Genomic DNA, 72089 nt, shown 5'->3' on the forward strand with positions numbered 1-72089 from the left:
ATGTTAACTGGCTATTTTGCAATGTCTTGCTGATTTATTATGTCTGAAATTTCCTCTGCTTTACAACTAACTATGACCTGATGTCATTTTCGTAAGGAAAAAGGCTGTTGAGAGGTGGGTGAGCATGTGATCCACGTTCTTACTATCTGTCATCAGGTGACTGGCCTAAGCCATCTGGCAGGAGTCGGGGAGGAGCCATTCATTGGGATTAGAAATTCCCAAGCATTTATCCCCTTTATGCGTTAAAAAATGTCTACAACAGAGGACATAAAGTGGTGGAATTGCTGTAGTCTAGGAACCCCTTGAATTAAGCATGGGCTTAATTTCTCCCTTCGAGATGAAGAGTGCCAATTTTTCAAAACAGAACATTCATATTCCTCGGCCCTGATAAAGTCCTCAACGTTCCGACTCCCTAAGACTGTGCCAGGATAGGTTCCTGGATATACAGGAGCAGAGAAGGATTTTGAGGGGCATTTCTTTCTCTCTTAGATGGGCACTTTTGTGAGGAGGACAAGGCAACATCCTCCTTCTAGTTTATTTTAGTCAATCTTACCTGAAAGTTATAAAGCATTTATTGCCAAAGCTAAGACAACTCATTTTATATTTCATTTCTTTCTCTTTATGATACTTGCACAGTTTGAAATGAGATACATTAAACCAGCAGAAATTAAAGACAATGATATAAATGATAATCAACACAATAAACACTATCAAGAGAATATTTTCTTTGCTATTATAATTGCATCCAACAGCAATATGTAACTTTAGACTACACTAAGACGGGTGCAAATCTAGATGTGCATAGCTTTCCCTCTGAGGATTGCACGGCAGTTATTTATGTGATGACATAAACAGCACTCTCAGATTTCACGTTTCAAACAAGTTACACGATTTCAAGTCAGTTCTCATTTAGCTCCTAAAACGCAATAATAAAACATTAAAACAGAATGATGATCAGTTCAAACTTCATGATCCTAATCACGAGTCATGTTTTCTCATTGTACAGATATTTTGTTCTGTATTTAACTGACAAATGCCTGTAGGAAACCAGGAATAAAATAAATCAACGCCAACATTTGTTTCTTATAGCTTTCTCTCCCTTTAGGCCTAGACAGGAGCGTAAGTGTTTCTGTATTAAGAAATTTAAAAATGAATTTAATGTAGTCAGGAGTGAGAGGAAGCACTGTCTTCTACTTTAATGAGCTGAATGGGGTTAAAGAATATGATTTCCTTCTGTCTTAAATGTGAAGCCATGAAGAAAGATTGCGAGTCCCCAGCCTGGATCCTACAGGGAAGAGAAGGAAGCAGGGTTCTCTTGAAAGACCCTTGAGTCCTATGGAGACTCCTCCTGGCATCCGCAGCGATAACCACACAGCCCGCCTGCCTGTGTGCTGCATCCAGACGGGCGACTCGTCATCCCTGGCTTGTGAGTGGAGACCTGCGAGAAGTGGGGCCCTCCACACACTCTTGGGGCACGTGGGATACAAAGCACTGTAGATTACTATTATCTGTTTGTAACTTCCTGTGGGGAGAGATCTGCGTGTGCTCACCAAAAGAACCTGGAATTTTCAAGTGGTCATTTCCATAAATATTTGCTTAATTACCAGCTATTTCCAAGAGATATTTATTTTATGACTCCACGGGGAAAAAGAGGCAAAGATGAGCGAGAAAATGGCACGATATTGTTTTTTCAAATCAGGTACTCTCATGAACACAAGACGGGGACTCATGTAAGTCATTCGTGCTCCCTACTGCACTGAGCACAGTTTCTACTAAAGGGCAGTGGTTAAAACAGACACTGATTGAAAAATAATATTTGGCTGTATATATTTATATATAATTACACATATAATCTATTATTATTATATGTAATTTATAATAAATAATATATAGTATATGAAAATATATAAAATATAATAATATATATGTATATATTTGCGCTATATATTTATCATATATATATTTACTAAATATACATATTTAAGTGCCAGTTAGCAATAATGGCGAATACAGAGATTTGTGGAGTGGCATGCCGGCAAATGTTTAACAACCACAGCTATGTGAAAAGTAGAAGTTTGGGTAGGGGATTGTGCTGACTGAAAGGGTTTGCCCATTTCCAGGGTGTAAATTTCCTCACTATGGTCAAGTTTAAACTATGACCTCAACTAGCTCAAAAAGGTATTGAAATTTAGCAATAGGTTCTTTCGAGTTGCTGTGAGTGAGATCCAGCATCATTGGCTATGTTTGTATGTATCTGTTTATGTATGTAGGCAGGTGGAATGGAAGGTATCTGTTTCTGTGAAAACATTTTCTGAGGAAGTTACTTTTTTGTTTTATATTGTTCTAGACATTACCATTCTAAATAGACGTTGGCATTCTGTGCCCTGTGTCACAAGACAATGAATCAGATTGTAACTGCATCAACCACGGACAGTTTCTCAGTGTTCTTTAGTAATTGTGGGTACAGCTTCTTGGGCACAATTAATCTTCGAACAATAATGCATAGATTATTTAAAATTTTAACTGGCATACATTTACAGTATACATACATCTTTGGTTTTGAAATTCCTGTGATATATGAATAATGAAGAAATTTAATATCGTTTCATTATATGAAAGAAACTACTGTTTTAGTGACACAAGGAGTTTCGTTAGTTTTGTTATTTAAAATATAACTACTATTCTCATTTCTTCTTAGCGCGTGTCTTCAAGAACCCACTTGCTAGCTCAAATTTCTATTTTCCCTTCCTATGACCCTTGGCAAGGATCACACCTTTGTAATTAATTACACCTTTGTAATTAAAGGTGAAAAAAATCCATTTTAATATGTTTGCACTTCCTCATGTCCAGATTAATTGTTCTGATAGTCTTGTCACGTATTTGAAACTTTCGAAGTACTTTTTTAGACAGATTTTAAAATATAAGGTGGGGCAAAGATAATATCAAGCTAAAAATTGCTCAATCTGAGCACTGAAGTTCCTCCAACTAATTTAAGTCATTTTTATGATGACTCATTTTCCTGCTAATTTTTGTAGAAGAACATTTGCAGAGGTCAATCCAGGCAACATTCTTTTATTTCCAATATTGAAGCAGCCACTGCTTATAACTGCAATATGGAAATATAAAAACACATACATTAACAGTGTGGCTTATTCCTGTTGTTTTAAAGAAGATTTCTTTAATCTATGTTGTTTAATTTAAATTCATGTGTTGGGAGACCCCTGCTTCCAGGAAGGTGGAACAGACATAGTTTTTACTATTCTTGGTAAGTGCAAAAAAAAAAATAAGACTCTGAAAGAGGGAGAGAAGAAGACAGGCCAGCTGCAGACTTTAGTACCCAAAGAATGACACAGTGGTGACCTCCCTTGGTTTTCTTTTTGTCTCATATATATCAGACTTGGAGTTAAAGAAGTGCAACCTGGAAATGCCAATAGGCACAGACAGAAAAAAGAGCCTCGATAAAAGTTGGCTGTTTCTAGCCAAAGGGATAGTAAAGGGGCAGTCTAGCGAGAAAGGAACATTTTAGACAAACCCCACTCTAATGGAACCAAACAGCAGGGAAAAAAACGGGCCCACTCCCACCCCTGCCAGCTGAGCCTGAGGGAGAAGCCTCGACTTCCACTCTTGCCAGGCTGTAATGGCACATCAAAGTCCCCTGTAGGGAGCCAGGACTTTCATCCCACTGGGCAGTGTCAAGGTATCTCCCCTACCCCTACTTCCCGCTGGGGTAGTGTCAGAAGAGGCCAAGTGGAGAGTCAGGGCTGTCATCACTGCCCAGTGCTAATGAGCCACCCCACTGCCGTGTCTGCAGAGGCCTCAGGAGAGCAGCAACAAAGTGCCACTGCCCCAGACGGGGAGAAAATACTTGCAATCACGTATCTGACAAAGGACTAGTACCTAGAATATATAAAGAATGCTCAAAACTCAATAATAAAAAACCCAAATAGTCCAATTAAAAAATGGACAAAACACGTGAACGGACATTTCCCCAAAAAATATATGCAGATGGAAAAGAAGTACATCAAATAGGTTCCCAACCATTAGCCATTAGGGAAATGCAAATTCTACCCACAATTATACATCACTAAATATCTATCAGATGGTTGAAATAAAAATAGTGACCATACAAAGTGCTGGTGAGGATACAGAGAAACTTGAACCACTTCTATGTTGCTGGTGGAAGTGTGAAGTGGTACAGCCATGCTGGAAAACAGTTTAGCAGTTTCCTAAAAAACAAAACACGCAACTACTACATAACCTAGCAATTTTACTCCTGGGCATTCATCTTAGAGAAAGGAAAACTTACATTGACACCAAAATCTGTCCATAGATATTCCTAGCAGCTTTATTCCTAATAGCTCAAACCTGATAAGAACCCAGATGTCCTTCAAGAGTTGAAGAGGTAAGCAAACCACAGTACCTCCACACCACCCACAGCAATCCATACCATCCACAGCACATCCACACGATCCACACCACATCCACACCATCCACAGCACATCCACACCATCCACAATACACCCATACCGTCCACAGCACATCCACACCATCCACAGTACATCCACACCATCCACAGTACATCCACACCATCCACAGTACATCCACACCATCCACAGCACATCCACACGATCCACAGTACATCCACACCATGCACAACACATCAACATCATCCACAGCACATCCACACCATCCACACCACATCCACACCATCCACAGCACATCCACACCATCCACAGCACATCCACACAATCCACAGTACATCCGCACAGTCCACAATACACCCATACCGTCCACAGCACATCCACACGATCCACAATACACCATACCGTCCACACCACATCCACACCATCCACAGCACATCCACACCATCCACAATACACCATACCGTCCACAGTACATCCACACCATCCACAGCACATCCACACCATCCACAGTACATCCACACTATGCCACACCATCCACAGCACATCCACACGATCCACAATACACCCATACCGTCCACAGTACATCCACACAATCCACACCACATCCACACCATCCACAGCACATCCACACCATCCACAGTACATCCACACCATCCACAGCACATCCACACCATCCACAGTACATCCACACAATCCACACCACATCCACACCATCCACAGCACATCCACACCATCCACAGTACATCCACACAATCCACACCACATCCACACCATCCACAGCACATCCACACCATCCACAGTACATCCACACCATCCACAGCACATCCACACAATCCACACCACATCCACACCATCCACAGCACATCCACACCATCCACAATACACCCATACCGTCCACAGTACATCCACACCATCCACAGCACATCCACACCATCCACAATACACCCATACCATCCACAGTACATCCACACAATCCACAGTACATCCACACCATCCACAGTACACCATACCGTCCACAGCACATCCACACAATCCACACCACATCCACACCATCCACAGCACATCCACACCATGCACAACACATCAACATCATCCACAGCACATCCACACCATGAAAAGTACATCTACACCAACCACAGGACATCAACACCATGCACAGTACCTCCACATCATGCACAGTACATCCACACCATCCACCATACATCCACACCATCCACAGTACACCCACACTATGCACAGTACCTCCACACCATACACCATACATTCACACCATCCACAGTACATCCACACCATCCACAGTACATCCACACGATCCACAGTACATCCACACCATCCACAGCACATCCACACCATCCACAGCACATCCACACCATCCACAGCACATCCACACCATCCACAGTACATCCACACCATCCACAGCACATCCACACCATCCACAGTACATCCACACCATCCACAGTACATCCACACGATCCACAGTACATCCACACCATCCACAGCACATCCACACCATCCACAGTACATCCGCACAGTCCACAATACACCCATACCGTCCACAGTACATCCACACAATCCACAGCACATCCACACCATCCACAGTACACCCACACTATGCACAGTACCTCCACACCATACACCATACATTCACACCATCCACAGTACATCCACACCATCCACGGTACATCCCGACTCAGCAATAAAAAGTAACACACTATTTATACACACAACGCCTGGATGAATCTCCAGAGAACTGTACTGAGCCAGAAAAGCCAATCCTAGAGGGCTACCTACTCCATGATTCCATTTACACGACATTTGGGAAAGGACAAAATTCTAGAAAAGGAGAAGAGATCAGTGGTTACCAGGGTTTAGGGAGGTGGCAGTGAGGATCGCTGTTAGCAGACAGAAGGAGGGACCCCTGTGGTGATGGAGACGCTCTGTGACGTCACTATTTTGTTGTGATGTTGTCCTATAGTTTTATAAGATTTTACCTTTGGGGGAGACTGAGTAAAGAGTACATGAGATTTCTTTGTATTGTTTCTTACAACAGCATGTGACTCTACAATCATCTTAAATAAATTGTTTAATTAAAAAATATCACATTAGGACTGAACCAGAAGGTGTGAAACACAATACTCTTACATAAATTCAAACGTGTTAGCAGGCAATCCTCATATTACTTGCCTTACTGACCTGACTGAGGTGGAGACTTCCCTGCACATAGAATATTCTCCTGCCCCCTCTTTCATGCCACACAGTCAAATCTTTGTTCTTTCTCCTTTATTTCTCAGTTTAATAGTAGACATCACATTACTGAATTTCTCCCTAGAAAGTAGAATTTTAATATTTTTTAATTTCCCTAGAATTAAAACATAATAAAGTTTTATCTGTAAATTTAGAACTTCATATTGCAGAATATCTATAAATAAACTTTGAAAATTATGATTCATAAATATTTCCAACTTTGTAAAGGCATAGCATGCAAACAAAAATGAACAAAAACACCAATTTTGGCAAAATCTTTCCCAGCTGTGTACCTAAAACTGGACAGCTACAAGGTTGATGGCGGCAGCAGGCTGACTTCATTCAAATAAATACACAATGGACTCAGCTAAGAGAAGGGTAAGCCAGATTCCTTGAATTTTGCTAAGTTTTACCACCAGCAGTGAATTCATTGCTTTCTCTTAGAGCGCTTGTTCTTTCCATTAATTCTTTTCTTTGACCTTGACACACGGTTCCATGCTTCCTAACATTCGCCGACGTCAGCACCACTCTTTGACGTCCTGGATTCTAAGCGGCTCTTCCCCTCATTTTTATGATTTATTTTCTTCTTCATTATTTTCTTGAGTTCACAGAGCCTGTTCCTACGTGACAGAATTCTGTTTCCTGCATTCCCTTCCCCCCACAGATTATCTAAGAGGCTGGGTTTTCATTTCTCTAGGGAGCAGTATCAGGAAACTCCTTCTTGCCCCTTGTTCTGTACATACAAAGTTCTTCCTGCTATTTAAAAGGAGGCTTGTGTAATAACCAAAGGTGGAAAAGACCCTGGTGTCCGTCACGAATTGTGACGAGTTCAAGCACTGCACGCTAGATTCTTCAGTCTGCACACCAATGCTCTGGATTCCTTCCAGCTGAAACTGATACCCTGTGAGTCTTGCACACAACTAGAAAAGTCACAGAAAGAATAAGCATTGAAACATTAATTCACTTATTATTTAGAAGCTGACATTTTGCACAAAGTATTTAAGCAGTTATATTAAAACCAGAGTAAATGAATCTAGCTAATATAACAACTGTGGTCAAACTTACAACCAGGAATTTTCTAGGAGCCCAGGACAACAAAGAAACATGAAAGGGCAGAAAAGATTGGAAAAAAACACCAAATCCTACATTTGTACTACATTTTTAAGAGGAAGTTATCACGTATTGGAAGCAGATAATTTATATTTAAGTGAGAGCACCTGGATTCAAGCCAAGCCCTGCCAAGAGTGTGTCTTTAATTGGTTGGGACTTCCTGGAGCCCTCTCTTAAGAAATATTCCGAGGTAAAGTCTGGGCACAGCAGAAACAACAGCATGATTGATAAATAATGTCTACCACAGACTCAGCACGGAGAGACGCAGCCCTTACGTCTCTTATTTGCCATCCGTAGCTCAGCCCACCAATTTGCTTCATATATGGGAAAATCAAGGCTGAGAGATGATGTAAATTTCTCAAGGTCACATATTAAATATTTGACTTAGAAAATCAACAAAAGAGAAGAGTGTCAGGGATTATGGAAAAGCTAGATAGAGTATTATAGAAAGTCTATCTTCCAAGACTGCAAACAATAAAAAGCATTGTATTGTAGACTAACTGAAGAGCTGGGGAAGGCAAAAAGAGAAGTGGCATGTGGGATGAGACTTTGCTGAGGCTTTTAAAAGGATTTGAGTGTGAAAAGGTCATAAGTTCCTTGAAGTCAGATTTTATACCTATTTATCCTTTTATCTCCCATACTGTCTTGAACATAGTAGGTGGCCAATACCTGTTTGTCGAATTAATTATTGAAAAGAAGGTAGGACATGAGCTAGACAATGAAGGTGTCTGAGTTAACGAGGACAGAATAGAAATTAGGAGAGAAGAGAAATGTCAGATACTGCTTCGTGAAGGGTTTTTCTAACCTGTGCTTCTTTGCCTCCCGTCACAATGCTTGGTATTTAATATTCAAGAATGTAGCATCAATGGAAAAAGTGAAATCATTTTTATTTCCCCTGCAAATTCACATTTCACCACCTCCAGTTTCCGATCGATATACGTACAGGTCTTTAAAAGACGTTGAGTGAAGGAGGAAGGAATGGTGGCAAAGTAAATAGAACAGGCTGTTGTTCAAAAACTTTCCCTGGAGCTTGGGGGTTACGGGCAAAACAAATTGATTCAGCTGGTGCGTGTCCCCGTGGTCACACTGGACAAGCACAAAGAGTTTTGTTTAGAGTGAGTGGTCCTTGGCGTAAGCTTTTGTGTTTTGAGGTCTGTTGGCAGAGAGAGGCTCCTGGCTAGCTCAGCTTTGTTATCTCCCTCTCCTGAAGCTGGAGGCAACACGGAGCATCAAACTGCTGGGTCCTCTTCCTCAGGTTTGCTGTGATTTTTCTTTCCTTCATTTTTGTTGATTAAAATAGACAATATCGGTGCCAGCCCTGCGGCGTAGTGGTTAAGTTCAGCACACTCAGCTTTGGCAGCCCACGTTCGCAGGTTTGGTTCCCGGGCATGGACCTACACCACTCAGCAGCAGCCATGCTGTGGCATCGACCCACACACGAAATAGAGGAAGACTGGCACAGGTGTTAGCACAAGGATAATCTTCCTTAAATAAAAAGAGGAAGACTGGCAATGGATGTTAGCACAGGGTGAATCTTCCTCAAGCAAAAAAGGAGGAAGATTGGCCACAGATGTTAGCTCAGGGCAAATCTTCCTCAGCAAAAAAAAAAAAAAAAAAAAGACAACTTTAAGCCCTAGTCTAGGGATGGATCAGAGAGTGTTTTTCTCCTTTCCCAGCAGGAAATAGCATATGTATATGACTTTGAGGGTGGCCTCGCTACCACTCTCTCCTCCCGAAGCATGGATCCTGTCATCTCTGTTGTGCACAAAACATCCCTCATTGTTCCTGAGGTCGGCCTTCCCACCCATCTGCATCCCTCCTAACCACCCTGAACCTGATGTCCTTGGACTTAGGATGAGGCAGCTCCACCCAATCATTTCTAAGTACTCCCCAGATCTGACAGCTCATGCTAGAAGTTTTGACCAGCAACCACTCTTTTAAATAATACAAGTGGTGTTGGCTTTTAGAGTTAGGTTAACATGAAAAAATGCTACTTACAGATGTATGAATAATACACACAGGGTGGGGGGGATATCTTAAAACACAGAGTTTGAAGTATTTCTTAAACTTTTTCATTGTTTAGTTATAATTGTCAGAACGGCTACAGTCTGAAAATTCTTCATTTACCATATTTCAATATTGAGCTAACAGTGAAATCAAATTTTATTAGTTTTACAGTATAGTAAGTCAGCAGAAGACACGCTTTAAAATTAATAATTGCATCAATGAGTGTGTTGCAGAGGTAAAGATCTTAACAGAGGAGAATCACACCACTAGATGTTGTATTAATGGGGTCAGGTGATTTCCATAATTTAACTCATAATGCAGTCACAAAGCACTTAGCTGTCTTAATGAACATATTTCCCTTACTCCAGGGAAGTTTGAAAACCTCTCAATTCAGTTGCCAAAATGCTCAGCGAGTGCGATCAAATTGCCTTCTTGTTCTCTATTGCAAGGGTGCATAACATAATGGAGCAGGCAGGGGTGCAGACGGGAGCTGTGCATTAGTGCCCAGTCGTAAGTGCGATGTGTGCATCAAAACCATCAACAAGCTGCATTTTGTTTTGTTTTCATAAATAATGAAAAATATTCCAAGAATCAAGTAAATTTGTACAAAATATGATGTGTGACCAGAAAAGACTGAGGAGTTGGATTGTCAATTAACAAATGAATAAATTGTTTCAATACTTCAGGCAAACTTTTTTTTTAACTGAAAAGGCTATGCTGGGGCCGGCATGGTGGCACAGTGGTTAAGTGCCCATGTTCCGCTTTGGTGACCCGGGGTTTGCCAGTTTGGAACACAGGTGCGGACGTGGCACTGCTTGGCAAGCCATGCTGTGGTAGGCGTCCCACATATAAAGTAGAGGAAGATGGGCATGGATGTTAGCTCAGGGCCAGTCTTCCTCAGCAAAAAGAGGAGGATTGCCGGCAGAGGTTAGCTCAGGGCCAATCTTCCTCAAAAAAAAAAAGGCTATGCCTTGGACAATGACTGTTAAGAATGAAAATTGTCTCCATATTTCACACACATGTTTGAATTTCATATCAGGGAGACAAGACAACATTATTTTTGTACAGAAACACCTGTGATTGAGGTTTGCTGTATATCATTAAAAAATCATTTAGCTTTTGGAATTTGAATATAAGCTGAAAATTAAAGGGTGAGTTTGCTGTATTTTTAGATTAACTATTAGTATTTCAAAGAACTTAGAATCTTTTCAGCTGTAGCCAGACACTTTTAACAAGTAACATATCTTAGTTCATCAGAAAACAACTCCTTTGAGATACGCCAAAAAATAATAAACATGACACATTTCTCTCAATTATGGACAAGAGAAGAGGAAGCAAAGCGTAGAAATCTGCCTCACTATTGTGACTCTCGCATCACAAGGATCTTTATACAAAGAGGGCACAGCCTGCACTGCCTTGGCTTGAACGCCCATCTTTAGTGCAGAATTTCCCGTGCTAAAGCAAATCTGGTCAGTGGACTGTAGTCTCTACAATGTGGAAGAGTTCAGAGACAATCCACTTATACCCTCTATTATGTTTTATCATTTGCTGTTGTCTTCATTTCCTTTTTCTACTTAAAACCATTCTTTGCGGGGCCAGTCTGGTGGCCTAGTGGTTAAGTTCAGCGCATTCTACTTCAGCAGCCTGGGGTTTGGTTCCAGGACACGGACGTACACCACTTGGTGGCAGCCATGCTGTGGCAGTGACCCACCTACAAAGTAGCGGAAGACTGACACAGATGCTAGCTCAGTGCAAATCTTTCTCAGCAAAAAATTAAAAAAAAACATTTATTTGGATAAGGAAGTAACCATGTAGCCTCGGGTATGTCCACCCAGCACAGCAACACTAAAATATCCCCCTCAATAATCTTTCTGATTCATTTCAACCTCTTTGGGGTCATGTTATTATTATTACCACCCCTAAGGGTTTAGGAGAAATTCCTTGAATTAAATTAACTGTCCTCCTTCTCTGCTGGAGATTCCTTCAAGATCCGGGCGACCCTCAGACCAGCTTGTTTTCCACACAGACTTGTTTGTGCTGTGAAGAAAACGCGTCTTCTAAATTTGCCCAGGGATGTTGCTGGTAGAGCCTTCCTATAAACACTTCACTTCTTTATTTTCAGTGTGTGAAATCTTCTATTTAGTTGGCAGATTTAAATAACTAAAGTTGATAACCAATACTAAAGTTGATAAGCAATATTAAACTTAGTGCCGGTTTGAAAGTTATTTTTATTAGATCAAAACACATAAAATTGCCATATTTAAACTCAAAGTTTATCCAGTATCAGTCGTTTTATGTTTTGACCTAATAGTTCCTTCTTTACCATGAGAGAGACAGAGCAATCCGAGGCTTGGGTTCAGGAGTCAAACAGACTCCTGGCCTTCAAACTATAGCCCAGTCATTTACGAGCTTTGTGATCGTGGACAATTATTTAATTTTGGTGCAGCCTCAGTGTCTTCATCTGAAAATTAGGGCTATTAATAGTATGCACTGCATTAAATCCTTGTGACTAGTAAAAGCATTAATGTGCACACTCTCCTGTTGGAGAGCGAGTGCTCCAAAAACATCAGTGAAAGTGATTATTACTAACATAGGATTTAATTAATTTTTTTTTTTTAAAGATTGGCACCTGGGCTAACAACTGTGGCCAATCCTCTTTTTTTTTTCTCCCCAAATCCCCCCCATACATAGTTGTATATCTTAGTTGCAGGTCCTTCTAGTTGTGGGATGTGGGACGCCGCCTCAACGTGGCCTGACGAGCGGTGCCATGTCCGCGCCCAGAATCGGAACCCTGGGCCACCGCAGCGGAGCACGCGAACTTAACCACTCGGCCGCGTTGCCGGCCCCCTAATTAATATTTTGATTGTCTTTGCCACTTTTGCTTTTTCCTCTTCAATTTCCTGACTGGAGCTCCTGGTTTCTATGCACTGTTTCTGCACTCCTAGCCCATTGCGTTTTCTGGATTATCTCATTTGACGCTAGGAACACTCTGAGGTTTATGGGGTAGGATTTACTATCCCCTTTTCCAAACGAGGAAACCGTCATGTTACCTCTTCAGAGAGCACACAGTGAGTGAAAGCAAAGCCACAATGAGAATTCACAAATCTTTTCACCATGCCGGCTCTTATAAGGTCATTTGAAATGGACATCCCTGGGCTGCAAATATTCTAACGTTGATGGCACTGGGTCGACATGATCATTCTGAAGAAGTCTTCTTTTCATTTGTCATAAACTTCCATAGTAGCCGACATTTATTTAGGAATTAATTTGTACCCCACACGATATGCATAATACACGATATGTGCTTCTACCGTATACAAAAGAACTCCTTGAGACGGGCACTCTGATCATCCTTTCTTTAGGAACAAGGACACCCACCCAGAGCTGGTAAGGGGGGAAGCCAAGTGCTGACCAGGCAGCCCGCCTCCTGGTCCTGTGCTCTTAACCAGAGTGCGGTTACCTCCTGGATGGTCAGCTACACCGCAAGCTTTACTGCCTTTCAAGTTTCCACTGCTCCTCAAGCAGGAAATGTCAACACATCACATGGTTTCCGAAAAAAAACAAAAACAAAAAATGAAAACTTGGCCTCATTGAAATTTGACACGCTGAATAGAAATCGTGTCCTAGGGGATTTGTACTCTCACGGGCAAGACTGTTAGATAATTTGCAGCGCCCAGAACTAAATGAAAACACAGGGGCCCCTTGTTAAAATATTATTAAGAATTTCAATTAGAATGCGAGGGTAGAGCAGTAACTGGAGAGCTGGGTCCTCCAGGGTGTGAGGGCCTGTGTGACGGACAGATGGCCCTGCTCACACAGCCCATGCTCCTGAATCTGGCCTTGCCCCTCTGCCGCTATCTTCTGCGAACCTGAATAAAGCCTCATCATACGAAAAGAACAGAAATACTGGAGATCTTTTATGAAGTCTGATCCAGAATCACTCTGGTTTCTCCATCGAAAGCATCCTGAGGCAACGGACTTTTGCTAAAGTAGGAATTGAGAGGAAGCCAGGCTGCCAGCCCACAGGTCTGATTTCACATACTGAGAGTAAGGAGAAGTACTGGACCAAGTTTCTTCTCAGCAGTCCAGAGTGACACGTAGTCAGGATGTGGGGAAAAGAAAGAGGAAGCTCTGGGGAACTCCCACCACTCCACAAAGATAGCCCTTGTTTCTTATCAGAGTGGTGGCAGGAACACGTAACACATGTCCGTGAGCCTTGCTTGTTTGGAGGGGTCCGTGTTAATTTACGTTTAAAATTAAGCCTGGTGTTGATCATCCAAATGCTTTGTTTTTTTTTTCTTTTAAAATTATAGACAAAAATGATGTTTTTAGTCTTTCTTCCTTTTAAAAGTAAAAAATATTTGCATTTCTGAAAAACAGTTGTCATTAATTCTTGGACTTCGATTCCGTCTGTGGTGTACAGCAAAGGTGTTGTCTTTCGATCCTGTAAGCAGTCAAGAATCAGAGCAGGTGCTGTTACAATCAAAATATACAGATTCAAACTCAGGTCCCTCTCCTTACAGATTCTGTGACCTTGGGAAAGTTAATTAACCCCTCTGAGGCTCAGTTTCCTAATCTGTAAAATGAGAAAAAATTTGAAAATAATGACAACCCCAGGGAGTTTTTGCAAACATTCAATGCATAGCAGTGCTTAGCGCAATACCTGGCATGTAATGAGAACTCAACAAATTATGGGGACGTTATTTCATGTGAACACCATACATTTCATATATAAATACATTTATATTTCGTACATATGTGTAGTTTTAAGTCTATAATATACATATGTGTGTGTGTACCTATACAAAACAGGTTTTTTAAGTTTCTAAGTTTTGGGCTCGCACATACTGGATGGGGGAAGTGCTTGGCCAGGACGACTAGCTATAAGAAACTTTCTCTTCAGGTTTCTGTCTGTCACTGCTAACTCAGCATTCAACTTTTACGGCATTCAGATTAAATTACCACTGCCTGCACAATTAGGGACTTTCTCAGCATAAACCCTACGATTCATATCAAGCAGATCGAGTGTTTACCTGAATGTAAATCTAATATAATCTTCAGAAAAAGCCAGGTGTGCTTCCATCTGAAACGCAGGCAACGTGCTTGACGTGCTTCCAGGTGCACGCAGGGCGTTGATTGCGATGCCTGAATTGCCCCTGAGTGAGGTTATCTTGCTTCGACACCGCCTCTCTCTCTAATCCCGAGCCACCTGATGTGTTTTTTATGTCTCTTGATTTTAATCACAGAAAATAAAATGGGAAATAGCTGAAGCTCTAGTGTCCTTTAGCTAGTTCACCGACAGAGCATATATCCAGGTTTGCCTCCAGAATTTGTTTCATAATTCCCTCAGAATTGTTATAACAGCTGTTCAGTTATTATACGCCCAACATAGAGTTTAACACAAACTGTCAACTTGAAAAGTGAAGAAAGAGCAGAAGCCTTTCTACATCCAACATAAACATTGCTAATCGTTAACTATGCAAATAACCATGAGAATAACGAGCGCTTCTCTGTTGCTTTGATAGTGAATAAAATAACTTCGACAGTTGTCTTTTCAAAATCTATTTGTGAAAGGAGCAATTTGCTTTGTGTCTCAGCTCCACAGGAAGTTCACTTGGAGGTTTGACGGAACTAATTATTTCTGAACTTTTGAATTATTAATATTGGCTCCGGATATGCAAATCAGACTGTGCTAACTTCGTCCAGCAGCACAGCACTGAGTCAGAAGCTCTGCCAAGCTGCTGGCAAAGAATTTCTGCCAAGGGATCGGGCCCTTCCACAGAATGGTAAGTTACAATGCAGCTCACGTCGCTCGGGTGTGAGGCGATGCCGGACCTCCTGTTAGTTAGGGGTTTCTTTTAAAAGAGGCCTGTGAGCGGTTCAGGTTTTAAGTAATGTTTAAATAAACCGTCTGAACTGTTGTTCATAAGTCCATGTAGAACAGCCAAAGAAACTAACAGGAAATCAATTTTTTTCCTCTGCGCTTATTTTTTACCAAATTTAGTGTCTTAATTGCCAAATACTAAATTTATTTTATTTAAAGAGGTTTGCTATATTTGCTAATGTTTTAGTTATATTTCAACAAAAAGAGTAATTGGATTTGTTTAAATAAATATAACTATTTACGGAGAAAAATTAAATTTTCTAAATCATATGAAATAATCTATAATATATATTATTTATATATATTATTTTATATATTATTTTATGTTATTTTATAATTATTTTATAAATTATTATATATTATTATACATATATAATATTTTCGTTTATAAAATACAATGTTAGAGGGAATTTTAAGTCATTCTAAAGATGAAATTCAGCATTTATGTTTGTAAAAATTATGTTATTCAAGAATATAACTCACTAAGAAAAAACGGAAAATTGCAGAAACCATTGCTATTATGCCTTCTAGAACTTTTTATAATTAGTGAAGTATTTCAAAGAAATTCATAAACACATAATTTGATACCACAATATCACTTTTTAATACCTTGACTTCTGGTGTAATTTCTGAAATATGTAAACAATGAAGTCATCAACATTAAATTATTGTATCTTTTCAATGTGAATATATTTTTTATTCAAATTATGAATGAAAAACTAAATTTGTTAAAAAAAACTCTTATTATCATGTAAATTTGCCTTAAGGAAGCAGTTAAGAATTAAAATTTCATAAGTGTTTTTTGATTAATTGTGATGATTATAAGAAAAAACAGTTTAAAAGCTAATAAAATATCAGATATTTTTTGTTTCAAAAATGTACATTTTAAAAAGGATGAAAACAATTAAAGTGAAAGAAATATTATTCTCAAATTAAAAATGAGTACTACTGATCTGCTTATGTGAGTAAATTAAATACTGTTTGTGGCTTAGTAACTCTAATGTGTTTAAATATATTTTTGGATGTATAATTAAAGGTTTTACTTTAATTGCCAATACCTAAAAAAAAACTGTTAAAAATAATTCATCTGCATCATATATAACCTATTTATCATAATTTCTATTTCCTAAAAACTAAAATTGAACCACTAGAAAGCAGAAGAGATAATATTAATTTCATGAGGGAATTTCCCTTCAGTTGGGGATTTTGTGTAAGGGATCAGCTCACTTCATTAATGGAGTGGAGAATTGTGATGGCTGCTCTAAAAACACACCCACATAAACATCATCCAATTTAGAATTTAATACTCTAAAAACTGTGGGTCTTGGGCAGTTAAATTGGCCTGCAAATATTAGACAGCCTTATATTTATAAACCCAAACAATTTGTGAATATTATGGACTTAGGAAAATTATTTTAAGAATGAAATAAATGCACCCAAAAAACAAATTATAAAACTTAATATTTTTGTAAAAATAAATTCAAATAAATATTAAACTGTAGGAGGGGATCCAAATATTAGGAGTGGTAGGTTTACGGACGATTTTGCATTCTTCTTTTTGCCTATCTGCATTTTCTGAGAGGGCGTTACATAATAACATGCATTTTAAAAAGCTATTTTTTAAAAAATGAAGGCAGAAATCACTCTGAGAAGCAGGACAGCGGTTACTAGGCATTCGTTTTCCTTGTTCCAGTCCTGCATTCTCTGTGCTGACCAACTCCCTCACTGTCAATGCCAGTGGATGACTCGGAAACAGCAGAGCTCTCTGTGGCTCCAACACAGCCCCTAACTCACCTGAGTGTAGTTATTGGTAATCTGCTCCTAGGGATACAAGTCTTCACAGCTATATTTTCCTCCCATGGTGGTGAAAGCTTTCTGCTGTGCATAAGCTACTGACATAAGTCAGTACATTTAAGAACCAAGCAGGCAGAAAGATAAGAGTTATGAATAGAAAAAGAGGAAATTCAAAAATGAAACAAATGAATTTCTTGTCTAAAGGAAACATTCTATTGCCTTAATATGCACCTGAGTGTGTGCACCAGCTTTTTGAGTATTCCCAAAATAACAAATTTGCCCAGAACTAAGCCTTGAGAGACTCCAACATTTAAAGCTGGGGCAAAGAAGGATTAGACCACAAAAGAGACTGCAAAGAGAGAAGGAGGACAAGAAGGTGATTGCCGTGTCATAGGAGACAAGGAAGACAGTGCTTCTGGACGTCGTGGAATTGAAAGCAGCTGGGAGAAGAGTTAAAAATAATAGTGAAAATTATTGATCTAAAAAATAAAGCCCATTTTTTTGTGTGTGTGAGGAAGGTTGGCCTTGAGCTCACATGTGTTGCCAATCCTCCTCTTTTTGCTTGAGGAAGATGGCCCCTGAGCTGAAATCCTTGTCAATCTTCCTCTCCTTTGTATGTGGGATGCCACCACAGCATGGCTTGATGAGTGGTGTATAGGTCAGCTCCTGGGATCAGAACCTGGGAACCCTGGGCTGCTGAAGCAGAGCACACAAACTTAACCACTGTGCCACTGGGCTGGCCCCAAAAGTCCACTTTTTAAAAAAAAGACCATTGAACTTTTTGCTGTATTTCTAGGAATTTTAAATTTTTTAATATTATCAAATACATGCTGACTTGGGGGGAAAAAAAAATAGAAGGTCCAGATAAACTGAAAGAAGAAAGGAGATAATAAAAATTATCTGGAATCTCATCACTAGGGATAAAACTATTAGTACTTTGGTACATGTCCTGGACTCTCTGATGTTTACTAATTTCAGATGTAGATTTCTAATTTCGGTGGGTGGTGGTGGTGAGAAAGATTGTCCCTGAGCCAACATCTGTCACCAATCTTCCTCTTTTTGCTTGAGGAAGATTGTCCCCGAGCTAACATCTGTGCCAATCTTCCTCTCTTTTTTGTATGTGGGATGCCACCACACCATGGCTTGATGAGCAGTGTATAGTCCACGTCTGAGATCTGGACCCCGGGCTGCCAAAGCAGAATGCACAAACATAACCACTATGCCACTGGGCCAGCAGTTAAATTAACCTTAATGTTTAAAATTAATCCTGGAAGATACATACTAAATTTTACCTTCTACAAATGTGTGTGTAAATCACAGCTACCACTGCTGCAGTTGTCTATTTTGAATATTAGTCATATTGTATTTAGTGTCAGCTTTTATAGTGAAATAGAGCAATGGGCTTAATTTGCTGGACTTACTATTTATCTGACCTTGGAGGAAATATTTATAAAAATGTTTCATAAACAGTCAAGGGTTTCTGTTCATCTCTCCGCTCAGCAGGCATTTACAGACCATCTACTATCCGGTAGTCACTGTGCCAGATGTAGAAGATAAACTACGAGTAAGATAAAGTTGTTAGAAATGCTAACAAGCTCTGTCTGCAATGAGAGCATAAAATGGGGGGACCTAATTTAGACTGAATGTGTCAGAGAGCCTATCTTGGGAGACCTACGCTTTAACTGAGTTCTGAAAGAAGTATAGTTTGAGACAGTATGTTATGGGGCAAGGATCACAGGGGGAAAGGTCAGTGAGAAGAGATTCAGTGAACTGAACATCAGGAAAGGTCTCTGTGCGTTCAAAGAACATGAAGAAAGATGAGCAAGGAGGAGAGTAATGCCAGGGGAGGTGGATGTGGAGCACAGGACCCAGATCATGAAGGCCTTGAAGTCCCCATCAAGGATTTCATACGTTATGCCCTTGACAGTGGAAAGTCATTTAAGTGTTTAGGTTGAGAGAGTAAGATGATCAGAATTTTGGTCGCAGTTTTTCAAGATTGTTTAGCTATCGTGTCAAAGGTAGATTGAAAGGGGGCCAAAGAAGATGTGAGGAGACCATAAGAGGATGTGATGTAGTCCAAGATAAAGAGGATGGTGGCCTGGACTAGAACGGTGGTGAAGGCGACGGAGCAAGAGTGACGGATTTGAGAAGTATGCAGCCATTCTAGCCAACAGGCCTTGGTAGTTCATTCATTATTGGAGGTAAGCTAGAGATGACGTTGAGGATGTTGCTTAGATCTCTGAGGTGAGCACCTGGGTAAATGGTTGGCCATCGACTGACTTAGGTGGGGGCGCAGCAGGATCAAGAAGGAAGTCAGGAAGTTTAGTGTCGGATTCCTGGAGGCAGAAGTGCCAGGAAGAGGTCAATCAGCAGTCATAAGTATAAAAATCTAGAGTTTAAAAGACAGACCCAGGCTGGGATATAAATCTGAGAGTTGTTGACATATATGGTCATTAAAACTAGAAAGTAGATGAGATCATCCAGGCAGAGTCTAGATGAAGAAGGAGCTTAGTACTGAGCCCTGAGGAACTCAACATTGAACACTTAGGCCAAGAAGGCTTAGGCCACAAAGAGTCTGCCAAGAACAAGCAGAGAGGAAGAAGGAAAGCAGCAGATGGCCATGTTAGGGAAGGCAAAGGCAGGGAGTGTGTCCAGAAGGGATGGTGAGAAAAACAGCTGAGAAGTCAAGGAAGGAGAGGAGAGAGAAATGACCATCGAACTGAGCAATCTGAGGCTATTTTGGTGAGGGGTATGTCAGAAGACAAACCGGAGCAGGGGGAAAAGGGATGGGAGGTCAGATTGTCAGTGAAGACAGCTCTTTTGTAAATTGAGCTATGATGAGGAGAGAAACGTGTGCGAAGAGTGTTAGGAATAGCTGTCTATGTCTTCTTTTTCTCAAGACTGATGAGACCAGAGTATTTAAACGCTAGTGAAAAGGATGCGGTTGAGATGGAGAAGAAGGCTGAAGAGACAGGAAAGAGAGAAGATAGATAACATAGGAATCTTGAGAATTTGAGAATGAATTGGATCTGGAGTAAGCCCAGAGGAAGAGACATTCTCTGTCATCATGAGAAGGGTGGAGGAGAGGATAGGTACAGAGTCAGGAACCGGAGAGTGGACACCCAACAAACGGGCTCCATCTCAGGGAGCTTGAAGGCAAAACTATCTGCTGCAGATGCATAGGGTGGAGTAGGCGGAAGAGATCTGAAAAAATTGCAAAAGACATGAAATTGAGAAAGCTAATAAATGGTTGGGGATGTGAGACAGCAGTTCGACTAGACAACCTCAGAGGTGTCTGCTTGGTTCGTCAGCAGCCTTCATGTGTCCACTGCCTGAGGAGGTTTCTGTCCGGCTGTGTCTACAACCGGACTTACCGGCAGGGTGCCGTGGCAAGACTTGAGGAGAGGCTCAGAGCAATTTAGGATGTTTTAAATTAAGTGATTAAAATTAATATCAAATATTGAATTCATCGTATCTACAATTCCATGAATTATTTTTGTAAAGAAAACACTCTCAATATACCAGCAATCTTTAACTGAAGAAACCACTTAAATTGGACAAAAGTAGCTATGAGTTTTCCAGATGCCTTCAGCACCCCAGATTCTGCTCAATATCCACACACTTCCCAGAGAAAGCAGCTCCGGTGCATTGTTCATATTTTGCTCTATTTACCAAAACACAATATTGAAAGAATCATTTGACTGCAACTAACACTCAGAATGCTATTCGCCAAAGATATTTTTATAAAATTTTATTTTCAGCTTTGCTTTTTCCTCACTACAAGTAAGTAGGATTTAACACTTAACAATGACAATCTAGTACATTTTTTAAAAATTCAAGTTCTTTAAATGCCCTATGTAAACACAAACAATCTGGCCTCATTACAAGAGAGAAGATGACAGGTGAGCAAGACATGTGAGGTTTGAATGAATCAGATTGCCTATTTTCACAGCCCCTATTTGGAAGGTGCTATGATGGAAGTCTTTTTTCTAGATGTCTGACCTCAGGAAGATATTTAATTTTCCAAAACTCAGTGCCTTCATGCGTAAAGTGAAAGTAGCAGCAGTTCCCACTTCATTATGTCGCTGTGAGTATTAAATGAGATAATCCTTGGAAAGTGGTGAGCATAGTGCCTGGTTCACTATAAGCTTTCAGTAAATAGTGGCTGCTGTTATGATTTCTAAGAGTTTTCAACTTCATATTTTAAATTGTAAAAAATCATGTTTTAAAACTGGAATTCCATTTAAAAAATTTAATAAAATAAGCACAATTCTTTGACAATATGGAACAAAGTAAAAGCTATTAAAATGGGAAGACTGGAGTTATAAAAATCCCTGTTTCCTCTTGTAGATTATGGTTCCATTCAGTTTAACTCAGCAGAATTTGTCAAACAACTCTGATTCGCTGGCGACCATGGTAGGTCCTGGAGACACAGAAATGAATTAGACTCTCCTCGTCCCTTACTTCACTGCACTCTTCCTTAACCTCTTTGCTGTTTGTCAAGTCCTCTATGTGTGTTTCCACCTCAAGGCCTTTGCACGTGCCTTTCTCTCTCTCTGGAACTCTCTTTATCATTATACATGTATTTATTTTTTTATTCTTCCCAAGAGAGGATAAACCATTTGAGATTAGGAACTTCACTTTCCTCTCTGCTGTTACTCCCAGCGCCTAGCATGCAGTTCAAAGGTACTCAATAAATATTTGTTGAAATAATATATTAGTGACATATATGCGTATACTTATATGTCTATATATATATATATATATATATATATATATATATATATGCACTCCTTGCTAATGTAACCTGCTCTCCATAGTTCAACTTTGCAGGGGTTTTTTTTATTATTATGCCAAGCACGGTTTTCTCTTTAGTCACAGTCTGGTGTTTCATCCTTGTATTTTCTCTCTGCTTTAGGCACTGAATACAACTTGCACGAACTGGCTGGCTGCAGAGGCTGCCCTGGAGAAGTACTACCTTCCCATTTTTTACGGGGTTGAGTTCATTGTGGGGCTCCTCGGGAATACTACTGTTGTTTTCGGCTACCTCTTCTGTCTGAAGAACTGGAACAGCAGTAACATCTATCTCTTTAACCTCTCCATCTCTGACCTGGCTTTTTTGTGCACCCTTCCCATGCTGATGAGAAGTTACGCCCACGGGAAATGGATGTACGCGGACGTGCTCTGCGTGATCAACCGGTATGTGCTTTACGCCAACCTCTATTCCAGCATTCTGTTCCTCACGTTCATCAGCATCGATCGGTACCTGCTCATGAAGTATCCCTTCCGGGAACACTTTCTGCAAAAGAAAGAGTTTGCTGTCTTAACCTCTTTGGCCATCTGGATTTTGGTAACCTTAGAGCTATTGCCTATGCTTTCTCTGATAAACCCTGTCACAGATGACAACGACACCAAGTGCAATGATTATGCAAGTTCTGGGAACCCCAGAGACAACCTCAATTACAGCCTGTGTCTAACCTTCTTAGGGTTCCTCATCCCCCTTTTAGTGATGTGCTTCTTCTATTTCAAGATTGCTCTTTTCCTGAAGCAGAGGAGCAGGCAGGTGGCGACTTCTTTGCCCTTAGAGAAGCCTCTCCACCTCATCATCATGGCGGTTGTGATCTTCTCTGTGCTCTTCACGCCCTACCACATCATGCGGAACGTGAGGATCGCTTCCCGCCTGGGGAACTGGACGCAGCACCAGTGCACCCAGGCGATCATCAGCACCTTCTACATTGTGACCCGGCCTGTGGCCTTTCTGAACAGTGTAATCAACCCTGTCTTCTATTTCCTCATGGGAGATCACTTCAGGGAGATGCTGATGAGTAAACTGAGGCACCTCTTCAAATCCCTTACATCCTTTAGAAGATGAGCTAACGGGCTGATGTTTTCATTCAGGGAAATGGGAGGTGCTCGTGTAACAGAGTGTTATACACATGCAGCTATAAGCCAGCTAGAATTTTATTCAACGCATAGACATAAACCAGAGAGGGCCACTTCATTGCTCCTGTTTTAAAGACATGTACCCAGCGTATGTGAAAAGAAGAGGATGGGAAGTCTTCACTGGTTTCTTCACCTAAGATTTGAAAGGAGTTGGACTAGCACTGTCTAACGTTTGAGCATTTAAGTCCAAAATCTTAGGTGTTATAAGGACATGGTCAATCAGTGTAAAAGGACTGGAAGGTTAATAAAACAGAAAGTTGTCTGCATTTAATCCAGATTGTAAAAAAAAATTGCATTGGCAACATTCTGTGTGTTGTTCTTATGCATACGATCCTGTAAGTTTATGTGAGAACTGAGTAACAGAAGATTAACATGCATGATTAAATGTTGTTGTTAGCAGCTGTGCTCTTGAGCAAGTTTAAAGCAAACGGTAACAGCAACAAGCAAGAAAGAATATAATGAGTTCAAGGATGCTTGTAAGATATTTCTTTATATTGATCATGAATTTGGGTCCAGTTTTAATTATAAGTCCTTTTTTTGTTTTTAGTGCAAAGAATCATGTCAAATAGACCCTAAAGAGAGAATTCAACAAAGAGAGAGGCATGTCTGAGCTTGGCTCTGAGGGGTTTAAGTGTAAAGGATTTTATGAAAATACTAGACAGAGATACGAAGGAGAGTTACAAAACCCTCAGAGTTACAGAACACAAAGTGTCTATGAGGAAGCCTAAAGCAAGACAAAACAAAACAAAACAAAATGAGTATGTTGTTTTTATGATGATTGTACCATCTAGCGCTTTATTATCACAATTTTATTTTTGGTGCATGGAAATATATTAAGTTCCTTGGCCTTCCTGCTCTTGACTACATAGTAAACTTTAAAATATATAAATATCATCAAAACAGCAAACAAAAGGAAATGAAATGTAATAGCAAAATTTGTTGGGTTAATTTTCCCTTTTGGAAGGAAGTCACACACAGTTTCTCCCCCATACACAGTTTTTCTAGTGAGCAATAGGTACTTTACAAGGACAAATTTGTCTTAGAGAGAGTGACTCGCATCTGGAGTGAAGCTCGTTTCCATTGAACATTATATATGACCATTGGAGGAAATGTTCTAAACAAGATGCACTTCATGAAAGTGTGGAACACAAGGAATATTTATGTGCATATAAATGTAGATTATCAGAGGAGGGTTAGTTAGACACCATTCTATGCCACAAACCAAACTAAGGAAAACAAAAACCAAGTGCAGCATTAGCTTTTTAACGTCAAATGACTATCATATAATAATTCACTTACTATATGCAATAAAATGGGTCTGTGGCCACTTGTCTACGCTCCTTTTCTTGAGGTCATTATCTTTAACATGAAAGATAAAACAAACATGCGCAAAGACATGGAAGTCCATTGTCCTTCCCGTCTGAGATAATATTCCTGTTCTGGTGATATCATATTCTGATATTGCCAAAACTCAAAATATTCCCAGTTAATGCTTCTACAGTGCAAGCAACTGAAATATTGTAAAAACACATTATTCACAAAGGACTTATTTTCTTGCCAGCATTAGGCTTTAAGATATTTTTTTCATGCCTTGTCTTTATAATCAATATTTTAAAAATCTCAATGTAATTTTATAACTGCCTGATAATAAACTGAAAACAGAATCTCCTGAATTTCCTCCTCAGAAAAGGCCCCCAAAGGGCCTTAGGAAAGGAGTATTTGATTGTTTCTGCAAACTTATCAACATACAATTTAAGGAGTGGCAGTGGTGGACTCTTTCTAATAGCATGGTGAAACATTTTGTAAAACCATATACTCTTACATAGACCCTGTAACCAAAATCTTAAATAATTTCATAGCACATTTCTTAGTTCTTTTCTTGCTCTAATCTGTCATGTGGTAACTTAATCCTTAACAGACCTGTACTAAAATTATAAGAGCCATTTCATCTGCTTTTTAGATGACTAAGAATCACGGACAATAAATAATGGAAATCCTTTCTGGGTTTGTGATTTTCAAAGGAAAAACTGCTGGGCTTTTGTATTGTGTCTTTTCATTGGCTCCCTAGTGTCTTGAGAATCACGTCTAAACTATTTGGTCCAGTATTTTGCCATCCGAATCCACCTACTCGTCATGCATTCTCACATTGTTGTCATAAACTATACCCTCCAGCCAAAGGTAGCTACTTCACTTCATTATATTCAGAACTCTCTTCACTGTGTACACCTGGATGCTCATGCCTGTTCCACCATGCCCACGTAGAAAAATCCTAAGCATCTTTTGAGGCCCATCTCATCTGTCACTCTTTCTTAGCGTCATCCTTTAGATCTTCTCCTCCAAAAATCTGGACATAAATCCGTCTACCTCTGGGATTTCAGACTGCTTTTAAGTACGATTTTTATGAAATGTATTTTTTTTACCCTATATTACACTTGTTTACCTTCAAGTCAACTCTAAGTTCTGCAAATGGAAAAATCATATCTAATTTTTTACTGTCTTCATAGCGCCTAGCAAGGTACATTTTAAATGATTGTTTGTTATGCATGAATATCTTAGAGAACAAATTAGAATTCAATGCTCCTTTTTCGTGTGCATGATCAAGCTGTTTTTGTCATCACCGCTTCTGTAAGTAATACTATTTTACAGGACGAATAGAGCGTATATACACAAATACAGGCGCCAGCCATTGCCCTGTCCCTTGTATTATCCTCTATACTTTTGAGCATAGTTTTAATGGATGCTTAAAAATCTGTGTCTGCTAGTTCCAAATCTGGGTCATTTCAAAGTTGGTCTCCATTGACTGCCTTTTCTCTTAAGTATGGGTCACAACTTCCCGTTTCTTCATATCTCATAAATTTGGATTGTATTCTGGACATGATGAATAACATGTTGTGGAGACTGGATTCTGTTCTGCTCCATCGAAGAGTCCTGATATTTTGTTTCATGGCTGAACTCAAACTCCAAACTCTGCAATCTCAGTTCAGTTATTTTAGCCTTAGTTAGGCTGCTTAGAATCAACCCATCACATCCATAGTTCAGAGGTCAGCTAGACACTTGAGCAGAGTTTGTATACAAGATGTAGGGTTCCCTTTCTAAGTCTCTCCTCTCAAGGATCACTCTTTACTTTTGAGCTGCTGAGTACACCTTGAATTTGTCCTTTGCTTTCTCGTGCCAGATAGAGTACAGGTTTCTGTCTGAATTTTAGCAACACTACATAGGCTGATGAGGACCTTTGCCTAGACTAAAAGTTGATAACAACATAAATGGGAGTGCCACTTAGCTCCTTTTACTTCTTCCGTTACTGACGCCCTCCCCATGTCTGCCTCCTTTTGCTCACTCTTTAGTGCCTTCCTCTGGCTGGTTGTTTATTCATTGCTGGAGGTTACAGATGTTACTTTCAGGAAGTGAGGTTCCCTAAGAGTTACTACACCATTGCTAGAAACAGAAGTAAATATGCTTAACTAGATTATATAACTCTACACCCTAAATAGTTTAAATGCTCACTCACAGTTTCTAAAAATTACTAAGGCCTGATTTCATCTTGACCATCTTTTGACTTTAGCTTCTGCATTCGTTCATGTTTCCTCTCTTTTCCCTTGTGTCAGCTTTGGTTTTAAATTTAGCCTCTGCAATGATTTCCAACAGAAGGCAGTTAAAAGAAACGCAATAATTTTACTGAAAGCAAATGTCACTCACCACCCATTGTCTTGCCTTTTGCTGTCTATCAGCCTTCCCTCAGCCTAGGTCCCCACTCTGCCTCATAAAAGGTAATTTTGCCCCACTTTGAGACTTGGGCACTGAAAATATTTGAATGCCCCAGTGGTATTACCAAAGAATTTTCTTCAACAAATGTAGGATTGTCCATAAAAGAAATTCTTATTTCAAATCCAAAGGAAATTGAAGTTTCTCCCATCTTACAGATATACTTCTCAGTTTTTTATGATAAAGATTTAAAACATTCTTATCTATTGTAATAGGAAGGGAAGTGTGTAGGGAAAACCTCCATTCTCCTGGAGAATTTTCCCCATCAAGCAGTTCTCTGCAATATCAGCTGAGTGTCCTACAAATTTAACTCCATTCTGACACTATCTACCTGGAGAGAGCATCAGAGCCCACAGATTAAGAGGTCAGTCTTATGAGACTCATGAGACATTGTCCCACTTCAGATGCCCATTGAAAGTAGTAGGTCCCCAGGTTTCCCACAACATCTGTCTGACTTGGCTACAAATTGCAGATTCTCAGGACTCCCTCCTCTGGTCTGATTAGTTTGTTAGAGTGGCTTGTAGAACTCAGGGAAACACATACTTACATTTATCAGTTTATGAAATGATATGATAAGGGGTACAGATGAACAGCCAGGTGAAGAGAAACAAAGGGTGAGGTCTGGGAGGGTCCTGAGCACAGAAGCTCCTGCCTCCACGAGGTGGGGTGTGTTATCCTCCCAGTACATGGATGTGTTCACCAATCTGGAAGCTCTATTATCGCCATATTTTTGGGATTTTTATGGAGGCTTCCTCATATAGGAACGATCAATTATAACTCCATTTCCAGCCCTTCTGCCCTCTCTAGAGAAGTAGGGGGCAGGCCTGAAAATTTCAAGCTTCTAATCATGGCGTGGTCCTTCTGGTGACCAGCCCCCATCCAGGAGTCCAGGAGCCCAGGAGCCCACCCAGAGTCACTTCATTAGAACATAAGATGCTCCTACCGTTCTTATCACTTGGGAATTTACAAGAGTTTTTGAAGCCCCATATGAGAGATGGGATCAAAGACCAACATATGAGTCATGCATAGCTTAACAATGGGGATACATTCTGAGAAATTTGTCCTCAGGCGATTTTGTCATTGTGCGAACGTGACAGAGTGCACTTACACAAACCTAGATGGTATAGCCTACTACACACATAGGCCATCTTACAGGACCACCTTCATATATGCTGTCTGTCATTGACCAAACATCATTATGCAGTGCGTGAATGTGTCTACTCGCTATTATCTCACAGGAAGGAAGGCAGTGGAGTAAGGCACACTGGACAAAACACAAGAGTGATGAGAATTCAAGTAGTTAGACCACTTCCACAAACACTTCAGTGTTTACGTGCTAAGATGGTAATTTTGAGCCCAGCATAGCTTCTTCTCACTTCTTTCTAGCGCCTCTCTGCTGTCGAGTGTCATCAACAGGCCACATATTTAGTCAGCTAACTATGAACAAGAGCGATTAACTATAAGTGTTGAATATGTCAGGATATAAAATAACATTTACAAATGTGCAGTTATATAAAAATACATATTTTTTCCCCCAGAGCTGTCTACCATCACGTGAAAGGGGTTCTTCTTTATGTCCTTATAATGTGGAAGAATGTAGAAGAATGTATAATGCGGAAGAAGCGTTAGGTTCCCAGTTGTCATATCTCTGACTAGATTCGTATGTCCAAATTAGTGCGGAAACCCCACTTTGGTCTTGAGTTCAAGCTCACATTCAGATCCAGGCTTACCAGTAACCACGCAAGTGCTTCCATCCCCATTTGCTGTGGATTCCTGTGGGAATACTAGATTTGTTGGAGCCTAGAGGAAAAGAAATGGGATAATTCAGGCACCAAATCCCATCCTAAGCCATCAAGACAATAATGGTAATAGCAAACACTTAGGTAGCACTTAAAATGTACCAGCCACAGTTGCTCTAGCATGTTATATATTTTAATTCCTTCAACTCTCACCAAACCCCATGAAGGTTACAGATGAAGAAAGCAAAGCATGGAGAGTTAATGCCTTGCCGAAGGTCATACAGCCAATAAGAGACAGGGACAGACTTCAGAAACCACACTCTTGGTCCCCAAGCAGTAGACCAGAACTGCATGGAAGTTCATACACTTCAGGGCCATTTTTAGATTCTATATAAGGATGTTTATTTCATAATTTGTCATATCATTTCACCCCAGTGTTGTCTTACGACACAGTTCTAAGGAAGAGAACTCAGGGGCGATGTGACAATGAGTTTTAGAACGGGCTCTTGAGTCACAGTCTCACTGTATTTACTCATGCAGGATACTGCGTTCATTTAGAATCTTGAATTTAATCATGTGGTATGGAATCCATGGGTAATGTTTTCACAAGATACAATAAGCTTAAGCATATGTAATATGTCAAAATAGAAATTTCTCTAAATAACGATGAAGTGTATAACGTTTATAGGAAGCTGGCTTCTTGAGTAATGCAGTTTTAAATCCTATGACCCAGAACCCTGTGAGTATCTTTTAGGGAGATTTCCAAACAGAATCAATGACTCATGTTCATATTTTGACTAAATGCGAATAATATGGAGAATATTTCATTAGAAAATTTCCTTTTCTGGAGCTTCCTACTGAAAGTAACAATGTATTCAAATACAAAATTTTCTCTTGTGCTATATAACATGTAATTAGACTTATTAACTCTAGCTGTAAATATATTGATTTGAACTGATTCCTAAAGGTAGTAAATTATAATCCTTTCCATGTCTCATTTAAATCTATGTAGATCAATACTTGAAATGCATAATGTCATACTGATGTGTGTGTGTATGTCACATGAAGAAAAGGAACAAGGAATGTGCTGTATAAAATTACTGGCTTTGTCTTGATAACACGTTAGATCCCTGAGAACCTGGCCATATTGGCTGTATTGTTGTCTCCAATGTACTATTGGGGAAAGGCTTTCGGAAATGAAGAACGCAAACTCTCAATGACAATCTCTTTTGAAATTAAGTCCAAGGGATGACCCAAATTTTAATCCACTAAGACATAAACAAGAAAGCCATTTAAAAACTACTGTAAAACATTATTTTCAGTGAGAAAACACTGATATGGGGAGGAGAGATTTTAAATTTGTTCTCCTAAAAGTGTAGCTTTCTTCATTTAAGATTTAACTCTTAAGAATACAAACAGTTTAAAGTGAATTTAATGAAAGCTCATTTCAGAGCTTTCCATCTAAAGTGCACTGAGTTAAAATGGAGAAAAGTACATGTTTTAAAAGTCTGCATTCAAGCTAATTTGTGGTAAACTTTAAAATTATTATCACAGGGGAAAGGATAAGGGGATACATTCTGGGACTTATTAACAGTTGCTGAAAAAGCTGACGTCCCAGCTTGTATTTATTACCTTGCACCCACTTCCTGTGGTTTTCAAAGGATCAAAAACTAAGTAATAATATTTGATATGTTAGTAAATTGGCACATTCTACAAGACTTCTAATGTATACAATAGAAACTATTACCTCGACTTTAAGCTTCAGTTGTGTCCACAGCTGGGAAAAAGGCTTGCGTTGGTGAGCTGTGGAGCAGGGCAGCGTGCATTTTATGTGTATGAAGAGCTCCACAGAGGAGAGTCCATCACTGATGAAAGAGGGTAAATTCAGCCCATTCTTGTCCAGGACAAGGCCTTAGACACAGGAGATGGGTGATTCTCAGTGCAACACAATGTGGGTCACTTAGATTTTTCTTCTGGCCCAAGTCCTGCAGATTCGTGCAGATTCCTGTCTGAGTTCTACGGAGAAAAGTGGATATAAACTAATTCAAGGGGTGTTGTTTCATTAGAACCTTTGTAAAACATGGAGGGACAAGCAGCATAGCTTTTGAGCAACACTCCTCCCACACACGGACATTAGCCCAAACCCCCATATAGTGCAAGATAAACATAAAGAAGAAAGATTCTCCCACGCTTAACCCTCGGAACATCAAGCTTAAACTTAAACGAAATAATATCCTCTGGCAACGGTGGTGGTTTCTGTTAGAATTTATGATGCCAGATCTCACCGGAAGTACCCATCAGGAGCAAAGTGGTTAGTCAGATCAGATTAGCAATTAGATTCAGCGGTCTCAGCAGGATGCCATGAAAAAAAAAATCTGCAACAGAAGCAGAGAAGGTGGAGCTGGCCCAGTGGCTTAGAGGTCAGGTTCACTCGCTCCACTTTGGCAGCCCAGGGTTCGCCAAATCAGATCCTAGGCACAGACCTACACACCACTCATCAAGCCATGCTGTGGTGGCATCCCACATAGAAGAACTAAAAGGACTTACGACTAGGACATACAACTATATACTGGGGCTTTAGGAACAAAAAAAAATAGAAGGGGAAGATTGGGAACAGATGTTAGGTCAGGGCCAATCTTCCTCACCAAAAAAAAAAAAAAAAGAAGAAGAGGAGAAGGAAGCATGAGCATATTTATGAGCATAAATGAGACAGATCCCAGTGGCCTTACATAAATAAACCCTGGGCAGGATTTTAGACATGCTGAGGTGGTAAAGCATAAGCAAGAAAAAGTGTTGGTATTCTGTGATTCCATTTATGCTCATAAATTGGTGGACCTGGAGAAAATCTTGACCTACATATATAAATTTGCTGTATAGAGAGATAAATACATACGTTTAATACATTCAACAAGAAAGTAAACTTCACTACATCACCCATACAATCATTTAGTTCCTGTCACATTTTCTCCCATGACAAGAATCCCAATTCTCAACAACATAAAGAATGATAGATTTACAATATCACATAATTTCTCTTTCTCTTCCAGCTTACACACAAAAAGTGTCAGAATGTCAATATTGACACTAGCATAAATAATGTGATTTATAAAATCATTTTAAGATAGATATTTTATTTTTCATTTATTTTTGTCCTTAGAATATACTTACTAAAGATGGATAGTCTATCTCATATTTTAAAGTCAGTTAGAATAGTTTCTCTCAGTGTAGTTATATCAGTAACTGGATTCACTTTTAGTTTCATTCTTTGCACTTTTAATATCAGCATATATGGTAGGCAGTCGCCAACGACCTCCACCTGTCCTTTTCTTCCTTGACGTGTGTGCCACTCTCCGCCTTAGAGATGGAGCTAGTCTCCCCACATCTTGAATCTGGGTTGGCCTTGTGCCTGCTTTGACCAGTAGAATGTAGCAGAGGTGATTTCCTGGGATTTCTGAGTCCAGGACTTCAGAGAACTGCCAGCTTCTGCTTTCTGCTTTCTTCTTCTTGAATCTTCTTGGAACCCAGACATCAGGCTTGAGGAAGCCCAAGAAGCCTTGATGATAGACCCATGTGGAGAATAATCATGACCCCTAGTGAGAGTCTCAGCTAAGCCCCCTGCAGACAGCAAGCGCCAACGTGAATGGAGCCATTTGGACCCTCCAGCTCTGGAGCCTACTCTTCTGTGATTTTGTAAAGTAAATTTAAAAATGGCCACATATGTCTTGAGATCTCCTGGCTTTCCTACCCACTCACCCATTTGTTTAACCTGGAACTTCTCTTTCCTTTAGTCCCATTGACATACATTGTCCTTTTCCATTTGGATGCTATGCCCAGAAGTTTCCCATCAGAATGGGACTTTGTCCTAGAAGACAGCTTCAGCTGATTAATTTTGAAAATTCGTAGGACCCCTAATTGTTCCAGGAACTGCGCTCTAGACTGTGGACCTCCTGAGCTCGCTCAAGATGCAGAACTTTAAAATCCACCCCCCACCCCCACCCCACCAGGTTGCAGCTGCTCTTCTCTAATTGGCCCGTCACTCTTTCAGTGAGTAATTGTTGGCAGCTTGGGAGTTCTCCTGTTTTCAGGTCCATCAGATTTCATTCCTTCCATCTACTTCCTCCCTCTCCAGCATTGTCATTATTTTCCCAGTTACATGATTCGGTTTGTGGGGATCCTGTATCTCCTAATTTGACTGAAGATGTTTTGAATGGAGTTTTGGTTTATTATCCTAGTTGCTCTGTCTGTTTCTATGGTAGCAAATTGGGCATTTGCTGTTGTGAATATTAATCAACTCATCCCACAAGTGAGGGAAAGGTAACCTAGAGGGTCTAACAGAAAATCAGACAGATTTGGATTATAATCTTAGTTGTGCCACTTACTAGCTATGCGCACAAGTTTCTTAGGATCTCTAAATCTCAATTCGCTCTTCTACAAAACGGGCATAACAGTGCCCTTTTGCCTTACAGTATTACTGTAACGGAGACAGGACGTGGTGCAACTAATGAAGTTAACACGGGGAACAGACATAATAAGCATTCTGTAACATTCACCACATTTATTACTTATAAGTGACTTCAAATGTCTCTATGAGAGTCCTAAAATCTAAGATTAGACCAAGTCTAGGAATAGCACAAAAAAGGGAAAGTAATTATTTTAATCTCTTCCGCATGTTTTCACATTGAACATTTTCATCAAAGAAAGCACAGAACAGCAGGAGAAACATTCTCTGTAAAAAAATAGTTATCAGGACAGTTACTTGTCATTATTGAGTACCTGTGTTGGGTCTGGTGATCTGCATATGCTCATCCATTGAATCCCTAATGCAACCTTTAAAGTTAGGTGTTCCCAGTCCCACCCCCATGAAGCAGTAAAGTATCAGAGGGCTCTAATAAACCACCCAAGTTCAGCGCATGGAAATTTGATGTCCACTCTAACTGATTCTGCAGGACTCTATGTTGCTGTTATACAAGCAACAATGGAAGGAACTTAGCTTCAAGAAAAGAGGAACTCAGCCTAACCTACTGGGGAGAGGAGTAGAGATGGATGCTCTTTGCAAATATTTGAATAATTTTCATAAGGAAGAGGAATTATATTTCATCTGTGATGCTTTACAGGGCAGAACTTGTCCAGTGGGTAGGAGGTAATGAGAGTAAAGTTCAGCTCCAGACAAGAGTAAACTACGACAGTCTGAAAATTGGATGGGCCACCTTGAGAAGTGATGTGTTCCCCATCACTGGCTGTGTGCTGTGTTATTGGTGGTGCTGTAGAGTGTGCATCTCTTAGACGGCCCTGGATGACCTCTGGGTTCCCTCCTACTTGGAGAGTCTATGACTGTAAGTACTGCTCCAAGCATAACAGAGTCCTGAAAAAAATCAAACCAAACCTTTAGGTACCTTAGGTTAGTTTGGACATTCACACAAAAAAGAAAAGCACCCACACGTCCACGCTTAAATCACCCTCTCTTATGTTCAAATTGCCACTGCTCTCCTGTTCGGAGTCCCTTCACACCATTTAAAGTTATACAGATGGAAAATCAGCTAACATCTACTGAGAGCTTCTTATTTGCAGGATCTAATGGTTCAAATATGTCCATACGTATCAAACCACTGAATCCGTCTAACAAATCCATGAGGTAGGTATATTAGCCTCATTTTACAGATGCAGACATCAAGGCACATCAAGGATAAACATCCTGCCGAGGGTTACAGAGTTAGTAAGTGAAGGAGAAAGGATTTGAACCTAGAGAGGCTCAGAGTCCACACTCCTATCATGGAATGGAGCTGATGATGGTAATAATAGAATTAATAACAGCTGCTAGGAGCTAAATGTTTCCTGTGTTAGAGCTAAACCCTATACTCTGCTCACGACACTCATTATCTTCTCTAATCTTATCCACAACCCTAGGAGACAGCTGAGGAGACTAAGCCACAGCACAGTTACGATCTTGTGTCCACAGATGGTAAATGAAAGAAGGATTTGAGCCCGGGAGGATGTAATTCCAAAATCCCTGTCCTTATATTCTGTGCTCTCCATATAATTTTGTGCAGCGATGGTCTACACTTCTTTTGGTGTGGTCCAACTCTATCCTGATCTCTCTCTCTCTCTCCTAGGCAAACCTGTCTCACACTTTCATTCGTGCTGGTGTAATGAACTGGCAACCCCCCCAGGGAAATCAGCACATGTGGACCTGAAAGGCGACTGTGCATCCTGGGCTCACTCATGCCACCTGCTCTGGGTCTCCTTTCAGCAACTTTGCACCAGTGACTGCGTGGCATCATCTTTCAGGGAGAGTTATTTGCAGTGACTGTTTGCAGTTATTAGAGTTCAAAACCCTAACCTGACGGGGAAACGAAGACGGCGTGAGATTTAGGCATGAGTTAATTTCTGATTTTATTTTCCCGACACCAGAGAATTTACGACATTTAGACCATTAATCATATATAAATCTAGCTCTAACTGGAAAATTCCATCTCGATGCCACCTTAGTAGGACTTGATGATATTTATCTCCAACCATTTTTCCTTTTCACCATTCCTTGGCTCTCAGTATTTAATAGCCAATGCTTAGTCAAGCTGATTTAAGGATTTACCATCTGGATGTTGCATTTCATGAAAAATGGTAAAATAAAATAGAGTTCTCATTTCTTTCCTAGTGTACTTCCGGAGGCCGTGGTACTAATGACTACTCACAGAACATGCAGAGTCCCACAGAGACTCTGGTGGCCAGGACAGCCATTATCATTACCAACCATTACCAAACAACCGTAACTGTGTTGGCCATGCGAAGTACATTAATAAGGAAAGTGCTGATAAGGCTTTCTGTTTTACCTTTTAATATTTGTCTTTTATCCAAATATGATGTTGAATAATAATCTTTTGTAGACAGAATCTCTCTTCCTGATTTTTTTCTGATACATTAACTCTTCAAGGTCATGACTAATGACTTTCTCATGACCCTGAATTTCCTGGATTCGTTTACTCAGTGCAACTGAACAGGTCATTTCTACACATATCTTCGAGTCTCAATAATACAAACTGTCTCAATTGGCAATGCTAAAGATTATGAATGAAATTGATAAGGAAAATTTGAAAATGTGAATATATAAACACATCTCTACCATCTGTGCTACTAGATGAATACTATTCAAAGAGGAATACAAATGAGATTTGAATTCCATGATGTTTTAAGAAGAGATTTTCCTTTCTTGAAAATACCTTAATCCAATATTAAAATTAATTTGCATTCTCAGAAAAATAAACAGACTGGCATAGGCAACAGCATATTATATTAGATGGGGATGAGAAATTGCCTCAGAATTTGTAATTGATCTTGAATAACACACACACACACACCCTCTTGTGAAAATCAAGAATTGCTATATACTTTTCTCAATTTATATATCATTTATATTCATTTCTGCATCATTACATAAGTCCAAACTAAATCAATGTTTTACATACGTTAAATGCTCTATTAGGCACCACACCAAGAGAACGACTAACAGTGAATCACAGAGCTGGGGCTCAGACTCAAGTAAATTTTGGAGGAAGGTGCCCTGGTGTCTTCTTGTTCTCTGCATTTTTTTCTACATCTGAAAACGTCCTCATTAAACTTTCCTCACAGGTGTTTTTTTAGTAACTTGCCCCCTGACCCGGCATAAACTGTGGCTGTTCCTGTGGTTTATCACCAGTCACTCCAGTGGCACGGACTCTGTTCCGCTTTATTCGTTGCCCGGAGCCCTGGGATCAGGGTGCGCGAGGGAGGCAGAAAGCTCCCATTCTCAGACACACACAGACCTCTAAGGTCTGGTCCTGTGTCCTGTGCAACTCCCCTTCTAGCCGCAGGTTGAACTCTCTTTTGAGAAAACGACACTTAAATCATGGCGCATTCTTCGTCTTGTGATTGCTAATCTCAAAGCTTGGTGGTCTTTGCATTTTAGAAATTGCTCCTTATGTATCCTTTATTTCTCATAACTCTGGCTCTCGCTCTAGTAAGCGTTGGCCTTCGATATTCTTATTTATGCAATAAGGATACGTAGGAACCAATCAACCATTTGTTTTCAACTCTGTCCATTCCCCTTCTGCGGCAGTAAATGCCCAGATCCCACTCCTTGGCATCGAGGCCATGTGGGAAGGCGGTGGGAGGTTTCGAGTGTCACCCCCAGGGTGTATCTCACCACATTTCTCCCTCTAGGTCCTCTTCAAAGAGTATTTACTTTAGTCCATCTTTAACACTTCCTTAGAATTTGGCAACTATTGTCCTTGTCTGTTTCGTCAAAACATTCCCAGGATTCAGCAAGATTTTGTGGATAATTGAAAGACTTCTCACCTCCCTCCTCTGGAGTTCACTGTGTATTTAGGTAGAAGGCCTAGGGGGTTTCCTCTGTTTCTTGTGGGTAAATAGTCAATTCCAGATTGTTTTCATATTCTTCTCCTTTTTTCTCTAGGGGATGACATAGTTTATTTCTTGGAGGAGATTCAGCATACATTGGCATACATTGGCGGGCAGACGCGTCTCCTTCTTTTCCTCACTTTCTCTCAGTCCTGTGCTGGGGTCTACTGCTACTTACTCATCAGCCTCTAGCCCACTTTGACCCACAACGGTGGGTCATCCCCCTCCACCTTCCCTCTGCCGTGTCTAAGGTCACTTCACATCCTGTTTACCCCACCTGTAAGGTCAGTGCAAATTCCCAACCGGCTCTCTTGTGCTCTTCTTAGGAATACATAAAACTTTTGAAAACTCTTGAAAACTCTTCTGTGCTGGTCCAAGATCGTGAGAAACTTGGGATGGGGTCTCTGTGGCCGTTTCTAAGAAACATGTCTGATGTAGTTTTCTATTGCTACATGATGACGACTGGTTGGGAACATGCACACCAAAAGGACTTATCTTTGAGGCTTGTGCTCCCTCAGGCTCATAGAAAACTTGTGTCCTCTGTCCCAAGACCCCCACCAAATCCGTCTGCGGTCTGCGTCTACACCATTCAGAGGGCGGCTAGGCTGAGGGCAGGGCACAACATGCCATCTCACTCACCCTCGGTTTCCAAAGTCTAGTCACTTCCCCTCGGATAATGCTCTTCCCACTCACTCTTTAAACCTCATCTCCTTTTGTGTGGGAAAATACTCTTATCTCAGCGTGCATTTATCCACAAATTTATCCTTAAGGCTCTATGGCTAGCAGTCTCCAGAGGCTTAGCCTTCTGTTGCTCAAAAACCCTTTGTGATCTCAAAAAGCTTGGCTCTTCCAAGCCTTGGCTTTCTAAATGCCTTGCTCACAGGAGTTTTAACATATCTCATCGGGAACTCAGTTGATTTCCTCCTTCTCGGCTGCGTGTGCCCTCCCCCAGAGGAGGAAAGCCACCTGCTTGATGGGTGGAAATCGTGGCAGAAACCAGAAAGTGCAGGAGGAAAAACAATGGTTATTTTCTCCAAATTATATTCCACAACAAGAGGAATAAGGCAGAGGTTCAGACACTTGGTAGATGCTTAAAAAGTGTTATTCTCACCCACTCCTCAAATCACTAAATAAGACATCTGTATTATTCCTAAGATCTCTAATGCTTTCCATGAGAGTCAAATGTCCATCTCTTCTATAGAACATTCTCCCAGAAAACTGGGAATATTTTTTCTTAATAGATGGCCGTATATCCTAATCACAATTCCTGAGCTTATGAACAAAGAAATTAAAAGCAACATCAATACAGGAAAAGAAAAATAAATCAGCGTATATTCTAAATTCTGCAACTAAAAAAAATCAGAGTAACCTCAAGCCCTACCAAGTCCCAGAGTTAGTGTGACCTACGAGTTAGCTGACTGTACGAAGGTCCCTGTACACAGATAATACGGTCTCTTTTGAGATGTGGTCTGTTTCCTTCTGTCTGCCAACATCATGTATTCATCGGTTTCTACTACTCTTGTCTACAGCATTCTAAACCATGTGGGTGTGCCGTCTCTCTCCTATAGTGCTGCTCTCTCCCAGCCATCATCCGGAACAAGAGAGACTATATCTGGTTTGTATTAGTCACGGTGAAAGCTAAGCTGCCATCACAGAGTATTCAAACAATACTGTGGTTCAAAGAAGTTTACTTTTTTCTCATGTGCCAGTCCAGCAGGAAACAAAGGACAAGATAGGTAGGTGACTTTTCTCCATAAGGTCCTTCAGGGACACAGGCTCCTACTATTCCATGGCTCCATAGTCAATGCAATTTTATCCATATCTACCTGGACAAATAGCATTCACACCCTTCACATCCTTGTTAAAATTTGCAGGAAGGAAAGAATGGAGCATCAAAGACCTTCTTTTCTAAGGACACAAAGTATGCATCGCATCTATTCCTTTCTATTGGCCAGAATTTAGTCCCATCCCCAATCTTGACTATAAGATGAGAAATACAGTCTCTTGTGGGTAACCAACAGCCCAGCTAAAATTCAGGACATTCTATTACTGAGAGAAATAAGGGGAGAATTGCTACAGTGGGACAAATGGTGTTTCTGGCACCAGCTGTGGGTGTGAGCAACTGAAGCCCAGAGGTTTTCTCCATGCTCCCGTGAGCTAGGAAAAGTCTTCCATCAGAGGAACCTCTGGCTCAGTGCTTCTCAACCTTGGCACTTTGACATTTTAGGTAATTCTTTGTTGTGGGGGCTGGGGAGTGGGGCTGTTCTGGGCATTGCAGGGTGTTTAGCAGCATCCCTGGCCTCTAACCACTCCGTATTACTAGCACCCGCCACCCCCAGGTGTGATACACAAAAATGTCTCCGGGCATTGCCAAAGATCCCCTGGGAACAAACCAGTCTGATTGAGAACCGCTGTTCTGGCTGCAAGACGCATCTCAGAGAGTCTCTTCTTTTAAGGTACGTTCCTTTTGTTTTCAAATAAGCTACCCCGGTGTCAGAATTTTCCACAGGAGTCAAGCTAATTGTATTTCCCCATCATTTTCACTCCTTCAACAAATATCTCTTAAGCACACACTAGATACTAAATCACAGATTTCATGCAGCTTGATGGGAAATATGGAGATGAATTAGCAACTGAGTCCTCAGAGCTTCGTAGTCTCATAAGAAAGATAATACGTGAAAAATATTATATGAGCTAAAAGATATATAATATCAATCATACATGACAGAGAATGAGATGCGTCCCTCACATTATCAGCTTCTTTAGAATGTGCCTGCTGTCCAGTGAAGCTGAGATGACAGTTTTTCTTTTATTTGCTGTTGGGATGACTGAGTTATCACTGAACCTTGTGTTTCCCCCACATTTTGACCTCCAGATGTCCTTCCATAACCATCCAGAGGCTGACCTCACTACCCAGCTCTTCTCTACTAACTTCCCCTAGACAAGGACAAGAAAAAGGGAAATAATGTGCTTGTCCGACAATCTACTTAAGACTAGCACTTCATATTTTAGTCTGGGGTCGTTTGGTTCAAGCAACAGAGTCGCACAGGAAGTACCTTAGGCGAAATGGAGAAACTTGTTAGAGGGTGCAGAGGGACTTCATGGAGCCTGCAGGAAGAAAGTATGTTCAGATTTTACGAGACACCTTTCCAGTGCTCTCTCTCTAAAGGCTGGTAGAGGACTGCTTTTGCCAGCTTTCATCAAGTTCAGCATGGATAAATCTAGTGTTTATCTTTAGAATGTGGAGACAACATGTATCTAGTGACCTCAGCTTTGGGATTTGAGCTGTAATTATAAGACAACATGAAAATGGCTATAATATGTCTTGTTTTACTTGCTAGTCTGTTTCTTTCACTGTGATATATTGATCTTTAAAATATGAAATAAAATTGTTTCATTTAGTAGCAGGATAATTTTTGTAACTGGCCATGCAGATGTTAACTACTATATGAAACTTCCATTTTCCATTTTATTTTTTGTCACTTAAAAAATCTAATCAGCATGCTTCCACTAGTTTTACTTATCTTGCCAGACGAGCGAGTGAAGCCGGTAAAGAATTTGTAATAACCAAAGCATAATTATTAAAGAGCTTCTCTCTTTTAGGTATCCCAGTTTCTGAGTTCTTCTCTTACCCTTGACATTTATACCTTGGAGAATTAGACTCTGGAGATATGGTGGACATGGAAATATCCCTTTCCACTGTGCCCCGCTCACCCCTAATAAATCATCTCAAGCCCTGTGATTAGAGACTCTGCTCCCAGAGAAACTCCTAAATGGGCAAGGACCACAAAACCCCATCTTCTTGGCCACAGCAGATCGAACTAGGGTTTAATATCTGACCCAATCAGTTTCTCTCTCAAAGAAAGCTCTTGGAGTAGAAGACCAAATAAGGATAACAATCACATGACAAAATTTTTTGTTACGTGATCAGCAAAGAAGACAATGGCCCTCTTCGGGATAGAGCAAAGCAAGAGAGTTCTTAGGATACCGGACATATGCCCCTAGAAGTTTGAGTACATATATGAACAGCATGACTTAACACGTTTCTTACCCTGAAGATTGAGCAGATGAGGAGCTTGCTGAATTAGTCCACATCAGTAGACGTGTAAGAAGAAGCCACAGCAGTGTAGCCTTTATCAGCTGGCAAGGACATGTGAGTTTCCCATCAGTCAAGGACATTAGGTTTGAGCCGTTTTACTAGTCTCCAATCCAGAGGGCCATCCTCTAGGTAAGACGATCCCAGGAGCAAGCTGGAGCTGTGGATGATTGGAATAAGTCTGCCAGAAAGCACATGACCCACACGAGACGACTCTATTGTGAGGGCGCTCCCTTCTGGCTCTCCAAAGGACTCGTGCTGTGGCCACACAGGCCTCCGAGGAGGCTTGCCACCCCAGGACATGCCAGACCAGGGACTGCTGCGGGGTGAGTTAGGCAAAAAGCTGTTGGTTCTTTCTTCTAATCCCATCTCTCCACAACCTGATTTTAGAGGACTCTGAAGCAGAAGGGGGAAGAGAGTATAGTCATAATGCAGGCAAGGCTTTGAATCAGAATTTTCAGTGAAATTTTTATTTAGGTTGGTCTAAACTTTTAATATTAAAAAGTGATTATTCATTATTGTGATAATATATTCTCATAACAGAATATGACCATACTTACCCATATGATTGCTGACACTAACAGATGTCAGAAGACCCGAAGAAGTCATTTCCAAAATGTCCTAGCTAGCATTTCCAAAGGAGAGAAGCCTGAAAGCTGAGTTTAGGTGATGTTGACTTCAGTGACTCCTTAGAATGCACACAATGGATGCAGAGAATAATAGGAAAACTGCCTGACAGGAGTGTGATATTCTTCAAGAGTGAGGTTGGGTTTTTGGAAAGGTGTAGAGTCTAGGTGATAATTATGAGACAATCGACCCTTTAAAGAGTACGGTTAAAAAGCCATCAGACCATATTAAAGACCTTGTAACCATCATAGAACTGAGTTTGGGGATCCAATGAGCCTTGAGAAATTAGAAAGATTAAAAATAGATATGATGGTCACATACTAAAGAAACGGACTAAATCTGACCAGTATACCTTGATGGTAGTGTGCCCTGGGCTTTCTGGCAGAGTCAATGGTTCTTGGTGTTAGATTTAAAGAATGGCTATTACAAGGCTGAAGGGGATAAAAAGAATTTACTATTCATTTGCCCAGAGGAAATTTTTTACAGTCTGAAACAGTACATCAGGATTTCTCCAGATATCATCTACCTACCAGTGACTGATGTGGATGGTATTTGCAGGTATTTGCATATTTAGATAATCTGATTGTATTCGGAAAGACTTGGGGAGGAAAAAACTGAATCCTTAGAGTGTTAGACTTTCTCCAAGAGGCACGACAGGAAGTGTTCCCTAAACCTCAGTTCCAATGTTCCTAAGCCTCTGTTAATTATATAGCAGACGTAGTTTCTCATCAGGGGAAATTCTGTCCTTATCTGCTGGCCTCCTCCTAGTAGATTCAGAGACGCAAAGATGCTTTGGAAGTTCAGCTGGGGTTTCAGGCTGTCAGTCAAGGATCACATCTGAATCTGCGTTTCCGGCAGATTTCACTTGTGGGCATTTGGTTAGCACTGAGCTCCCTCCCACCTGTGGGAGAGAAAGGGCTGACCCACCACCTCCTGGGGACCCGGGAGCAGATCTTCTAATCCCTAGACCAGTGTTTCTCACCTTGGCTGATTATGGGAACCGCCTGGGGAAACTTAAAAATCAGAAATTCTGATTCCAGTAATCTGTTTCCCTTTTGAGAGCTTCCCCTGATGACTTTGCTATTTGGCCAGGGTTGAGACCCTCTGTCTTAATGAAAACATCTCCACTTAAATTCGACTAATTTCAGTAAACTTTGCACATCATACATTGATCCCGGCTCATAAGTCTTACGCGTGTACTATATTTTAAAGAATTAAGTAAATAGAGAAAGAAAACTGGCGTTTGCTAGTCCATGACTAAAGGCTCAGTCCTCCATTTGTGAATAGACTTTGCAGCACTGAAGTGGACTACGTGGTTAAAGTTAATCTGTGTGCATCTGGAGGGTCTTTTCAAGAAAAGACTGTTAACAACACTCTCACTCTCACATATGTACTCATTTGTCCTAAACTGGGTGGGATCATGCTGTAAGGTTAGCTAGCCACGAGGGTCTGATTTAATCATGGTTCCTGGCGGCATCCAGCCAGAGAAGGCACATGCTCTTTAAGGCAGGATTCACCTCAGACCGCTGACTCCTCCATTTCATCGTGCGTATGCTGGAGCCCCGAGACTCAGAGATGCAGACTGGATCTTTCAAAGAGGTTCTTAACAGCAATCCACCCACCAGGCTGCTTCAGGGAAGAAGCTCCTCAACCCTGACTCCCAGCCACAAGCTCAGGAAACTCACACAGACTCCATGACAAAAGTCTATTGTCACCCATCTCAGTTCAGAAAATGGTCTATTTATGTTCCCCGGTTTCTGACTGTGGGCTCCCCAAGACCGTGGGGCTGTCCTAATAACTCATGTATCAACAGAACTTATTACAGGTTCCTGCACAAACGAGATGAGCACAATATTTGTTGAATGGAATTTCTCCCTCCTATTGATAAAGGTACTAACACAGAGTTGTGACTCTTTTAAATGTTTCTCAAATATTTTAATTTCAAAATCTCTAATTTTGAGTAAACTGTTGTCATTGTAAATGCTGTGCCTGGGCCCTATACTGGCAGGCTATCTCTGTTTCTGATGTTTCCTCAGGGGGCAGGCAGGGGGCAAGAACTTGCAGCTTCCAAAGGGAGGCTGAACTCCCCCATGCCGACCCTGCACAGAGCAGCCCAAAACTGAAGTTTTGTCCCTGAGCTCCTCACCCATCCTGAGGGTAGAAAAGAATCGAGGTCTAAGAAGTCAGGAAGTTAGAGGAGGAAAGGATTTGTCAACAGTTATCTGGAGGAGGAGGGGCTTCAAGGAGCTCACGGAGAGCCTGGATGGGACCCTTGTTGCTTAGGCACGCGATAGAAGCGTCTGACTCGCGCTTGAGTTGAAGCTCTCCGCAGAGAAGCTGGTGAGCAGGCTTGTGCATTAGCACAGAGGTTCACAATAGCTGTTCTCCAAAAAACGCTCGCTTCTCTGGAGTAAAAGAACCTAATGCTGGTATTGACTTGGGGTCTTATTCATGGGACCCCACCCAAGGAGGTTCCTGCGAGGGAAGTAATCTGACCAGAAGGAGGCTGAGGGAAGATCATAGATTGTAGCTGAAGGAGAGGCACCACCCTGCGGTGGAGCTGTGGGTGGAAAGGCTTGGTCAGGACCAGTTTTGTAACTTGTGGGGCCCAGTGCAAAATGAAAATGCGGGGGTCTCTTGTTCAAATATTATTAAAATTTTCAAGGCAGTTACAACAGAGCATGAAGCCAAGCATGAGGCCCCTCTGAGCATATGGTCCTGAGCATCCACATGGGGCTCACACCCATGAAGCTGGCCCTGAACCCAGTGGTGGAACCACACAGCTCACAAACCCCCAAAAATTTGCCTCAAGAGAAACAGGCATAAATGTCTGTGATAGCTGGAGAAAATCAAAGTCAGATTGCAGAAATGTCAATGAAAGGCATCTCTTTATCTCTCTCCCCTCTCCCTCTCCAGGAGTCAGAAGCAGCCTAGTGAGTGGGAAGATGCGTAGGATCCACCTGAAGGTTTGGGACCGCCCCACCAATTCTCCCCACTGCAGGCTTTGAGTGGGAAGCAGACAAAAACGAAGGGAGAAGTTTAACTTTACATGAAGTTTGGAATTTTAACTATTATACAAGGTGGACATTTTAATTACTGAAATGAAGTAATTTTGGGGGGGAAACAAAAGTAACTTGAAAACGTTTTTTAAACATCTGAGAAATTATGAGACTTGCCCAAGATTTTATCCAAAATGCCAATGAAAAAGAAGCAGATGTACTGCCATAGTAGGTATGCAGGATGGTGACGGGAAAGAACAAAGGTACTTTATGAACGTGCCCTAAGACTTCTGCTTGTTCAGTGTAATGTTGCAACTATTATTATTTACGTACTCAAACTTCTCTGGGTAAACACACACACACAAACATGCATGCCCACACACATGGATTGACATTGGGATATACTTACATGAACCTAAAAGATTATTTGAGGTGAAGAAGTTGAACTCCTGATTTAATTGAGCAATGTCTCATAATGACGTCAGTTATAAGCCACTGCAAAAACAGAACTGATGAAACAAAAAAGTGGGCATTAAAAACATGTTTTTGTTGCGCCACTTATATGACAGAAACTTTCTAGGAATCTGAACTAGAGAGTGGGGGAAAATAACTCTAGACCAAGGAAGAAGTACAATAAAGGGCTTTTTGGCGAAGTGTTTAAATTTGAAGTTATAGTTAAATGATGTGCAAGGTACAGGCAAGAAATGTGCTTTGACTGCCCTCCAGCGGTTTTAACTTATCACTGCAACATCTCTAACCGCTTTAGAAGTGAACGTTTCCATCAAATGCACATCTTAGAGGCTATTGGACAAAGGAAATCTGGAACGATGATCTTCTATTTTGAAATATTTTCTAAATAAATAATTAAATGGACCAAGTAGCTCCGTGTATTGTGTTGAAATATGTCCACGCTACACGGATTTGCAACATTGTTGCTTTTGTCTTCTTTTGAAGTTTGTCTGTAACTTCTTCCCGAGCTCTGTTAGCTGGTCAGGGTTTGGGCAGGGCGAGGGTTTGGAGAAAATTTTATCTTCCAAATTAAGCGTTGAAAACGATCTTATTCCAAACAAACATTGAGAGAGCCCCGCTCGAGCGTCCGAGCGAGGCTTGCCTCCGCCGCCTGCGCCTTCCGCTCTCGCCGCGCGGGCCCTCCCAGCGCGCTGGGTCTGTGCGCGCCTGGCTGCTGGGTGCACCGGGTTGCTGCCTTGGCTTCTCCTGGGCTCGGTCTGATGCTGCCAGCCCCTGAGTTCATCTGTGCCCTCCCCCGCCGCCCTGCCTGAGGACGTTGCTTGCAGCTTCTGTTTCTCGGTCCTTTATTCCCGACCAGGGCGGGGCTGTTCACGTCTGCCGGTTCTCAGTAGCCTGCTCCTTCACACCCCACAAGGAAGCACTAAGAAACGGCTAGATGCCCTCACATCACAAGGGAGAGCGTGTTGATGCAAGGGATGTGTCTTGGGCCCTCTTTCGTCTGAAACCTCCTACTGACCGAATTTTAGCTGCATCAGAATCTTCTGGAAGGCTTGTTAAAACACGGATATCTGGGTCCACCCCCAGAGTTTCTGATTTAGTAGTTCTGGGGTGGGTTCCAAAGACTTACATTTCTATCAGGTTCCTAGACAATGCTGATGCTGTTGGTCCAGGACCACCCTTTGCAAACCACAAGCCTAAACCAGCACTTCTCCCAATTGTTCACATCAAGGTGTATATATACAAACCAATAAGATTCTTACTTCACACAAGGGTCACCCTAAGGCGCAGGCGAATGCTCTGGGTATATGCTGTCTTGATTAGTCTTCTCCTCCCCCTGCCAGAACCACAGGGCATCTTTCTTAGCTCTTCCCCGTGAGAATCTAGTGGGATTCCTAGAGGTAAAAACCAGGACAGAATTGCCCTCTCTGAGCCTGTGGCTCCCAGGACTCTCTCACTCTGCACTAGTCTACATTCGGCCTCCAGCAATTTGTTAAAATTACCACTTTGGGGTTCCTACCAGCCATCGCTCTAGTGACTTCTGCCCCAGGTGAACTACTCGGCTGTGACCATCTGGATTCTCCTGTGTATCATTTTGCTCTGGCTGCTGTAACAGGTCGCCACAAACTTCACGTCTTAGAACAATTCATATTCATTTTCTTATGGTTCTGGGAGTCAGGAGTTTGCATGGGTTTCACTGGACTCCAGTCAAAGAGTCAGCAGGACTCATTGTCAGAATGTCATTCTGCACGCTCTCCAGAAGAATCTTTTTCCTTGCTTGCACCTTCTAGAGCCCGCCTGCTTTCCTCCATGGCTGACCCGTGCCTCCATCTTCTGCACCATCACCACAGGGCGAAGGCCTCTCCCCTGCCACCTTCAGGACTCTCTTCTCTCTCCCTCTTCCACCTTTAAGGTCCCTTGTGATTACATTGGGCCCAACCAATAATCCAGGATAATCTCCCTATTTCAATGTCAGTAGATTAGCAACCATGACTCCATCTGTTACCTTAGTATCCCTTTGCTGTGTAAAGTAACATATTCACAGGTTCAGGAATCAGGACGTGCACTTCTCTGGGCGGCCGTCATTTGGCCAACCACCGCCTGTCTGTCCAGATTTCAGGGGCGGTTTGCCCTACAACCTCAGTTCTCTGATGGATCCAAGAATGGTTGCCAATTTTCCATTTATTCAGCTTTCTGTTATTTTAAGGACAGGAGTGATGAATTCTAAGCTCTTTACATGTCGGGGTAACACCAGAGGTAGTGGGTACTTGATCGCACTAGATCTGGAGCCTTAAATAGAGTAACTGAATCACTTTCATCTTCTGTCTCCAGCGTTAGACACACAAGTTTTAAAGGACAGGATGTGGAAGGAAGTTCATCTCTCCATTATAAACACTTTGCTTTAAATTTGAAGAATTCAGAGAAAAAGTAAAACGTTTACCTTTCTCGGAGAGTGTTCATGTAGTCTTTCGAAAGTAAGCAAGACGACAACTGCAGCAGACACAGAGAAGGCTATCACTGAGTTATAATCGGAAAGCCACGCCTTCTATAATGTTGGACATATTGTGCACTTCAACCAAGGTGTATATCCTATTCCAATTAATTAGGGCACTCTGGAAAGTCAAAAAATCTACAGCATATTATTCTAGGGGAGTTAAAATGTGTGTGTATATCACATAAACTACTTTCTTGCCATAGTTTAAGAGTATGTATAAATACAACTCTAAAAGCCAAGGGTTTAATATTAATCTTTTAGGAAAAAATTCCTGAAAATTACAAACTGCAATGTCTAGACATTGTTGCTGAAATGTACGTGATTGAAGAAGATAGTTGCAAAATGACACAGGAGTGTGCTGGAGGATTTAATGTGCTCTCAATCCAATATGAAATACATTGTTGCGCTATTATGTATACATTATTAATCACTAGGGTCCATAATTTCATGATACTTATGTTAACTCTTTTTGGAATCTTTTAGATAAATGTTAATGTGCATTTTTCATCTCTCTCTGGCAAAAAGTCTCAAAATAAACTCTCCCTTCTCTTGCCTTTCTACAGTATAACTACATAGTTGGCTGGGGACGTAGGGAATGTGATAGGTTGTAAGGCATCTGATTCTTTACCAGAGTGTATTTCCCATCCTGTTACATCAGAGGGTGCAAACTGGCAGCCTCAGATAAAGTTTGGTCTGCAGACACCTTTTCTTTGGGCCGTATCTTTTAAAAAAAAAAAAAAATCAATTTCCAGCAGTTAAAAATTAGAAGAGTTAAATTTTAAAATGTGGGGTTTTCGACTTTTTTATTGGAAGCGTATTTCCATCAGTCGACAGAAGACTGAACTGAGGAGAAATTCCCTGCTTGGGGAGGAGCCAGGGAGGCACCGGACAGCGCGCCTCTTCAGCTGGCGGAGTTCCCGCCCCTCTCTGTTGCATTACACGCAGCCTGTGCTTTACTGTCCTGGGAGGCAGATGAGCGTGACCCTCTGACACTGTCCTCTGCCGCTTCCGTCATTGGCTCAGATCGTGAAAATCCAGCAATCTCATTATAGTGGCCATGAGGACGCAACTACACAGGAGTGCCTATCCACACAGGTTCCAGTGTCCGTAAACAGCGGAGTCTGCTGATCAGTGTCTATAATAATTGGTATGCTCTAAAATATGTAAGCCACAGTTGAAAGGAAGTCCCATAGGCAGATAATATCTGGCTCATTTTTTGTAGCATGATTAATTATACCACAAAAAGCGTTTTTAAAATCCATTCGGGATTCTTTGAGCTCCTGAAACATAAAGAACACTCAGACCCAAATGGATTTAAAGCTAACAGCCAAGAGTGAGGGTTGGAATGTAGAGACATTTAAGAAACCAGTAGTGAGAGAGGCAGCCTTAAAAGGCGGGCAGAGTGCTGAGCACGCTGGGCTCTTCCCCTCACTCTTCTCAAAGCATCTCTGCTTCTGAGTGCGTTTCTTACAATGCCTCTTCTTCACTCACCTTCTTTCGATTAGTTTCCCCTCCTAATTTTAACCCTCACACTGCTACACTGTGGCCACTCCAGCCTATGACCTCTATCAGCCACCCTTGGTTGGTTCACTGAGAAAGGTCTCTGAATGGTCTAGTCTATCTTTTGAAACCAGGCCCAGAAGTCATAAGACAACGTGCAGCTTCTGGGTTGGTGGCTTTTAGCTAGGAGCCAGCCTTGCCCACTTAGTCACAGCCAATGATGTATTAACAACGTTGTGATCATCATCGCTGTCATCTCTTCTCATCACGATCCATACCATTGCTAGCATTTCATAGATGCTTACTGTGTGCCGGACAATGTCCTAAACACTCTAGACATGCTTCATTTAATCCCAGTAGCAACTTACGAGGCAGGCACTATTTTGACCGTCTTTTATGAATGAGGCCAGTGAGCATGGTTGTGCACGCTCAGCAGGGACTTGAAGGCAAGGGCGGCTTCCCTTCCAACTAGCTGAGGGTGGGACAAGCAATAATAGACGTGTCTAGAACAAACTATTTTCCCTTTGGGCTTGCAAAATAGGAGGTTCACAGAGAATTACAGGATAATCCCTTCATTGAGAAATTACTAAAACTGGCTTGCGATTTGCTTCGTTTGCACAGTCGTGCATCTCTCTAAATGTTTTACAGGCTAGTACAGTCAGCATTTGGGACAGGGCAAATCCGGAGCCAGATTTTAAAATACAGAGCTCTTCCGCTCCCGTCCCCCTTTCTGAGCTCCTGGATCCCATGGAGCTCCTTTCTTTCTAGTCTCTTCGGCTTTCCTCACTCTCTGCTGTTGCCGTCTCCTCACAGTGGACCCTTTCGTTGCCTCCTCTGAAGACTTAATCTCACCCTCAAATTTAGACCACACTGAGAACATGGGACTTGACAAGGTTGGGCAGGGGCCAGATGGGGGCATACCTGAGAATGAAAGCTTGCTGCTCCGTCTGAAACACCTGGATAGTCACAGGTTTTCTTCAGACTTGGTGTCTAAAGGTCAGTCGCAGGCCCTGTGATGAATTCCAGGAACAAAGGTGGGACCTCCGTTGAGGACCAGCAGACACATACAAGCCAAAGGGTAGCTTGATGGTGGATGCAGACACATTTAGTGCTCCAAGAGGAGGAACTAAGCAGAGGGAGTGAGTCGGAAGCCAGAGGGAGCTTTGGGGAGAGTGAACATGGCACAACAAACTTTGCCCAGAGGATGTTGTGTCAGCGTTCTTGTAACCACACTCCCTTGGGAGGAGGGGAGGGGAAGGGTTGTAACTCTATTTGTACACAACACAGACAGACTTCTTGAAGATAGCTACATGCTCATTGGACCACCGAAAACCACATGCTCCACATTCCTTCCACTAGGTGGTCTCAGTGGGCCTCCGCTTGTTCCTTCCTTCCTACAGCAAATGCTTGTTGAGTCTTTATCATGTACCAGGTACTTTTCAGATGCTGGGGGGCTAGTGGTGAATAAAACAGTCATGCTCTTCCACCCAAGGAGTTCCCACAACAGAGGTGAAGATAGGAAATAAACAGAAAATCTACTGGGATTTCTATTGCCAACATCTACCTGATGTGCTCTCCAGACATAAGGCCACCCTCACCACGGAGCCCCCGTTAAGACAGAAGTTGCCTCCCAGCCTCTCCGCAGGCCTGGTGGGTAAGCATCAAGCCGGCTCAGCTCCCTCCTTAGGACCTGCTAGCCATGTTTCTTCGGGGATAATTATGCCTCCTGCCCAACTTCCAAGATTTTCTTTATTTTTAGACTCTTGGTGTCTCAATGTTCTTTTCTTTGTATCCCAACCAGCCTTCAGAAAATAATCTAATGTCAGTCATGTGTCCCTTAATATGAATTTAAATCATTGTACCACCTCTCCTGGGGACATGGCCATTTTACTCCTTAGTTTGAAATGTTGAATGAAAGTGGCTTTCCCTTACTAAAGAAATTTGAAAATCAGGATATAAATAAAGTAAATACCAGAGAAAGAGCCTGTCCAAATACACACCTTCTTCATTATGTGTAAGGCTGGCCTTCTTTCAGTGTTTCCTCTGGTTTTAATTAGAAGCAAAAAGTACCTCACGCCTTCTACAAATGCTCGAGGGTAACAGAACCATGCTGCCTTTTCCTCCTACTCCCAAGCTTGCATCTTCTAATGACAGCTGTTGGCCAGTGGTTCTCTGTTCATACAGTGTCAGCTTCCAAAAAAGGGAGGACTCAGGCAGCACAGGGTAGCCGGCCTTGTACGGAGGAGAGAGTCAGCTGGAAGTCCGCAAACCGTTCTCACTAAGGGGATGTTGACTAGATAGGAAAAGCTTCCAAAATAAACCCAAGTAGCTGAAAAGAGCAGTGTCTGCCATTGCCTCATGTTGAAGTTAGGGCAGAGCACACCTATTTATCCTGACAATTTAAGACCTCATTAACTAGATACTGCTTAGGGCAAATTAATTGTGTGGAAAGAGAAAGCAGCCGTCAATGCATTTATTGAGTGTCCCTATTATTAGAACCTTTATGTTTTATATTCTGTGTAGGGTGGAGACAAGACCTTGCTCTATAAATGATCAGGAAGGTGTTTCTTCTGTGTTTAAGTCAGACTAAAAAGTGTCCAGCTATGTACTAACGGCAACCCAGTCTCTAAAAATAAACTCTGTGTCTGTTACTTACAATGCTGGCTTCATTGAGAGTCTATTTTACATGGTTTTTCCATGGCCAGAAAAAAAAGAGGTATGGTTCTCACTCCAAACACTTTTGAAATCTGTTTGATGATTTGGAAGGACCCATAAAACGCCTAAGGATTACTCATGTGTTGCCAGCTTCAGAGTAACCGACATGATCGTAATGATTGTTTCTTAACTCCCTACAGATGTTGGAAAATTACAAGCCTAGTGCTTCATAAAAATATCTCTCTACCTATGCCTGGTTCCTTTATTTTAATGAATGGAATTCTTTAAAAACTTGGACTTGTGCACGTTTGGTTTCTCTAGGCAATAATTAAGGTTAATTGATTGTGCAAAGCTCCAGAAAATTGAAACGGAATTGCTATATTTCATGAGCTTCTATCAAAAGAAAACAAGTTTTGTTTTTTTTTTCATTTTTGCTTTTACTGCCTTATTTTTCTCCTTATAGTTTATTGAAGGATGGATAATGATGCTTATTTGGGGGAGATGGGGAGACGAGAACAGGGCAAATTTTCCCAGGTCCCAACATTTTCTTATAGAATCGGATTCTTTGAAACGAGAAGTCGTACAGGAAGAAGCAATACAGGCCACCTTTTGTAGGTTTCCTTTCCCACTTTTCACATGTTGGAAACTGATGGCCAGAAATATGAAGTCATTTATGATAGTGACAAATCAACTGGGAAAAGAGACTAGGATCTATGTTCTCCAGCCTTCTGGTCTGGTGCTCTTGTCACTTAGAAAGAAAAACGATGGGACGGAGACTTTTATGAATATAATGAAAATTTAGTAAATTTCTTTAGATCGTTATGTGTTCATAAAGTTTTATAGTAAAGCTTTTGGAAAGCTTTCATAAATGGTGAAGAACTGAGCCCACCATGTGAAAAAAAAGAAAAATGAGAGAGAGAGATGGAAACATGTTTTACTTGTAATATTTTGCTGATAGTGTCGGGAATATTTTGGAGAGGCTAGAATGGACAGCCAGGACATATTGGTAGTTGAGAAATTAAGCTGACCCGCAGTACAACTCCCTGCTAGAGAAGTCTACACCAAAGCAAGCATATTCACTGGGTATTCCTAGATCCAGAAAACAAAACCTACTTTATTCAAACCGTGTAACTACCAGGGGTCTTCATTAGAAGTAACTAAAACTAATTCCAGATGAGTTACATCCAAAAGGAATTTCTCAAAAAGATTATCAGATACTCACAGAATTCCCAGAAAAGCTGGACTGAGGCTCAGAAAACAGGCAGGAACCAAGAAGGACTGAGCACCAGGAACACAAATAAATTTAGTCCTCAGGAAACAATGGGATGGACATGGTGGCCACAGCTGCAGGAGGCCAGATGCTGCCCTTGCCAATCTGGGACATTGCCTGCCACTGGCACTGTGGTCAATGCTGACTCTGGAACTGTGGTCCCTGCTACCTGCACTAGGACAAAATCTCCTTTGTCCCTGCATCTTTGCATCACTTGCTCCAGAGTGGATTTACTGGCTGACAGTGTCTGACTGGCAACATCAAGGTTGTTCGCCTTTATCCTAGCTCCACAAAAGCCGCAGATGAGGCACCTGCCACTTCTTACTTTCGTGGACATCAAGAGTAACGAATAATTCCTTACCCCATTCCTTGCCCAAGAAGGAAGGATGTTTACATGCAGGCAGCCAACCCCACCCATGATATCAGCCTGACAGATATCCAGAGCAGACCGTGTTTATATTGTTCAGTTAGAAGGGAAAATTGGCCATTTTCAACATCTACATAATAAGCAGTTAAAATGATTAAGAAAAGAACTGCATAACCCAATGGATGTACAATAGCATCCTTCCCTCCGAACTCTCAACCAAGCCACTATCAGCTAGTTGCACTACCTTGAACAGGTTCCTTCCCATCACTGATCCTGTTTCAACACCTTACAAATGAGGGAGTTGGACGAAGTGATCTTAAGGTCTCTTCTTGCTGTGATAGCCTCTAACTCAAACATGAGCATATCAAAGGAGAGTGGGGGCTTAGCGCTGTGGCCTGGTAAACTGGATCCCAACTGAGAGAGAATCAGTGAGATTGAAAGCAGGTTTGTGCAGACAGACACAAAAGAAATCCAGGCTAAATTGTTTTTTATTAAAAAAAAATTCATCATTCACACTCTGATCCAGAAAAGGAAAAGATTTTTAAAAATTCTTCTCAAGGAGTAAAATATTTCTGTCACTAGCTGGAAAACAGGAAGTCATATGCTACAAAGGCAATTGGAGTAGCTGATGTGGATTTGTTGGTGAGAATTGGTTCTGATAAAGCAAAATGGACACAAGAGAGCTTGGTGGACCAGGACTGTATTTGTTTCTGCATCAAGATAATCATGGTTGTCATTTTCATTGATATTGTTGGCATCGTCTGGAAGGCTTCCATTTCTAATTCCTAACTTGCCAGCTACTTCCTATAATCTGAAGCTCTTTTTTTTAATCCCAAGAGGCTCTGAAGATGAGAAAAAATAAAAACTTGTTGAAAAAGAATTAAATATCCAGCAGTTACTTTCAGATTGATTAATAATATATAACAGAATGCCTGATTGTGACATACTATCGAAAGGGGTCTTTTTTATCTTTCTCAGATGTTTTTTCTGTTCATCTTTCATTGTTTACTATAGGAATCCTGTGACTCTCATGAGAATGTGGGGCCAGGAATCCTGTGACTCTTTATTTTTATAGAAAGAATATCATTTGGAAGAATGGACTCTAATTTGATCTCTGTCCCAAATCCTGAAATCCTGAATAGAGTTTGCTTTAAAAGGCACTTGCTGTAGGTAAAGCAAAGTGAGAAAAATGAGGCCAGCCTTTGATCACAATGCTTAACACTCGGTCCTGTGGATAGATAACCAACCTTGAAGTTACTGAGGTGTTCTCCACTATTAGGGAGCAAGAGGAATAATCTTCACATCTCTATTGTATTTACCGAGCTGTCTCCTGACCATGATGTGTTTTTTAAACAATCTTTGCACAGTGTTCCACTTTTAATTTGCCTTATCATCAAAGCACATTTCACTCTGAGCCTATTTTCTCCAAATGTGAAATTTTCAAATTGGAGTAGTCAATACACCCACTCTTATGATCATGTGTCGAAGATCATGTGTTAGTGTATTAATAATCAGTTTCATAATACTGCATACACAAATCAGCTTCATAGAAGAAAATCTTGGGATATGGTGGCATAAATTAGAAAATGTATGCAGAGAATGATTTATAGACATATCAACATTAAAACATTTGAAAAACTTACACATCAACTTGTATGAACACTCTGTGGACCATCTTAATCCTCTTTTGGACCTTTTCAGGTTAAATGCTCTTAGTGGAAGAGAGTGGAAAGAAGTGTGAATGGTCAGCAATATTCACGGGAGTTTTTGAGGTAAAGAAGTTAAATGGCTTCAAATAATTTTTGAGCAAAAATGACTATGCTTTCCCAATCATTAGTCACAGGAAAGGGGAATAAAAATAGAAGAGAATTATTTAAACAGAACTTTATATTCAAACATTTTAATTAAAAATTCATCAAATATTTAAACCGAAGAAGTATTTGCAATCTAAGCTCTAGGCAACGAAAGTTTAGTTATGAGATTTCATTTACCTGTCAAATTGTGGATAAAAGCTGTCGTTTCTTTTTCTGTTTTTTTTCCTACTCATCTCTGGCATTTAGGATAGATTAGCTAATTATTGGGTGTGGATGTCTGTGGCTTGAGCCTTTCTCCTGAGAAATCAATATTTATTTAATGAATATTTTTTCCGACAAAATTGTCGTCTGTTTTTTCAGGGTGGTCCTGGTACTTTCCAGTTGTAAAGTGAAACTGGCTGAGATTAAAAAAGTTCAGATGTGTTAAGGTTAAACAGAAAATTTTAGTTCTTTTAGAATTGAAACTCGGGCTGATCAGAGGCTCTAGTCTTTCTTTCTGTACCACCCACCCCCCCCCTCCCCAAACATAGGGCTATTTTATTTTGGAGAGTGATCACTATTGAATCTATGAGTCTCTCCAAGGGAAGCCTTAATATGTCTTTACTTCTTCCTATTAAAACTCAAAGGGGTGGCCCTTGTTCCCTAATATCCATTCTCCACACAATACAATATATTGTAAACCAAAATCAAGAAGGTGAATGAACTCAGCACTGACTGAGTTCCTTTCACAAAATGAGTCCTTTGGCCTTTGCAAAATCAAGCCAATTCATCCTGAACCAAGATGAAGAATATATTATTGTTCTGATATATAAACCAGCTTTTTTCAATTATTTTAAAAATACCCCTTTAATTAGAAAAGCATAAAATTCAACTTGAAAACATTTTGTTTTAAACAGCCAATTCATCTTCAGAAAAGCCTAAGAGAACATACATAAGGATTATTATCCTTCGTTTTACAGAGGAAAGTGATAATAATCATTCACTGACCCATTATCCACACAAAATAAAGCCCTGGGGAGACGATTAGAGTGTAGACAATCTTGGCATCTGGGGTAAGTTTAGAAAAATAGGAAAGCCACATTAAAACAAAAAGAAAGAAAAGATTTTAAAAAGCTAAAAACAGACCAGATGTTGACTGCTGGATGTCAATGGCAACAAGAGAAAACAACACATGTGGATTCAATGTTCTTTCCGCAGACAGAATCTCAGAAAAACATATTCTCTGAGAGACCCGAGCAATTATGTTTGACTTTAAACCACTGTCTAACACACCCTACCACATTCCTGTGCCTGGAAAAATAAGAGGGACAGAGATGGACAGGCCTGAAGGATCAGTCCAAACTTCAAGGAGAAGAGTCAGAAAATGATTAAAATAAATAAAAACTCACAGTGCATGGATGTAACTCACCGTCAGCATCACACACGTTTTCATCTGCGGGGAGGAAAACCAACTAGATATTTCATGACCTAGATATCAATTATTGGGATAGAAATGAAAAAACTGAGTCTCTTATTCATGTGATTTGCAGAGCACCACCCAGCTGGAAGGTTAAAAATGAATTTGGTATCAGCTTTGTTTTCAGTCTCCATAAGCCCGCTCCCTCTTATGGGATCCTTACCTTAATTAGGGTCATTCCCAACCAACCGGATTCTAAACCTGCGTTGGAGATATAAAAGGAAAAGCCCAGGAGCTGGCCTGGTGGCGTAGTGGTCAACCTGGGCACTCTGCTTCGGTGGTCCAGGGTTGCAGGTTTGGATCCCGGGAGCAAACCTACACACTGCTTCCTCATCAAGCCACACTGTGGTGGCATCCCACGTACAAAACAGAGGAAGATTGCCACAAATGTTAGCTCAGCAACAAGATTCCTCAAGCAAAAAGAGAAAGATTAGCAACAGATGTTAGGTCAGGGCCAATCTTCCTCACCAAAGAAATAAATAAAATAAAAGGAAAAGCCCAGAATGGATTTCTGAACCTGGGCTTCTTCATTAGATTTTGTATTTGCTGATTCCTATCTGTATGATGCTGAAATTAAATTCTCTGGCCCTTTTTTTTCAACCATATTCCAATAACTGATAATTAGGTCATGGGGCTCATGATATAACCTAGTAAACAAAAGTGGAAACACTGAGTCCCTTCTTGGGAGGACTGCACAGCCTACTGCAGGAAGACAGAAAGGTAATTAACTATGATAACACAGTGTAGGTAAATGCTGAGAGAGAGGAAGGAACAGGAAATCCTGAAAACAGAAATGTGTACATTTGACCCATCCTGGTAGAGTGGGGTGCAGTGGGGTGGGGGCCACAGAAGTCTTCCGCAAAGAGGTGTCCATTTTACTGAATCCTAAAGAACTGGTGCCAGGAAGCCAAGTTAAGACATGAGGAAAAAGGCAGAATGAATGGCCTGAACAAGTCCATGGAGGCCAGAGAAAACCTGGGAATTGCAGAACCTGGGAAGTGTTGCTTGAGAAGAGGAACTTTGTCTTGTTCACGGATGCATCTCCAGGGCCTAGAAAAGTGCTGGGATCAAAGTAGGTTCTAGGCTGTGAATGACCCAATGAATCAACCCAATGGTTTATTAACACCCTTTCTGGCTGTTGAATGGAGAGGCAATATAAAGAGGCAGAAGTGGAAGCCGGGAGACCTGTCAGGAGGCTTTTAGCCCAGGAACAAGATGATGGCGGATTAGGCAGGGCATGGCAGCGAGGGGAGGAACAGGGACAACTCGAGGCGTATTTTGGAATAGAGTTAAAGGGACTTGGTATTTAGGAGCCTGAAGGGTTAGGGGACGACCACTACTTGGGGATGGAGCTAAGTCCAGAGAACCAGCAGCTATCAGCGTCAGTGTGCAGGCGCTGGAGCACCTAGCTGACGTCAGTGCTTCCTCCAACCCTGCTCTAATTCTATATTACAAGGAAAATGCAAATTAATATTTTGCTTAACCATTTTAGCAGTTATACGTTTTCTTATTTCTAAAGACCATAATTGTATTTTTTAGTATTTTTACTTCCTTCTTTCTGTATTTTGATTGTCTGAATATTTCACAAGGATCATGTAATTACAAGTGGTCACATTTTATGCAATGGCTGCATCTCTGAAACTCTTGCATAAAAAATACTTGTAAAATTCAAGACGTTCCAGCAAAGAGGGCTGTTATTTCTGTTTAACACCTACAGTGGTGCCACCATTAGTACAAACACAATTTACAATTCACTACCATTTTCAAAATATTGTTCGGGAGTGCAGAGGTTAATATCACTTTAAAAATGGTGACTAAATACAGACTTTTAAATTATTTTGAAGTAATGAAAATTCATACAAGTCAAAAGGCAACCACACTCTACTTTTTCAGGAAAAATAATCTATTTCCTTTTTAACAATTGTATGTTTGAATAGAAAGTAATGTCTTATCTGTGACTTAGGATTTTTATTTGCATATTTTACACTCTATTCCAACAAAGATGCCTTGTTTAGGCACCATAGCCATCTATTAACTGATATCAAATTGTAGGTGAATTACCTGAGAGAAAAATAAAGCCCAAAATCTACTTGGCAAATCAAAACAAAAATGGATAGTAAATGTTACAGATGTTTATCTAAATTTCTAGATATCTAGCAACTTATGAATTGTGATTACTTTCGTATAATTTTCCTTTAAACAAAAAGTAGAATTTAAATGTTTATTGAGTCCTTAGTTCTTCTGATCATCGTGGTGTCTGAGAAGCCAAAGAAACTCATTGAGTCTATGATTGAAAGATGCCAGGTTCATCTCACTGGCCATCGGCAGACCTGCTTTACCTTCTGTCTCCAAGAAAGGAAACCCAAGGGATCTTCTCTTTAGCCATCTGCGTTGTGTATGTGTGTGTATGGGTGGGAGCAGTGAAGGGTACTTTGAATATTTTCACCAAACTGCATTTCATATAACTGAAGGAATCAAAAAATTAGATCCTGAAGGAAACAAGAGGCGTAGACATCTAGATGTCAGACCCCTGGTGGCTGACCACCACCCTACCCTGACACACCACACATCATACACACACAAATGGCTTCCACCCATAATTCCTCCTTCATTAGAACATAGAAGGCTTCTTTCTTGTCTTAATTTATGATCGTCAAAGTTTTCTTTAACTCTTTCCACAGACAAGCTCTAGAATCTCTCTGATAAACTAAGACCACTTACTCTCTTTCGTCTTCCAATAGAACGTGAGTGATTTGGAGAGTATCTTGAGGGAAGGCAAGCTCTACTTTCTTTTTATTTTATTACTTTTTCTTTCTTGAATAAATCTGACATGGAACATTGTGTAAATTTAAGGTGCACAGCGGGTTACTTTGATACATTTATATATGTAATATGATTACCATTGTAACGATATTTATCACATTACATAATTATGGTACAATGTTGTTGTCTATACTCCTTACACCTTTCATTACCTGTGTTTGGTCTCAAGACAGAAACGCTTGACTAGAATCCTTCTATGAAGAGCCGCTCCTCTCCACACATACACGCCTTCATGAAATGTGGGAGTCAGAAGAGGGGTTCAGAAAGATTTTGTGAGATGGTTTATGGAATAAACCTAGACAGACATACAAATACATACTTGTTTACCCAGATTGAAATCCGGAGCCTTCTCAAGTCCACTATTCATGAGAAGGTATTTCATTATTCATAGACTGGTTACAAAATATGTATTTATTTTCCAGGAAATGTAAGTAGAAAAAGACATGCCCCTGGTGTTAAATAAAACCCTATCTGTGCAGAAGATATTTGTGCCTCCAAAAATATGATTCCTGTTTAGGTGCCAAAGCCGGTCAAAGGCTGGTTTACATGCTACATGGGTACTTTTCTTCTTATACCATCTTGGATATAGTCTGATAAATAATACTGCCTTAGCTATATTATTATTCTTCATTTGGAAAATGTGCATATTTGTATTTACTTCTTTTCAAATGGGATTTTATTTTCCTCTTTATCTCCCTATTGGAGCTCTTTGATGCTTTCCTTCTGTTTATAACCAGTGGTTCATAAGAAGAATAAATATTCATAAATACTCATTTTTGGCTTTTCTGGGAAATATTTGTCAGCATTTCCATGCCACAGTGTGATTTTTAGTTTAAGTGAATGAGGTCCATGAAAGTAGTCTAGACTCATCAAAGGCAGGGCATCTGAGTCTGCGCAGAGTTCTTCAGCTTCACAAACGCCATGCGATTGTTCTTTAAACCCCCAAGCTCCTTAATTTTCCTTCTATAATGTGTAAAAAGAATAGAAAAATTCATTAATTGGAGCCTTTATTGTATAAAAACTGTGCTGCTCCAGGGAGGCAAAGCAGGAATACTAACGTATAGTTTTCTTATAATTCTTCACCTTCTCTACTAAAATATTACTAGCAATGCAATTTGAGGACAGCTTTCCTGACCGCATTGTTTAACCCAACTCAACATAGTGTATGGTCTCATCGCAGACATAAGCCATATAAGTTGTTCATAAGATGCCATGTTATAAGATAGACTCGAATAATCATGCAATACCCATTGGAATACAGACAGCTGTAGTTTAAGATATCAGATTTACTTTAAATCAAGAGAAAACTTAGCCTAAAGTTGAATGTATTCTCACTTACATGTAGTGATAGAAAGACAGCAAAAGAGAGAGAAAGGGATGTTTGCTACAAATAAGAACAAATAGGTGCAAACAGAAGAGTAATTAGTTCTCCGTAGGAGGAGAAAGGGACCTATAAATGCTTTTGCACCACCATCCCCATTTCCCTCCCCCGCTGTCCAAGTCTGTGGGAAACTGTTAACTTGATGAGACAATAAACCATTGCAGGACTATGATTACAGTGGTCAACCTGTTTAAAGGAAGATATAAAGAGATATTTTCTGTTACTGCTGGAATAATAATCTTGTCTGAAGTCTGTTGACCTCTGGCGGTTTCTGCTAGGTGTTTATCTTACAGTCCACACTACAATTACCCAGTGGACCAGGAGGAGTCTAAATAGTAAGATATTTGAATGTTTGCTCAAGTTACGCTACAATAGCAAGAAATTCACAACGTTGTTTTAAAGAAACAAAGCATCTGAAAGTATTTCAGGTGTTTGATAACTAGGCATAATTCATCCAGAAGATGGACACCCAGTTTTTAATCAGGATGTTGTTGTTTTCCAAGAAACCAATGTAAAATGCAGCATATCTCCAAGCAGTGTACTTCAATGAATGTTTCTATCTTGATTATCTGGATAAATGGTGTATCAGATATGCTTTTAGCTGCAATGATGGAAAGCTCAAGTAACACAGAGTTAAGTCACAAGGAAATTATTTGCTTTACCAAACAATGACTCTAAAATTGCTTCAGCACCACAATGGTGTAATCAAAGTTTCTGATTATAGTATTTTGGCTTGACCACTTTAGTGTGTTACCTTTTCATTTTCATGTTTGTTATTTCATGGTCCCCAAAGGGCCACTGAAGCTCCAGGAATCATATTCAGAAGCAAGACAAGAAGATGAGGTAAACAATGACATTGATCATCTCTCCTCTTGCTCTTATCTCTCTTTTTTTGCCTCTTTTTTTTTTGTTTTATTTATTTATTTCACAGACTTTATTTTTTAGAGCAGTTTTAGGTTCAGCACAAAACTGAACAGGAGGTACAGAGATATCCTGTATACCCCTTTCCCCAACACATGCACAGCCTGCCCTGGTATCAACATCCCCCACAGAGTGGTACATTTGTTACAACTGATGAATCCACATTGACACATCATAATCACTCAAAGTCTGTAGTTTACCTTAGGGTTCACTCTTGGTGTTGTGCGTTTTATGGGTTTTGACAAATGTATAATGACAGATATCCATCATTATAATATCATACCTAGTAGTTTCACTGCACAAAAACCCCTCTGTGCTCATAGAGAGAGACGAACTCTGCATGACTCCACTCATAGGTGGAAGTTGAACATATAGACAAAGAGAACTGATTGGTGGTTACCAGGGGAAAGGGGGGGTGGAGGGAGGGCACACAGGGTGAAGTGGTACACCTACAACATGACTAACAATAATGTGCAACTGAAATTTCACAAGGTTGTAAACTATCATAATCTTAGTAAAAAGTTAAAAAAAAATCCTCTGTGCTCCACGTATTTAACCCTCCCTCACCCCAACCCCTGGCGAACACTGATCTTTTTACTGTCTGCATAGTTTTTGCCTTTTCCAGAATGTCATGCAGTTGCAATCATACAGTGTGTAGCCTTTTCAGATTGGCTTCTTTCACTTAGTAACATACATTTAAGGTTCTTCTGTGCCTTTTGATGGCTTCAAAGTTCATTTGTTTTTAGTGCCGAATGATATTCCAATGTCTGGATGGACCACAGTTGATTTAGTCATTCACCTACTGAAGGACATCTTAATTCCTTCCAAGTTTGGGCAATTATGAATAAAGCTGCTATAAACATCTATGAGCAGAATTTTGTGTGGACATAAGTTTTCAACTCCTTGTGATAAATACCAAAAGCACATTTGCTGGATCCCATGGTAAGAGTAGGTTAATTTTTGTCAGAAACTACCAAATTGTCTTCCAAAGTGGCTGAACCATTTTGCACACCCAGCAGCAATGGGTGAGAGTTGCTGCTACTCCACATCCTCACCAGCATTTGTTGTTGTCAGTGTTCCAGATTTTGGGCATTCTAATATGTGTATAATTGTATCTTATTGTTTTTTTTAATTTGCATTTCCCTGATGGCATACGGTATGGAGCATCTTTTCATTTGCTTGTTTATCATCTGTATATCTTCTTTGGTGAGGTGTCTATTAAGGTCTTTAGCCCATTTTTCAATCAGGTTGTTTTCTTATTGTTAAGTTTTAAGAGTTCTTTGTATATTTTAATATAGTCCTTTATCAGAAGTGTCTTTTGCAAATATTTCTTCGTAGTCTGTGGCTTCTCTTCTCGCTCTCTTACCATAGTCTTTTGCAGAGGAGAAGTTTTTAATTTTATCAAGTCCAGCTTATCAATTAGTTCTTTTCATGGACCACGACTTTAGTGTTGTATCTAAAAAGGCATCAACATGTCCAAAGTCATCTAGATTTTCTGCTGTTATTTGCTAGGATTTTTTTTTTTTTTTTGAGGAAGGTTAGCCCTGAGTTAACATCTGCCCCCAATCCCCTTCTTTTTGCTGAGGAAGACAGGCCCTGTGCTAACATCCGTGCCCATCTTCCTCCACTTTATATGTGGGATGCCTACCACAGCATGGCTTGCCAAGTAGTGTTATGTCCGCACCCGGGATCTGAACCAGTGAACCCTGAGCCACCGAAGCAGAACATGCGAACTTAACTGCTGTGCCACCGGGCCGGTCCCCAGGATTTTTGTATTTTTGTGTTTTTCATTTAGGTCTGTGAGTCATTTTGAGTTAATTTTTGTGAAGAGTGTAAGGTCTGTGTCTGAATTCTTTTTTTTGCGTGTGAATGTCCAGTTCCAGCACCATTTGTTGAAGAGATGACAAATGTTTTTTCTTTTGTTCCTTTGTCAAAGATCAGTTGACTATATTTATATGGGTCTATTTCTGGGCTATTTTGTTCCATTAATCTACACGTCTGTTCTTTTGCCAATGCCACACTGTCTTGATTACTGTAGCCTTGTACTAAGTCTCGAAGTTGGGTAGTATCAGTGTTCCAACTTTGTTCTTCTCCTTTGATATTGGCTTCAATATTGGCTGCTCTGGCTCTTTTGCCTCTCCATGCTTAGCTCTTAAAAAAAAAAAAACGGGCAAAACCTTTCCCAGAAATCTCCAAGAAATCCCGTCTTAAATTTCATTGGTTGGTGCTGTATCACATGGTTACTTCCAGTAGTAAGAGAGGTTGGGAAAAATATACATCTGGCCCTTTCAGCCTTGTAAAGGAAAGAGGAAAAAGCAACCGTTTTAATGGCTCTGGGATTAGCCAACCAACAGGGTCTGCTAAATTAGAAATAAGGTAAATTCCAATTGCCTAATAATGGAGGTTTGCTATATGAACTGAGGAGTAAGCTCAGCCTTTCCAATATAGGGTGGAAGAATTAAAAAGAGTTTCTGCTTCTAACTTTCCTCCAGCTCCTTTGACTCTAGATTTTACACCCTGTTGTACCACTAGATTTGAGCCAGTGACCCTCAAAGTAATATTTTACTAAATACAACGTCTTTAACACAGTGTATATAGTCATGACAGATGATGCCTTAAAAAACATTGTTTTATGCTAAACGGTACTATGAATTAGAAAAGTATAAATATATAAAACAGCACGGATAAATCCTACAACATAAAGTCAAATAGACTAAAAAGACACAAATGAGCACATGCAATATGGTTCCACTTATATAAAGTTCAAAGACAGGCAAAATTAATCTATGGCATTAAAAGTCAGATAGTGGCTTCCTTTGGGGACAGAGTAGTGACCAGAAGGGAATATGAGTGAGACTTCCAGAATACAGTAATATTCTGTTTCTAGATATAAGTCCTGGTTGCACAGCTGCCTTTGTTTTGTGGAAATTCATTAAGCTATATACCAATGATCTGTGCACTTTCTTACATATATGCCCTATATGTATATACGTATATAGTACATATGGAGAGTATATATATCTAGTACTTCAATATCATTTGCCCCAAACAAACAACAAAGACATTTGATTTGAATTATCATGGCTTAGAATTTGCTAAAGTAAGTTTTGGAGATTTTAATGTTTGGGTTTTTCAGACCTACCTTCATGTATTACCTGTGGCCAACGAAAGCTGCGTTTCTCTCAGAATCACACTGACTTCATCTCAATTGATTTTTCAAGGTGATTGATTAGGAAGAAAGGAAAACAAATAAATACATACACATTCACAGTACATGGGTGTCAGTTTAACAATTGTTAAATCTTAGCTCTAAATATTTTTAGTTCCCACAGAATGCTTGCTGAGAACTTGATTCAGTTTAGGTTACATGTAGCTTTAAACTGCAGCTTCAAGAAGTCTCTGAGCGCATTTTCAGGTAAATTTCTATATGTGGAGTTAGTAACCTCCATGGAAGAAACGGTGCTTTCTGCCAAGTTGAATTAAACGTACAGAGCATGACTTTTCAGAACACGGTAACTATTGTGTGACTTGGGCAAAACACTGCTACTTATATCTTGACTGCAAAATAGTCTTTAAATATATTCACAACTTACACAAAAAGGGGCTGGAACTTGCTAGCCCTAGCCAGGATCAAAGTAAAAGTCCGTTTTCCATCATGTTATAAAAAATAGTGATTAATTTAAATCTTAAGATAAATGTGCCCATTCATAAGTAGATAAAAACTAGCAAGAGAAATGTTTTACCAGATGTCGCAAGACAAGCAAATCTTCTAAAGTCTGCATTTGATCTGTAATCTACACAGAAATGTGTACGAACTTTACCTACTTATCTAGGGCGGAAAACTTAAATCTGATTTCCAGTTTTAAAGGATAGAACAAAGTCTTTTGGATCACGAGAAAGACGAAATGCTGAGGTGTGTACACACAGTGGGTTAGTCTACAAAAGACAATGTGGTGGAAAATAAACAAGTGGAGCTATACTTGGTTCCTACAAATGTCGCCACTTAAACTCATGTTCTAATGTACAATTTTCCATTTGTTTTATTAAAAGTAGATCCTGCAGAAAAGGGTACAGATGTATATGTCGGCTTAAAGAATTTTAATAAATGTTGCACCTGTGCGGCCACCACCAGTTCTTTGGAGGTCCCCTGAGCGCAGCCCCTCGACTGCGTCACCTTCTCACCCTCCGCCGGGAGCCTTTCATCCTTCTGACTTACAATGATCGTCTAATTTTCTCTGAATTTCAAATAATTTTACCACTAATGAATATACTCTCCTATTCTTAAACTGAATGAGCATAAACTCCTACCCTGCACCGTCTCCCGAGTCAAGCTTGTTCCGTTCAATCGTTAGCTGCTTTGAGGGAGATTCATCGGTATTGCGTGTTGCTGTCCTTCATTCAGTTTCCCTGCTGAAGGGGATTCCATTTTACGAGCATTTTGCAATATATTTTCCATTCTACTATTGATGGACATTTTGGTTGTCCTGTGCTTTGTTATTAATAATCTTATATATTTACTCCAGGTAAATATACAATTTACTTATATATTTGCTCTGCAGTCCCCAGGTCATACAGTAAGTGCACGTCTGCCCTTCTGTGGAATGTCAGTCTGTTTTCCAAACGCTTGGGTGCATCACACCGCCAACGTACAGAAGGTCCTGTCTTTCCACGTATGTGCCAATTGGTGATAGTGTCAGATTTCTAACTTTTTAACTTAAAGTTTGGGTGAAACATAGTAACTCTTGTGGTTTTAACTTGCTTTATTCTTTATTACTAATGAAGTTGAGCATCTTTTTATGTTTATTGGTTAATTTGCATTTACTTTTTGGTATATGCTGTTTAAGGCTTTTGTCTAATTTTCTACTGGTTGGTTGTCATTTTCTTAAATCTGTATAATCTGGATACCAGGGTTTTGGTGGTTATAGAGAGTAAAAATTATGTTCTCTAATTTTTTTTTTTTTTTTTTTTTTGCTTTCTTCATGGTGTCTTGATGAAGATAAGTTTTAAATTTTAATGTAGATGGGTATACCACCTTTTCCTGTGGCACTTGTACATTTTGTGTCCTGTTTAAATCTTTAAAACCTTATTTGAAATACTTTAACTCAAAATCTTTAAGATGTAGCTAAGAATTTTCCTCTAAAAGAATTTATACTTTGGCCTTTCACATTTAGTTCTTTAGTATACTTGAAGATGATTAATGTACAGAGTGAGCCCAGAATTCCATTTCTTTTTTCTTTTTTTCCTTTTCTGATAGGATAAGCAATCATTCCAGCACCACTTATTGGAACATCAATTCTTTCTGCACAGAACTACGGGTGATCCTTGTAATATGCCCAGTGTCCATAAATGCCAGGGTCTGTTTCTGGACATTTATTTGGTCTCCTTTGTCTGTTGGTTTATCCCATGCCCATACCACACTGTCAGGATATAATTAGTATTAATATCTGCTAGGAAAACCCTCTCAATTCTGTCTTTTTCTTCAAAATTTTCTTGGTTATTCTTGGCTCTTAGACTACCAAATAAAATTTTCTGACTGCATGTCAAATACAATAGAGAAAAATTTGGCAATATAACTGGAATTTATTGATTAATTTGAGGAGCATTGACATCTTTGCCATATGAAATCTTCTAGTCCTTGAACATGATATATATCTATATTTGTTTAGATCTCTTTTAAGTTGTTTCACTGAGGTTTAATAATGCTGCTCACAAAGTTCTGGCACATCTTTTGTTAGACTCATTCCTAGGTATTTCATATTTTGATGTCATTGTAAACGTTTTCTTTTTTTTTTAGTAAATAATTTTAGAGCAATTTTAGATTCACAACAAAATTGAGTGGAAGGTAGAGAGATATTCCATATACTCCTTCCCCCGTCACATGCACAGCCTCCCCCATTATCAACATCACTCAGCAGAGTGGTACATTTGTTACAACTGATGAATCTATGTTGACACATTATAATCACCCAAAGACCATAGCTTATATTAGGGTTCACTCTTGGTGTTGTACATTCTGTGGGTTTGGAAAAATGTATAATGACAGGTATTCAACATTATATCATCATACAGAGTGGTTTGACTGCCCTAAAAATCCTCTGTGCTCTATTTATCTCTCCCTTTCTAACTCCTCGTAACCACTGATCTTTTTTCTGTCCCCATAGTTTTGCCTTTTCCAGAATGTCATGTAGTTGGAATCACACAGTTTGTAGCCTTTTCAGATTGGCTTCCTTCACTTACTGCTATGCATTTAAGGTTCCTCTATGCTTTTTAGTGTCTTGATAGTGTATCTCTGTTTAGTACTGAATAAGATTCCAGTGTCTGGATGTACCACAGTTGATTTAGTCATTCACCTACGGAAGGACATCTTAATTCCTTCCAAGTTTTGGCAGCTATGAATAAAGCTGCTATAAACATCTGTATGCAGATTTTTGCATAGATATAAGTCTTCAGCTCCTTTGGGTAAATACCAAGGAGCACATTTGCTAGATCATATGCTAAGAGTATGTTTAGTTTTGTAAGAAACCACCAAACAGTCTTCCAAAGTGACTGTGCCATTCTGCATTCCCACCAGCAGTGGAAGAAATTTCCTGCTGCTCCACATCCTCACCAGCATTTGCTGTTGTCAGTGCTCCAGACTTTGGCCTCTCTGATAGGTATGTGGTGGTATCTTATTGTTGTTTTAATTTTCATTTTCTTGATGACACGTGATGTGGAGCATCTTTTCATATGCTTGTTTGCCATCTGTGTATCTTCATTGGTGAGGTACCTGTTAAGGTCTGTGGCCCACTTTTTAAAATCAGGTTGTTTGTTTTCTTATTCCTGCGTTGTAAGAGTTCTTTGTATATTTTGGATACAGTCCTTTTTCAGAAGTGTCTTTTGCAAATATTTTCTCCCACTCTGTGGCTTGTCTTCTCATTCTCTTGCCATTTTCTTTCACAGAGTAGAAGTTTTTAATTTTAATGAAGCCCATATTATCAGTGATTCCTTTTCACATATTGTGCTTTTGTTGTCATGTCTAACAAGGCTTCACTGCGTTCAATGTCAGCCAGGTGCTCTGCTAACGGTGTCTTCTGAGTTTTACAGTTTTCCATTTTCCATTTAGGTCTTCCATCTGTTTTGAGTTAAGTTTTGTGACGGGTGTAAAATTTGTGTCCTGATTCATTTTTTGGCATGTAGATTTCCAGTTGTTCCAGCACCACTTTTGAAACGAATATCTCTGCTCTTCTGTATTGCCTTTGCTCCTTTGGCAAAGATCAGTTGACTATATTTATGTGGAATATTTCTGGGCTCTCTATTCTGTTCCATTGATCTATTTATTTATTCTTTTGCCAAGACCACACTCTCTAGATTACTGTAGCTTCGCAGTAAGTCTTAACGTCAGGTAGTGTCTGTCTTCCAACCTTGTTCTCCTCCTTCAATTGTGTTTTGGCCATTCTGTTGTCTTTTGCCTCTCCAAGTACATGTTAGAATCAGTTTGTCGATATCCATGAAATAACTTGCTGGGATTTTAATTGGAATTGCGTTGAATCTATATGTAAATGTATTTTTAAAGTTGAATTTCTAATAGCGTTCATTCTTAGAGTAGCGAAATCAAATTGGTTTTCACAAACTGATATTGAACCCAGTAAACTTGCTAAACCATGCTAAGCTTTTGTAATTCATCTGTAGGCTCTTTCTTACATTGGAGCATATCATTCATTCATTGGGCAGATATAAAATGATTGCCTGTATGCACCATGGGCATTATTACAGGTGCTGTTGATACAGCTATAAACAAAATAAGCAAAAAAGTGAATATATTTCTTAATACATTAGAAGATAATGAGGACTGAAAAAATAATAAAACAGAGAAGGAAGATAGAGAGTGTTACAGTTGTTGTGTGGGGGGTAGGGGGAGTTTAGAATTTGAAATAAGGTGGTGAAGGAAGGACTCATTAAGGTCTTATATCTGGGCGAATACTTGAAGTTGGTAATAGAGTAGGTCATGTAGCTATTTTGGCAAAGAGCATTTAAGCAAAAGGAACAGCAAGTGCAGAAGGCTTGAGGTGGGGAAATGCTTGTCATGCTTGAAAAACAGCAAAAAAGTCTAGGATATGAGGGAACTAATAAAAATTGGAGTCAGAGAAGCAATAGAACAGAGAGATTGTGTAGGCTGTTATAGAAAACTTTAAAGACAAGGTTTTACTCTAATGAAATGAGATACCACTGGACAAATGAAAGACATAATGTGACCATCTATTATCTAAAGGATCACTCTAGCTGCTGTGTAAGAATGGACTTAAGGTGTCAAGAATGGAAGCAGGGAGTCCAGGAAGGAAGCAACTGCAATAATCCTGGTGATTTGGGATCATGGCTTATTCCAGAGTAGTGCTGTTTGTAGTAAAGAGTGGTCAGATTCTAAATCTGTAATGAGAGCAGATCAACAAGGATATACTAATGGTTTAGATACAAAGTTTAACTAAAAAAAGGATCACCAATGTCTCCAAATTTTTTAGCTTGACTAACTAGAAGAATAAAGTTGCCACTATCTGAGATGGAGAAGTATCAGGTGACATAGTTATAGGCAAGGGTGGGGGTGATTAGGAGTTGAGTTTTAAACATTAGTATTAAATGTAAAATTTTAGATCTTTATTTGACATGCAAGTGAAGGAGATCAGGATGCAGTTGGATATATGAATCTAGATTTCTGAAAATAAGTCTAGGCTAGAGATATAAACTTGGAAATAATTCCTATCTGGATATTTAAAGCCATGGGATTGGATGAGACCATTAAGAGAGTGAATATAGATGGAGAGGAGAAGAGGTTCAAGACTGAGTCTGGAGGATGTCCAATGTAAAGAAGTTGGGGAGATGAAAGGGAACCAGCAAAGAAGAATGGAGAAGGGACAGTCAGAGGTAGGAGGAAAACCAGGCAAGTGAGGGATCCTGGAAGCCAGATGAGAACTATTTAGAAGGAGGGAGTAAATTTCAAATGCTACTAGAAATTCAAGAAGCATGAAGACGTGTAATTGACCTTTGGAGTTTACAATGGGGAGTTAATTGTAGAAATTGATAAGAGCAGCTTAATGGAATAAATAAGGACGAAAGCTTTATCAGAGTTAGTTTATGCGAGAATGAGAAGACAGGAATTTGAGACTGTGTATAAGCAACTATTTCAGGAAATTTTGTATGAGGAATAGCAGAGAAATAACGTTATAACTCGATTTTGAATATTGAGAGTTTTGTCTTTTTTGAGTTGTTAAATATTTTAATCTCTCTTGCCATTTTGTTCTGGAGATTCCTTTCATGAAAGGCTTTTAAATATAAATCCAATTTCTTTAATAGACATAGGACTAGTCAGGTTGCCTATTTATCTCGGATAACTTATTTTCCTTTTAATGTCTGTAGATTTTGTAACAAAATTTCCCTCTTCCATTCTTGATATTGGTCATTTAGGTCCACTCTTTTTTCTCTTTGTTAGTCTTTCTAGAAGTTTATCAATTTTATTGATATTATCAAAGAACTGGGAATTTTTTTCTTGAATTTTCTCTATTTTTTTTTTTTTTGGTTCTTATCTTTATTCCCCTCTGCTAACTTTGGGTTTATTTTACTCTTGTAATTATAGTTTCTTAAACTGGAAACTTGGATTATTGAGACTTTCCTCCTTTTATAAGCATTTAATATTGTAGATACCCTGTGAGCACCACTTTGAGTGAATTCCACAGAGTTTATGATGTTGCATTTTCATTTTCATTCAGTTCAGAATATTTTCTAATTTCCCTTGAGAGTCTCTTTGACACTAGATTATTCTGAGTCATGAACTTTGATTTCCAGATGTTAGGAGATTTTCTTATTATCCTTTCGTTATTTATTTCTGATCTAATTCCTTTACGGTCACAGAGCATACTTTGTATGATTTCCATTGTTATATATTGGTTAAT

The 72089-nt window shown here is 40.2% G+C and overlaps 1 protein-coding gene and 2 long non-coding RNA genes across 4 annotated transcripts; 1 reads left to right on the forward strand and 2 right to left on the reverse strand.

Annotated features, from left to right (window-relative positions):
• The first annotated feature begins 15284 nt into the window (after positions 1-15284).
• On the forward strand, positions 15285-26844 carry SUCNR1 (succinate receptor 1). Of its 2 annotated transcripts, XM_044755106.2 has the most exons (3): positions 15285-15571; positions 21814-21879; positions 22382-26844. In XM_044755106.2, the coding sequence occupies exons 1-3, from the start codon at positions 15569-15571 to the stop codon at positions 23333-23335; spliced, it is 1023 nt and encodes a 340-aa protein (XP_044611041.2). In that variant the 5' UTR covers positions 15285-15568; the 3' UTR covers positions 23336-26844. The 2 variants fall into 2 exon arrangements, with proteins under 2 accessions (XP_044611041.2, XP_070349786.1); XM_070493685.1 differs by lacking the exon at positions 21814-21879 and having other exon boundaries at positions 15292-15571.
• Positions 26845-27040: 196 nt separating this feature from the next.
• LOC106836587 (uncharacterized) lies at positions 27041-42284 on the reverse strand. Its single transcript, XR_001399391.3, has 3 exons — positions 41350-42284; positions 30655-30923; positions 27041-28968 (listed from the first exon to the last, which is right to left on the reverse strand). It is a non-coding gene; the product is annotated as an uncharacterized lncRNA (long non-coding RNA).
• Positions 42285-54247: 11963 nt separating this feature from the next.
• Positions 54248-55886, reverse strand: LOC123279586 (uncharacterized). Its single transcript, XR_006517737.2, has 3 exons — positions 55766-55886; positions 55418-55485; positions 54248-54616 (listed from the first exon to the last, which is right to left on the reverse strand). It is a non-coding gene; the product is annotated as an uncharacterized lncRNA (long non-coding RNA).
• Between the last annotated feature and the right edge of the window lie 16203 nt (positions 55887-72089).

This window comes from Equus asinus, chromosome 21, assembly GCF_041296235.1.
Source record: "Equus asinus isolate D_3611 breed Donkey chromosome 21, EquAss-T2T_v2, whole genome shotgun sequence".
NCBI classification, from domain to species: domain Eukaryota; kingdom Metazoa; phylum Chordata; class Mammalia; order Perissodactyla; family Equidae; genus Equus; species Equus asinus.

Bases quoted from the DNA above. Each gene is read 5' to 3' on its own strand.
- SUCNR1 (XM_044755106.2), top strand. The intron at 21,880-22,381 runs GTAGGTCCTGGA...TCTCTGCTTTAG, and splicing joins CTGATTCGCTGGCGACCATG to GCACTGAATACAACTTGCAC.